General features: G+C 45.5%; 3 protein-coding genes across 3 annotated transcripts; all 3 read right to left on the reverse strand.

Annotated features, from left to right (window-relative positions):
* Window positions 1-5,836: 5,836 nt before the first annotated feature.
* Window positions 5,837-6,775, reverse strand: LOC144278589 (olfactory receptor 52D1-like). Its single transcript, XM_077839962.1, has one exon. The coding sequence runs from the start codon at window positions 6,773-6,775 to the stop codon at window positions 5,837-5,839; it is 939 nt and encodes a 312-aa protein (XP_077696088.1).
* An 18,966-nt stretch (window positions 6,776-25,741) lies between these two features.
* On the reverse strand, window positions 25,742-27,241 carry LOC144278594 (olfactory receptor 52P1-like). Its single transcript, XM_077839976.1, has 2 exons — window positions 27,196-27,241; window positions 25,742-26,724 (listed from the first exon to the last, which is right to left on the reverse strand). The coding sequence occupies exons 1-2, from the start codon at window positions 27,236-27,238 to the stop codon at window positions 25,742-25,744; spliced, it is 1,026 nt and encodes a 341-aa protein (XP_077696102.1). The 5' UTR covers window positions 27,239-27,241.
* Window positions 27,242-48,637: 21,396 nt separating this feature from the next.
* Window positions 48,638-49,636, reverse strand: LOC144278597 (olfactory receptor 52R1-like). The gene has a single exon (XM_077839987.1). The coding sequence runs from the start codon at window positions 49,634-49,636 to the stop codon at window positions 48,638-48,640; it is 999 nt and encodes a 332-aa protein (XP_077696113.1).
* Window positions 49,637-71,877: the final 22,241 nt, after the last annotated feature.

The raw sequence follows: 71,877 nt of genomic DNA on the forward strand, positions 1-71,877 counted from the left end.
TGGTTGGCATATGTTCCAGCGCTTGGACAGTTCCCTGCTGTACACTGCAGACCTGAGAAAGTGTCATGCCTTGTGTCTGCAGAGCTTTGTGTGCTACATGAATCAAACTAAGAACATGCTAAAAAAGGTCAAGCACACTCAAAAATGTATTTTCTACACATTCTCTAACAAACCGAACGCTCCAATCAATCTTCAGTAGGGAAGCTCTGACAGTCCCAACAAGCTGCTGAGTAGTGCTCTTATGAAGTTCTTTGCAAGTCCATTGCATGTCACTTAAACTGGACAGTTTCAGTTTCACTCCAGCCGTCTTCTGGGCCTCCAGGTAAGCATGGTGTGTGCCAGGCTGTGAAAAGAAGGGAAACACACCCCCTGGATTCTAAAAAAAAAAAAAAAATCACATTGCTATCCTGTTTACTTTGTACGCCTCAAATAAAATCAAATACATTTCATGAGCCATGCAGCGTATATGTATAGTGGGGTGGGGGGAGGGGTGATCTTCCAGCATTTTTGGAGGTACTCCAGTTACATGACCTCCCATGACAGCGGTACCATCAGAACACTGGGCTATGACCAGCAAGTTTGAAGCCCCTGGTGCTTGTAAAAACCGTTGAAGGCTGGGATAGGTGGCACCAGCATTCCCAGGCTCAGAGCAATCAATAAATCCTAGAAACTGTTCCTTTATTTCCAGATTTTCTGTGTCTCTCACACAGACTGTCCTTTCCCTGTGTTTAAAACTGAGCTCTGCAGCAACAAGAACTGTGCGACACCCATTGTGCTGAACTTTCTGAAGGATTTCACTTTTCACAATGTCGGGAGCAACTTGTTAAAGCTCGTTTTGAGTTGAGTGGCTTGTAAGACTGAATGTACCACTCCATTTTTCCCCCTTTCTTTCTTGGTTTTTTTTTTTTTGTGAATGGTTCATCATACTGTGAAAACAAATTGCATAATTACAGAAAGTTTCCATGTTTTGCTGATTCTTCTCTCTCTTCCTGACCCCTCAGTGCAATTCCTTGGTTATCCAAGTAAAGCCGTACATTGGGGATTCTTGCAGCATAGTTTGTTTTCCTGTAATGCCTTCTTGTGAGAATTTGACAACTGTGCCACGACAGAGCCCACTTCTTTTGACTGTTTGAATAAATGCCACCTTTCAGAACACTGCTTGTGTGGGGGAGATTGAAAGTTTCCGAAGCTTTTTCCCTATATTTTCCCAGTCTCTTACTCCTTTTTGGTGAATGCAGGATCTCTCAAATCACTGGAAACCTGTCTGCAAGGAAAGCAGGGAACTGCATCTGCCTTCTCACTGTACTCTAAAAATGAAAATGTCTTGTTATATTCCTACATCAATGAGAAAGACCAAGACCCACTTTGCTTATTCTAGTTTCCCTAGTTTGCTCTCTCTCTCTCTCTCTCTCTCTCTCTCTCTCTCTCTTTGGACTTTGTACCAATTAATCACCTACGGCATTTGCATGCCTCTACTCTTTGGTAGATGTCTGGCTCCAACACCTGGACCAGCTGTGGGATTCCTCCTGCTGCTATGCCTGCTGCTACTGGAGAGGCTCAGCTAAGGGGGCTGGAACACAGGGGGCCAGGAGGACACTTTTAAATGTGATTCTGTTTTTCACTGGCAAGAGTCAAGTGGCAGGGGTCTCAGGGGAGGGGGGTCTGGGTGGAGTAGAGGAGGGACTCAGCAAGCTGCGAGTGGAGAGGACAGGGAGGAGTGGGGTGCGGGAGAGGAGGAAGTAAGGACTTAGCGAATGCCACAGCAGCCGCAGGGTCCACCAGCGGGGTGTTGGGGGGAGAGATTTGATGAGTGATTGGCTGTGGAGGCTTATGGGGGAGGAGAGAAAGAATCATAGAATCATAGAATCATAGAATATCAGGGTTGGAAGGGACCTCAGGAGGTCATCTAGTCCAACCCCCTGCTCAAAAGCAGGACCCATCCCCAATTAAATCATCCCAGCCAAGGCCTTGTCAAGCCTGACCTTAAAAACTTCTAAGGAAGGAGATTCCACCACCTCCCTAGGCAACGCATTCCAGTATTTCACCACCAAAGGACTCAGTGAGAAGCAGCAGAGGTCTCAGCAGAGGGGCGAAGCAGGGACAGGAAGAGGTGGAGCATGGGTGGGGCCACGGGAAAAAAGCGAGAGGAGGTTTCAGGGGCAGAGCTCATTGGGGCCACCACATCCCAGGCGTCCATGCTCCCAAAGGTGGTTGGGCAGCGGCTGCACCACAGGGGAGGCTTAGCCTTCCATGGCCTATTATACCTGTCGCCTATGTAAGGCAGCCCTCCCTGGGTCACTTCCTACCACCTCCCTTCGAATGTCCCAAAGTCTTTGTCTGGGGTAAGTCAGCATGAAGGGTGTCTGCTCACCCCAAGGCACCTTCTGGTGGCTGCATGTAGGGAGGCCTTCGCTTTTCCTCTCAGAGAGCAACTGCCTCTTCCTACGCTTTGGCCCAGCCTCCTGGGGCTGGCTCAGTACAAAGTCTCTCCCCTGCTGGGGTATTTCAAACAACAAATAAAGGGGATCAATCAGTCCAGCATTCATATGACAGATGAATGTGTCCCTCTCAGGCTGTCTCTGCAGCAGGCCCTCCCTTTTCTCAGGGAGGGACATTTGGGCGAGATTCAAGGGGAGATTCTGCCTTCCCTCATCTCATCTCCCCTGGAGCTGCCAGAAGCAGGTCTATTCTCCTCCCTGGGCTGCCACAAAATGTGTTCTTCCTCTGCCTTTTTGCCTCTCTCAGGCACTTCTCTTCAGACTTGATTTGTCTCCCCCATTTTTCTGATAATTTACTTGCTGAACGTTGGGCTTTTTGAACTCAATTTGAAATGTAGCTACAAGTTCAGTGGTCTTGGGAAGTAATACCACTGCATTTTATAGGTCTGGGCGACACAACTGGGCCCAGAATTCCTGGGAAGCTGAACCCCCATTCTCATCATGGTCACCTAGAACAGGGGCTAGGGTGTCCCCACTCTGGGGTGCTATCTTCACAATGGATGCTTCCCTGGTCCACTGATCTTTAAGTTCAAAACAAATATAATTTATTTAAAAAAATAAGAAAAATGGGAAAGGTTCACTGAAACAAGGCATGGGGCATGGGAACATCAGAAACAGCTCTCTCTGAGATGAAAGAAAAGTTCACAGTCTATTCTTCACACATCCCAGGCCTCCTGCCCAGGCTGTGCTGCGATGATGCCATGGGTCACACATTTTCCCTGGCAGTGGCCACACGCCTTCAGGTTCTCGGTGGCAGGACCCTTCTCCCCAGCATCTGCCCTTCTATCAGATTTATGTCCACCCTTCTGAATACAGCCTTCAAGGCCCTCTTCTCTGATGACATCTCCCAGTGCTGGGCTCTCTGCCTATGGCCCCACCTTGGTCTCCCCAGCCGCTTATCATGCTCGGCTGCTGTGTTACTTGTGGCACGGGTGGTGTCCACTATCCTGGCTCTGGCCCCGCAGCTCCCTGCTGTAACTGAGCCCTGGCTCCCCATTGGCAGAGCTGATCTGGGCCGACCCAGCTCCCGGTTCCGGTCAGCTGCAACTCCTCAGCTCTGCCTCAGCACTGCTGATCTGTGTCCAGCCCAGCTCTGCATTCGGGATTGCTGCTCTGGCCCTTGTGTTTCTGGCTGCTGCTGCTCCGCCTCCAGCTCAGCTTGAGGTGGTTTGCCAGATTTCTACTGCATCAATAGGCCCAAATCACTTTAAAGCTAACCTAAAATTAACCCAATCTCATTCTTGAAAGAAGGTTTTTTAATTAACATATCTCTGTGTAGAACTAACAAATGAAAGCTTTTGTTCTATATCCAGTACAGATTAGGTTAAAAAAAAAACGCTACAAGCTCCACCAGGAATTCATCCACATTAGCAACAAAGCTATGAGATGAGAATCATATTCACAATCAAAACCCCAGTACTTGTATCCTAAGGGAGGGTTGGCAGGTGTTTCAAAGAAAAATGGTTGAATAACGGTGTTAAAAAAAGCCCCAAATATGCCCAACCGTATGGAGTGTAAAATCAGCAATAATATTATTTATTTTGAATTCCATTCAGCGATGGCCATCACTGTCCGTATTTTGAGTTGAATTAGTTACTGTTATTCTCTATAAGGCAACATTTCATCCTTGCTGTCTTCATCAGAAGGAGAATGCTTCTGCTGCTCGCCATACGTGTCAGCAGTGACCCATGCCATCATTTCTTACATTGATGAAAATCGTTAGCAACAGATTTTTGTGTTGTTGCCGGTGCGCCCTAAGATGAAGAATGTTTTCTCAAAGTTCCTCTTGCATCTGGTAGCACAGGTTTGTTTTATCAAGTTCATCTGAGAAAATACTCTTTCAACTTTAGCGTTGCTAAAAGATAGGAACAAGAATGACAAAGCAACCAATGTAAGTTCACTAAAGCCTTTATCCCTAGTGGCATCCATGTGTTTGAGACATTCAACCCAAATCTGCTCTACCTGGTTGTTCTGAGTATGAGGCCAGTGAACCAGAGGCAAAACTCTCCACTGCTGCTCCAACTGTTCAAGGTATCCGCTAAACAATGGCAAAAATGAGATACCAAGCCAATCTAGATTGTGAAGGACTTAGTACTACAAATGTTTGCTTAGCCTGGACATTTGATGGCAGTCTCTGTTTCATCTCTTTTACAAACTCCAAGATGATATCTGAACACCTACTTTTGACATCTTCTACAACGGAGACGGTTAGAGTGTATTTTGAAAGTTCCTGCTGAAAGCGACTCCAAAATCAACTGTGCAAAGCAGTAAGTTATTTGACTCCAAGGTGATGTTGTAATTTAACACAGCTGTCTCTTACCTGGGGTTTTAAGAACCCACAGCAGGGGCAATTTAAGTATTTCACTCCGGGAGGCATCAGGAATAAATCAATGGGAAAACATCAATTCTATCTGATAAAGGATTAAATGCAAGTAAGCATGCTCTTGGCCAGCACTGCAGTTTATTAGATTTAAGCACACACAGACATGAACAATAGGCTTAGAACATCCCAGATAGTAACATAACATCTGGAACAGTATTGAGTAATTAACAGCAGGTTCACAGTGGCCAGTTGCTCACCAATCAGGGAGAAAGGATGTCAGGAAAAACATCTCTCAAGATGGTTTCAGAGGACTGCTCCAAAGTATGCTGTATTAGCTAATCTTTTATAACTTCTACAAAATGCATAGGTCATAGGGTCCCCACTAGATCATCACTTTTCCTAACTTTCAATAAACACAGTTTCACACCTCTCACCAATAACTCTAGTAGAATGTCCTCAATTCCTGCACCAGCTTTCCTGTATTAGCACTTTCCAATGGAAATATTTGGTTTATCCTCCAGGCTTCCTAAAGCATTAGACATAGAAAAATAAGGTAAATTTTGCTCACAGTTTTACTGTACATATGAAAAAATAAGTTCAGCATTGTAGTACCTTTCTTTGTCTGTGACAATCAGAAAGTATAGCTCCAGTTCATTGAACTGATCCAGAACCATGTTCACACAGGGTCTAATGGAAAGCCACCTTGTTTCAGAAAGCAGTAGTAACTTCCTGTAGTCTGGAAGTCACTTAAAGGGAAAATGACAGGTTGTGTGGAGGTGGGGGATGATGGGTAACACTGAAAGAGGTCAGGTGATGGTCAGAGAGTGGGAACTCAGCAATGGAGAGAGCAGTGCTTGGTGATGGAGTAATAAGATCTTAGTTGTGATGAACTTCTGCGACTCTGAACTTCCAGAATGCTGAGCTCAGCCAAACTGGGACAGAGCACTTGTGATTAACAAGGATATGTCGTTTCTTCCTTTTGTCATACAGGTTTAAACTCAATGTCCCCAGGCGATCACACGCTGCAAGTGTATTTGCCCACTTTCTCACGAAGCACTTTGGTTTTGGCCCCATAAATGATAGGGTTCAGCATGGGTGGGATGAGGCAATAGAGATTGGCCAATATGTTGTGAACGTAGGGAGCGATGCCCTGACCGAACCGGTGTGTCAGAGTGGAGAAGAAAAAGAAAGGATAAGACATCAGCATCACACAGATGTGGGCAGTGCAGGTTTTGAGGGCTTTCTGGTGGGCTTTTTTGGAGGAGATCCTGAGGACAGCCCGTATGATTAGACCATAGGACAGGGCAATGAGTGTCAGGTCTGACCCAATAAATACAAAGGCCACCACCAAGCCATACATCCTGTTGACTGTGATGTCCCCACACGACATCTTTGCTATAGCCATGTGGTCACAGTATGTACAGGGGATAATGCGGTTGGCACAGAATGGCTGCCTGCTCAGGAGCAGGGGCATGGGCAGAATGAAGAGAACAGCTCTTATCAAACCCACAAGCCCTAGCTTAGCTATTCGTGCATTGGTGAGGATGGTGGAATATCTCAGAGGGTTACATATGGCAACATAGCGATCGAAGGCCATTGTGACGAGAACAGCTGAGTGCATCATAGAACCCGCGTGAAGGAAGAACATCTGGGCGAGGCAGCCACCCATAGTAATGCCTTTTAAATCAAAGCAAAATATACAAAGTGCCTTTGGCCCGACGGTGGTAGATATGCTGATTTCTGTGAGTCCCAGCATGCAGAGTAGCAAGTACATTGGCTTGTGCAGGGTCTGCTCTTTGCCTATAACAAACAGAATGGTGAAATTTCCCAAAAGGCCAATAATGTAGAACATAGAGAAAGGGATTGAAATCCAGACGTGAGCAGCTTCCAGTCCAGGGAGGCCCGTTAGGATGAATGTTGAAGAGTCAAAGGGGGTGAAGTTGAAAGATGCCATGAGGTGGTTGATGCATTGATCAGGGTCAAAAAAGCTCAAGGTGCCTGTGAAGGGAGAGAAGCACAGTGAGAGGGGTTACTCACTTTATAACAAATAGTATGGCAACTATATTGTATAGTTATTAACAATCTAGAAAAGGGGGTTGAGTAGTGAGGTGGCAACATTTGCAGCTGGAACTGGTTTATTTAGGTCATAGTCAAGTCAGAGAAGTCCTCAGAGGGAGCTAACCAAGCCAGTGAATGGGCAGCATGATGACAGATGAACTTCACCGTCGAAAACTGCAACGTGTATGCCCATTGGAGGGAAAAGCTTGAACTCCTCAAACATCTAACAAGGTTCTAATTTAACTGTGTGAACTCAGGACAGGAATCTAGGCATCATTGTACACAGCTCTGTGGAACCCTGCTAAGAGTGCAAGCATGGACAGAAACTAAGCAAAACATTGGGATCCAAGAGGTATGGGATGGGGAATCATATAGAAAATACAACGCCATGAAATCAGCCAGTTAATATTTCACCCTCCTCTGGACTCCTCTGTGTAATACTGGGCATCCTTCTTACACAGGATATTGCAGAACTAGAGGGGTTCAGACAGGGGCAATGAGAATAATGAAGGACCCAGGGAAACTCTCATAGGAGAGAGATTGAAAAGACTGGGATAGTTACTTTACAAAGGATGAATAAGAGTGGATATGAGAAAAGTCTCCCAAATACTGACTGGTAGAGACTAAATCGAGAACGTGTTCTCTCTGTCTCATAACACAAAATCAAGAGGACATTAAATTACAGTGAAACATGGCAAATTCAAAACAGATTCTAAAAAGAATGCTTTTTTCACTCTATGCCTAATTAGACTGAGGGACTCGTTGCCAAAAGAAGTAGTTGAGGACATAAGCTAAGTAAGAATCAGGAAGGTTTTGGACATTTGGACATTGGACATTGGGCCCCTTAATGAATGAGGGAGGCAACCTAGTGACAGATGATGTGGAAAAAGCTAATGTACTCAATGCTTTTTTTGCCTCTGTCTTCACTAACAAGGTCAGCTCCCAGACTGCTGCGCTGGGCATCACAACATGGGGAATAGATGGCCTCATCTGGAGTACTGTGTCCAGTTTTGGGCCCCACACTACAAGAAGGATGTGGATAAATTGGAGAGAGTCCAGCGAAGGGCAACAAAAATGATTAGGGGTCTGGAACACATGAGTTATGAGGAGAGGCTGAGAGAACTGGGATTGTTTAGTCTGCAGAAGAGAAGAATGAGGGGGGATTTGATAGCTGCTTTCAACTACCTCAGAGGTGGTTCCAGAGAAGATGGTTCTAGACTATTCTCAGTGGTAGAAGAGGACAGGACAAGGAGTAATGGTCTCAAGTTGCAGTGGGGGAGGTTTAGTTTGGATATTAGGAAAAACCTTTTCATTAGGAGGGTGGTGAAACACTGGAATGTGTTCCCTAGGGAGGTGGTAGAATCTCCTTCCTTAGAAGTTTTTAAGGTCCGGCTTTACAAAGCCCTGGCTGGGATGATTTAATTGGGGATTGGTCCTGCTTTGAGCAGGGAGTTGGACTAGATGACCTCCTGAGGTCCCTTCCAACCCTGATATTCTATGATTCTATGATTTACATGGGTAGTGAGACTATCCAGTTACAATAGTTACAGCTAAATAAAATATTTTGGAAAGGCTATATGCCAAACTGTTTAAGAGCAGAAACCAATCTCCAGCTGTTAGGCATTAGGGTGACATCCTCATGACCGTCAGGTTATCTCTCCCATTCATCTACTACTGGGTTTCTTACATGTTCTTTTGCAGTACCTGAGGATGACACTGTCAGAGAGAGGACACTGGACTAGATGGACCATAGGTCTGATCCATGATGCAATTCCTATTTTGGAAAGGAGCAAATTTTCCCAATGGAAACAGATATTATCCTGCTGGGCTATGATTTTGTGATCAACAGAATGGGCATGAAGGACACAAGGGTCTTGGTATTTACGGCTAAAGGCCTGCACGTCCGTTATGTCCCTTGTTTCTTTTGGTGAGACACTTTCTTGCAGGCACCCAGCTTTGTCTGAGACACAAATGTAAGCAGAGACATGTTAACTGACAAATGTAAGCAGAGACATGTCAGCAACTCAGCTCCTTGCCCTTCTCATGTCTGAAGTTTGCAGGTGACACAAAAATTGGGGGATCGTAAGTAATAAAAAGGACAGGTCACTGATTCAGAGCAATCTGGATTGGTTCGTAAATGGGGTAGAAGCAAACAATATGTGTTCTAACATAGCTATGTAGATATCTACACCTAGGAGCAAAGAATGTAGGCGATGCTTACATGATGGGGGACTATCGTGGGAAGCGCAAAGACTAAGCAAGGTTTGGGTGCGTGAAGGGATAATGAGCGAAACATGAGCTCCCAGTGTGACCCTGTGGCCAAAAGAGCCAATCTGATTCTTGGATGATAATCGGGGGTATCTCAAGGAGAGGTAGAGATGTTATTTTACCACTGTATTTGGCACTGGTGCAACTGCTTCTGAAATCCTGTGTCCAGTTCTGGCGTTCACTATTACGGATGGATGTTGATACATTGAAGAGTGTTCAGAGGAGAGTCCAAGATTTATTAAAAGATTAGAAAATCTGCCTTATAGTGGTTTCAGAGTAGCAGCCGTGTTAGTCTGTATCTGCAAAAAGAAAAGGAGTACTTGTGGAACCTTAGAGACTAAAAAATTTATTTGAGCATAAGCTTTCGTGAGTTACAGCTCACTTCATCGGATGCATGTAATGGAAAATACAGTGGGGAGAATTTATATACACAGAGAACATGAAACAATGGGTGATAGACTCAAGGAGCTCGATCTATTTAGTTTAATAAAGATGATTAAGGGGTGACTTGATAACAGTCTGTAAGTTTCTACATGGGGAACCAATATTTAATAATAGCCTTTTCAGCCTACAATACAGAGATGTAACACAATCCAATGGCTGGGAGTGAAGTTAAATAAAATCTGACTGGAAATAAGGCATGCATTTTTTAAATGGTGAATGTAATTAACCATTGGAACAATTTACCAAGGGTCTTGGTGGATTCTCCATCACAGAGAATTTTTTAAATGAAGGTTGGTGGTTTCTCTAAAAGATCTGCTCTAGGAATAATTTTGAGGAAATTCTCTGGCCTGTACCATACAGGAAGTCAGACCAGATGATTACAATGCTTCCTTCTTGGTTCGGAATCTATGAACATGTCCAGAGTCAGCTGGAGACATTTTCCCTGTAACCTCGTGCCTTTTTTTCTATTCATGACTGTGTTGAATTTAGCCCTATGAGGATAAATTATCATGTGATTGTGGTGCCTTGAAAATCTTACACTGGGTGTGTATTTATGAGGCTGATGGATCCCGTGAGGCACTGCATAGATGAACGTTTTAGGTGAGAAAAATAATGACTAGAGCCCATAAAATCTCTGCACTGAGGAATGAATGTACGACCCTTGCCAAAAATGGCTAACAGAGCTGGCTAGTAAATGGTCCCAGAGCATCCTGAGTTGATCGTCTGTGTCCCAGTGACCCACTGTTTCAGTGTCTGTGGCTCATGCACATGGCAGTTGTATTTATCTGGGCCCTCACATGTCCCAGAGTCGCCTGCTCACATTATATAATGTGAAAACTTCTCAGCTCGCAAATTGTCTCTTTGTAGCAGCCCTCGAAGCAGCCTGTGGTGTGTGTGGGTGCACCAAGAGAAGCCGCACAGGTGCCCTGGCACTTGCTACGCTGTGTGTGAGATTTCTCACAGGTGAGACACAGTCACTGGTCTCTCCCCAGCCAAGGGAGCAGGTGTGATGGGAGGCACCTCACCCCCTGCAGAGGAAGAGCTGTGTGGAGCATGGGGTGGCTCAGAGGTGGTGGGAGCCAGGGATGACTGGGGAGCATGGAGATGACTCTGGCGACCAGCGTGCTGTTGTAATTGGGGCAGCCTGGGATGGGGAAGGAGAGTACGGACAGGGGGTCAGAATATGATGGGAAATTGAAGCAGCTGAGGAACAAAGATCAATGGTTCTTTCCACCAGCAAAATGCCGGAAGTTACATAATTAACAAGAACAGATGGAAACAAAATTAAGTAAAAGTTGTGACACCCAGGCTGAAGTTCTGTGGCTTGGCAGGGCAAAGAGACCCTGACACATCCCCACCCCACAACACACTCGGGGCCAGGAAATGTCCCAGTGCTGGCCTTGGGCCAACAATCACAACAAAAAAATTAATTTCAGCGTCACTGCCCTCTTTCCGTGTATGTGCTGCTCCCAGCCCCCGCAACCTCCAGCACTTCCCACCTCTCCATGTACCCCCTAGCTGCCCCACAACCCCAAGCACTTCCCGCCTGTCCATCTACATCCACCTGCTTGCCCCACAACCCCCAGCCATGCCCGCCTGTTCATATACACCCCCTGCTTGCCCCCATGCCTCCCAGCATTGCTCACCTGTCCATGTACAACCCCTGCCTGCTCCACAACTCCCCGCACTGCCTACCTGTTCGTGTACACCCTCTGACTGCTGCCCACCCCACAACCTCTAGCACTATCTGCCTGTCCATGTACATGCCACTTTGCACACCCAGAACTCCCAGTACTGCTCTCCTGTACCTGTACCTCCCCTCCTGCCCCCACAATCCCCAGCCTTACCAGCCTGTATATGTATGCCCTGCCTGACCCAAAACCCCAAGTGGTACCTGCCTGTCCGTGTACATCCCCTACCAGCCCCACACCCTCAGTGCTAACTGCTCCTCTGTGTACACCTCCCTGGGTGCTCCCCAATCCTCCAAGCTGCCCACCTGTCCAGATGGGCCCCTCCACCCCCACAACTTCCAGCCCTTCCACACAGTGATACCCCTCACCCAGGACCAAAACCAGGTTCCAGACCCCACAGCGACAGCTCACAGAAACATCTCCTCGGACTAGGTTAAACTCAGTGTCTGCCTCCACCAGGGAAAAGAAGATCAGCCTGAACAGCATTTCTGGGGCCAGCGTGTGGCCCATTCTTCTTGTTGACCCTCTGGTCACACAGATGCCCACTGCAGAGGCTTTGGCTGCACTTCTTAATAGGACAGTGAAGTTCCTGAATTGGAAAAATTGAGCGAACCAGAGGAAAATCCACATAACCCCCCGAAAAGGAAGCTACCGAGACAGATAGAAGGATACAGTAAGACACAAGGAACTGATCTTAAAAACAAATATTTTTCTAAGCTATTTCCAAAGCATTTGTAGCTCCAGTTTTACCAGGTAAATCCCTTGGTGTTTCTGACAGTACTAAATAGTTCAGGCTAATGTCCTGGTGAATTCCTCCCCAGATGGTTTTTGACTTGAACCCTGGAACCCTTCCTGAGCCCTCAGCACTAACTTTAATGCAGAAACAGGCAACTCACCGAAATCCTGCTCATCAGAGAGAGAATATCTCCTTACTGCAACAGGAAGGCAGAGCCCTGAGAATCAGTGTATGAATCTCATGTCTGACATTCAGCGAGCTGGACAGTGACCTTTATGATTCCCCTGTACAGTCCCTGCAGACTCTCTGGTTGGCTGGACTCCCAGAGAATTCTCTCAGCTCCGTGAGCAGCAGGAAGAGCAGAAAATAGACCCTGGATAACTCCAGCTTGAGAGTCTCCCCTGGGAGTGAAGAAGTGATTTGCCAATACCAGGGGCTCAGATTGTCAGGGCAAACTGAGTCTTCCAGACAGTTCAGCCTATCAACTGATGGTGGCTTTCTTTTCTGTGTGTAGTGTACTTCCATCTGCACTATGTGTGAGAATGCTGCTACAAGACACAGGACCAAAAACCATTTTCAATCTATCGTAACAGTGTACCGATGCATCCTGCCCATGCAGTTTTAATATCCAGTAAATTGGCATCTGAAAAGTCACTGCCACCCTGTGGAGGCCAAATGAGTTGATCCTGAATTAATGCAGGCCGACGGGCATGAAAAAGGCTTTGTTATCCTAGGATTCTGTCATCAAAGGTATTTGCCAGTATCCCTTTTGGAGGTCTAAAGTGGATATATATCTGGCAGCTCAAACTGTTCTAATAGTTCGTCTACTCTCTGCATCAGTAAAGAATCAAATTTCAATACTGTGTTGATCTTTCAGAAATCAATGCAGAAACGGGTTGTGTTATCCTGTATCAGCCCTGGTCTACACTAGGACTTTAGGTCTAATTTAGCAGCGTTAAATCGATGTAAACCTGCACCCATCCACACGATGAAGCCCTTTATTTCGACTTAAAGGGCTATTAAAATCGATTTCCTTACTCCACCCCTGACAAGTGGATTAGTGCTTAAATCGGCCTTGCCGGGTCGAATCTGGGATACTGTGGACACAATTCGACGGTATTGGCCTCTGGGAGCTATCCCAGAGTGCTCCATTGTGACCACTCTGGACAGCACTCTCAACTCAGATGCACTGGCCAGGTAAAAAGGAAAAGAACCGTGAACTTTTGAATCTCATGTCCTGTTTCGCCAGCATAGCAAGCTGCAGGTGACCATGCAGAGCTCATCAGCAGAGGTGACCATGATGGAGTCCCAGAATCGCAAAAGAGCTCCAGCATGGACCAAACGGGAGGTACAGGATCTGATCGCTGTATGGGGAAAGGAATCCGTGCTATCAGAACTCCGTTCCCATTTTCGAAATGCCAAAACCTTTGTCAAAATCTCCCAGGGCATGAAGGACAGAGGCCATAATAGGGACCCAAAGCAGTGCCGCATGAAACTTAAGGAGCTGAGGCAAGCCTACCAGAAAACCAGAGAGGCAAACGGCTGCTCCGGGTGAGAGCCCCAAACATGATGCTTCTATGATGAGCTGCATACCATTTTAGGGGTTCAGCCACCACTACCCCAGCCATGTTGTTTGACTCCTTCAAAGGAGATGGAGGCAACACAGAAGCAGGTTTTGGGGATGAAGAAGATGATGATGATGATGATAAGGATGTAGATAGCTCACAGCAAGCAAGTGGAGAAACCGGTTTTCCCGACAGCCAGGAACTATTTCTCACCCTGGACCTGGAGCCAGAACCCCCTGAACCCACCCAAAGCTGCTTTCTGGACCCGGCAGGCGGAGAAGGGACCTCCAGTGAGTGTACCTTTTAAAATACTATACATGGTTTAAAAGCAAGCATGTGAAAGGATTACTTTGCCCTGGCATTCACAGCTCTCCTGGATGTACTCCCAAAGCCTTTGCAAAAGGTTTCTGGGGAGGGCTGCCTTATTGCGTCCTCCATGGTAGGACACTTTACCACTCCAGGCCAGTAACACGTACTCGGGAATCATTGTACAACAAAGCATTGCAGGGTATGTTTGCTGGCATTCAAACAACATCCGTTCTTTATCTCTCTATGTTATCCTCAGGAGAGTGAGATATCATTCATGGTCACCTGGTTGAAATAGGGTGCTTTCTTCAGGGGACACTCAGAGGAGCCCGTTCCTGCTGGGCTGTTTACCTGTGGCTGAACAGAAATGTTCCCCGCTGTTAGCCACGGGGAGGGGGGAGGGTTGAGGTGGTAGCCACGCGGTAGGGGGAGGCAAAATGCAACCTTGTAATGAAAGCACATGTGCTATGTATGTAATGTTAACAGCAAGGTTTACCCTGAAAGAGTGTAGCCACTGTTTTATAAAATGTGTCTTTTTAAATACCGCTGTCCCTCTTTTTTTCTCCACCAGCTGCATGTGTTTCAATGATCACAGGATCTTCTCCTTCCCAGAGGCTAGTGAAGATTAGAAAGAAAAAAAAAACTCACTCATGATGAAATGTTCTCTGAGCTCATGCTGTCCTCCCACACTGACAGAGCACAGATGAATGTGTGGAGGCAAATAATGTCAGAGTGCAGGAAAGCACAAAATGACTGAGAGGAGAGGTGGCGGGCTGAAGAGAGTAAGTGGCGGGCTGAAGAGAGTAGGTGGTGGGCTGAAGACAGGGCTGAAGCTCAAATGTGGCGGCAGCGTGATGAGAGGAGGCAGGATTAAATGCTGAGGCTGCTGGAGGACCAAACCAGTATGCTCCAGTGTATGGCTGAGCTGCAGCAAAGGCAGCTGAAGCACAGACTGCCACTGCAGCCCCTGTGTAACCAACCGCCCTCCTCCCCAAGTTCCATAGCCTCCACACCCAGACGCCCAAGAACGCGGTGGAGGGGCCTCCGGCCAACCAGCCACTCCACCACAGAGGATTGCCCCCAAAAAAGAAGGCTGGCATTCAATAAATTTTAAAGTTGTAAACTTTTAAAGTGCTGTGTGGCATTTTCCTTCCCTCCTCCACCACCCCTCCTGGGCTACCTTGGTAATCATCCCCCTATTTGTGTGATGAATGAATAAAGAATTCATGAATGTGAAGCAACAATGACTTTATTGCCTCTGCAAGCGGTGATTGAAGGGAGGAGGGGAGGGTGGTTAGCTTGCAGGGAAGTAGAGTGAACCAAGGGGTGGGGGGTTTCATCAAGGAGAAACAAAGAGAACTTTCACACCGTAGCCTGGCCAGTCATGAAACTGGTTTTCAAAGCTTCTCTGATGCGTACCGCGCCCTCCTGTGCTCTTCTAACCACCCTGGTGTCTGGCTGTGCATAACCAGCAGCCAGGTGATTTACCTCAACCTCCCACCCTGCCATAAATGTCTCCCCCTTACTCTCACTGATATTGTGGAGCACACAGCAAGCAGTAATAACAGTGGGAATATTGGTTACGCTGAGGTCTAAGCGAGTCAGTAAACTGCGCCAGCGCGCCTTTAAACATCCAAATGCACATTCTACCACCATTCTGCACTTGCTCAACCTGTCGTTGAACAGCTCTTGACTACTGTCCAGGCTTCCTGTGTACGGCTTCATGAGCCATGGCATTAAGGGGTAGGCTGGGTCCCCAAGGATACATATAGGCATTTCAACATCCTGGGAATAAAGTCCCTTCCTGCAGCTTTTGAAACAGACCAGAGTTCCTGAAGATGTGAGAGTCATGTACCTTTCCTGGCCATCCCACGTTGATGTTGGTGAAACATCCCTTGTGATCCACAAGAGCTTGCAGCACTATTGAAAAGTACCCCTTGCGGTTTATGTACTTGGCGGCTTGGTGCTCCGGTGCCAAAATAGGGATATGGGTTCCGTCTATGGCCCCACCACAGTTAGGGAATCCCATTGCAGCAAAGCCATCCACTATGACCTGCACATTTCCCAGGGTCACTACCCTTGATATCAGCAGATCTTTGATTGCATGGGCTACTTGCATCACAGCAGCCCCAACAGTAGATTTGCCCACTCCAAATTGATTCCCAACTGACCGGTAGCTGTCTGGCGTTGCAAGCTTCCACAGGGCTATCGCCACTCACTTCTCAACTGTGAGGGCTGCTCTCATCCTGGTATTCATGCGCTTCAGGGCAGGGGAAAGCAAGTCACAAAGTTCCATGAAAGTGCCCCTATGCATGTGAAAGTTTCGCAGCCACTGGGAATTGTCCCAGACCTGCAACACTATGTGGTCCCACCAGTCTGTGCTTGTTTCCCGAGCCCAGAATCAGCGTTCCACGGCATGAACCTGCCCCATTAGCACCATGATGCATGCATTGGCAGGGACCATGCTTTCAGAGAAATCTGTGTCCATGTCCTGATCACTCACGTGACCGCGCTGATGTCACCTCCTCACCTGGTATAGCTCTGCCAGGTTCTGGTGCTGCATATACTGCTGGATAATGTGTGTGGTGTTTAATGTGCTCCTAATTGCCAAAGTGAGCTGAGCGGCCTCCATGCTTGCCTTGGTATGGCGTCCGCACAGAAAAAAGGCACGGAATGATTGTCTGCCGTTTCTCTGACGGAGGGAGGGGTGACTGACGACTTGGCTTACAGGGTTGGCTTCAGGGAGCTAAAATCAACAAAGGGGGTGGCTTTACATCAAGGAGTATTTCAGCCAGGACTTCACGGAGGGTTCCAATAAGAAATGGTGCACCTAAGTTATTGTTCTTATTGGAACAAGAAGGTTAGTCTGGCCTCTGATTGATACATGGCTAGATTTACCTTGCTGCACCTTCCCTGTGAGTGACTGCAGTGTGACCTAGAGGAATGAGTCCCCTAGATGGGAGCGGGGGGGGAAAGCAAATGAGTACAAAACAAATCTGGTCTATTTCTTGTTTTGATCCACTCCATCTATCTTTTACATCTTTGGCTGGCAGCAGACGGTGCAGAAGGACTGCATGCCATCCACATCTCATGGTTGCCCGGCAGAAGATGATGCAATAGGACTGCTAGCAATCCGTATCGCCTGCCTGCTCACCATAAGATGGTTCAATAGGACTGACTGCAGGACTAAAGAGAATGATCTGGTCAAGTCACTCCAAATTTAGTCCCTGCGCCCATGTCTGCCCAGGCGCTCGTGGCCGACGTGGCCAGGAGCACCTCGGACACGACGAGAACGGCTACCAGTCGTACTGTACCATCTGCTGCCAGAAGGCAATGGGTTGCTGCTGCTGTGTAGCAATGCCGTACCACGTCTGGCAGCACCCAGGAGATATACGGTGACGGTTACCTGAGCGGGCTCCATGCTTCCCGTGCTACGGCGTCTGCACAGGTAACTCAGGAAAAAAGGCACAAAACGATTGTCTGCCCTTGCTTTCATGGAGGGAGAGAGGGAACGGGGGTCTAACAATATGTACCCAGAATTACCTGTGACAATGTTTTAGCCCCATCAGGCATTGGGATCTCAACCCAGAATTCCAATGGGCAGCGGAGACTGCGGGAACTGTGGGATAGCCACCCACAGTGCAACGCTCCGGAAGTCGACTCTAGCCTCGGTACTGTGGAAGCGCTCCGCCGAGTTAATGCACTTAATGCCCTTAGAGCATTTTCTGTGGGGACACACACACTCGAATATATAAAACCGATTTCTAAAAACACGACTTCTATAAATTTGACCTGATTTCGTAGTGTAGACATACCCTCAGAACTAGTAGAATGGGTCTTCTCTACTCTGTGATTTCTTCACCTCTCCTAGAGCCAGAATAACCTGGACTTTATCTCACAAGGTATCCCACATTTTGCGAGGGAACAGCCGTGGAATCTGCCTGCTCTGTTGCCCTGGGACCATTTCAGTGTGGTGGTAGTTTAGGTAGGTGTGCCCTGCTGGGTTAAGAGCACGCTGGTAAAGGAATCAAACAACTGCTACATCTGGATCTTTTGTTTGGGCTACAGTCCCTCCCCCATGCTTGCATCACAGATGCCTGCGGGCCTAATTTGGGCTCTAGAGGGTATACCCAAAATGGAGTTCAGTGTCATGTGGTCTGGTCACATGCGCTTGCCTGCGCTGTTCAGTCATAGCAGCCATTACCCATAGGCTGTCTGGAGCATTCTCAGGAAGGCTCCCCTCGGGGGGGGGGGGGAGATAGGCTTCTCCTAAGGCCTATTGTTTCCCCTAATGGCCCATTACCCTGAATAGGCCTTTCACAACCAGCTGTCTAGGTTGGAAAGATTTTGCCTAGTGGGTATTACTACTTTTGAAATACAGATACATAGTCAATATTCAAAACTTCAGATATAAAACTGATACATAAACACAAATAGGATAATCCTTTTCAGCAAATCACAACTTTTCCAATGACATCTGACAAGATATATCTTGTACAAAATGTATCACAATTCTGTCATAATTGTATAATAATCATACAACTTTGAAGAACATGGGGATGCAGTGTTACAAAGAGGTTATGAGGAAGAGCCCCTCCTAGGCTTTTAAAAGATTCAAATGATAGCAGTAAAGGGCATTAGAAAACATAATCCAAACTATACATATGAAATGATGGCGTTTACATTAGCTGTTACCACTCAAGAAAGAGATCTTGGGGTTATCATAGACAATTCTCTGAAAACATCTGTTCAGTGTGCAGTAGCAATCTAAAAAGCTAACAGAATGCTAGTAGAATGGGGTTCAAAAAGAACTAGATTAGTTCATGGAGGATAGGTGCATCAATAGCTGTTAGCCAAGATGTTTAGGGACACAATCCCATGTTCTGGGTTTCTCTAGACTCTGAATAACAGGTGATGGGACTAGACAACCATAAATGGATCCCTTTATAATAGTCCCGTTCTGTTCTTTCCCTCTGAAGAACTTGGCATTGGCCAGTGTCAGGATACTGAACTAGATGGCCATTGGTCTCACCCAGTATGGCCATTCTTATGTTCTTATCTGTCTCCTTTTTCTTTTCTGTGTGCTGCTCCTCACAGTTAATGGGGCCCACATACCTCACTATCTCAAACGGTCCCTGCCATGAACCAGTAATTTGAACAGCAAACTTGGAAGTAACAATAACACTCAGTCACGCCGTCTGAACACTCACAGGTGGAACCCTTTGTTATAGGCCTTCTCTTTTACCTGTTGTCCATTGAGCAAAATTCTTCTAGCAAACACCTGCAAAGTCTTGAGGCAAATTCTTAATTAAAGAATGTGTTGGACTATTTTCATTGCCTGGGGTCTTTGCGCTTCCATGTTTCTCCAAGAATGTCTGGAGAGCCTCAAGGCTGCTTCCCAGACAGCCTTCAAAGGGAGAAAACTTGCAGGCTTGAGGCAACTTCCTGATAGCAAAAAAGAGGTGGGGGAAGAGTTGATGCCAATGTTTGCAATTTGAGGCTGCAAACTTCTCTAACATTGCCATACAACTTCTGTGATATCACTCTACCAACTCATCATTTCAGAGATGATAGATCAACATTAATGTCCTTACCCACAGTAGATCGCAAAGTTCTTTCATTAGTAGTAAAGTGAAGTTCGGTCCTCAATTAGTAGGGATATCTTTGGGTATTGTCACCAGGGAAAGGAATTTCATAACATCATTTGATCATTTGGGTCATGTCATAAATATAAAGGGAAGGGTGACCACCTTTCTGTATACAGAACTATGAAATCCCTCTTGGCCAGAGGCAAAACCCATTCACCTGTAAAGCGTTAAGACGCTAAGGTAATCTTACTGGCACCTGACCCAAAATGACCAATGAGGGGACACAATACTTTCAAATCTGGAGGGGGAGCAAAGGGTTCTGTCTATCTATGTGTTGCTTTTGCTGGGAGCAGACCAGGAATGCAGCCTTCCAACTCCAGTTAAGTTAGTGAGTAATCTAGCTAGAAAATTTGTTAGATATTCCTTTGTTTAATGGTTTGTAAAATAAGCTGTGCAGCAGGGAATGATATTCCTGTTTTTGTGTCTTTTTGTAACTTAAGGTTTTGCATAGAGGGATTCTATATGTTTTGAATCTGATTACCCAACAAAGAAAATAACAGAATGCCTCTAGCTGTCAACTTCAGCCCCCAACTAAAACCTCTCCAGCACATCATCAAGGATATACAATCTGTCCTGAAGGATGACCCATCACTCTCACAGATCTTGGGAGACAGGCCAGTTCTTGCTTACAGACAGCCCCCAAACCTGAAGCAAATACTCACCAGCAACCACACACCACACAACAAAAACACTAACCCAGGAACCTATCCTTGCAACAAAGACTGTTGCCAACTCTGTCCACATATCTATTCAGGGGACACCATCATAAGGCCTAATCAGATCAGCCACACTATCAGAGGCTCGTTCACCTGCACATCTACCAATGTGATATATGCCATCATGTGCCAGCAATGCCCCTCTTCCATGGACATTGGCCAAACCAGACAGTCTCTATGTAAAAGAATAAATGGACACAAATCAGACGTCAAGAATTAGAACATTCAAAAACCAGCCAGAGAACACTTCAATCTCTCTGGTCACTTGATTACAGACCTAAAAGTGGCAATATTACAACAAAAAACTTCAAAAACAGACTCCAACAAGAGACTGCTGAATTGGAATTAATTTGCAAACTGGACACCATTAAATTAGGCTTTAATAAAGACTGGGAGTGGATGTGTCATTACAAAAAGTAAAACTATTTCCCCATGTTTATCCCTCCCCCCCCCCCCCATGTTCCTCACACACTCTTGTCAACTGCTGGAAATGGCCAACCTTGATTATCACTACAAAAGGTTTTTTTTTCCTCTCTTGCTGATAATGGCTCACCTTGCCTGATCACTCTCATTACAGTGTGTATGGTAACACCCATTGTTTCATGATCTCTGTGTATATAAATTCCCCCTACTGTATTTTCCACTGCTTGCGTCTGATGAAGTGAGCTGTTGCTCACGAAAGCTTATGCTCAGATAAATTTGTTAGTCTCTAAGGTGCCACAAGTACTCCTTTTCTTTTCAATTCTTATAAGTTTCCTTTTTCTGTTTAAGCTCACCGAAGATTTCTCTGTTAAGCCAAGCTGGTCGCCTGCCATATTTACTATTCTTTCTACACATCAGGATGGTTTGTTCCTGCAATCTCAATAAGAATTCTCTAAAATACAGCCAGTTCTCCTGGACATTTTTCCCCCTCATGTTATTCTCCCAGGGGATCCTACCCTTCAGTTCCCTAAGGGAGTCAAAGTCTGCTTTTCTGAAGTCCAGGGTCCGTATTCTGCTGCTCTCCTTTCTTCCTTGTGTCAGGATCCTGAAGTCGTTCACTGCTGCCCAGGTTGCAACCCATTTCTACTCCCCTACCAATTTTTCCCTGTTTGTGAGCAGCAGATCAAGAGGAGCGTGGCCCCTAGTTGGTTCCTCCAGCACTTGCATCAGGAAGTTGTCCCCAACACTCTCCCAAAACATCCCGGATTGCCTGTGCACTGCTGGAATCTTCTGGTAGTAGTCTGAATAAATACTCAGCTATCTCATCCTCCTGATCTGGTGGTCTTTAGTAGACATCCACCACGACACCACCCTTGTTACTCTCGCCTCTAAACTTAACCCAAAAACTCTCAGAAGGCTCAGAAGTAAACCTGACTGATGTGAAGGGCTTTGGATTATGCTTGTTTGGGAAATAACCCCATTAAACATTGCATTGTCTGCATTTCAGACTTCTGATCTTTTGCTGCTTGCTGTTTGCGTGACAAGAACCAGGGAAGTGAGAGCATTGAGGGAAAGCCCTCTAACACCCTCTCTGATTCTTCAGCATGGTGTGTCTGCAGTAACAAACACTGACTTCTATCCAGAAAGTCTTCATTTTCTCAGATGCAACACAGGGTTGATACCTGGGTCACTCGTCCTTTAAGCTTCTCTTCTGATATGGAGACCAACTTGCACTTCATACAGACAAAGTCACTTCTATCCTCTGGGAGAAAGACAAACATGGCACATCTTGTACAGGTCACAGAGGCTGATTGCTCACTATCCATATAGTCTTCCTTCTCAGAGCCTCTTCAGATGTTGTATTTACTGCTCACAGAATCCTGAAAGGCAAAAAACTCTGTGGGAACTCCCTGCAGGTGAACTCCCAGTCAAATTCCCTGTGTTTGAGTCTCCTCAGTTTGCAGCTCCCCACAGTTCACACCGGACAATTCCCTCATCCACTTGTCACTACGTTAATTTCAAACCAAATGTAATATGTCAATCAGCAAATGTAAGAAAAATAAGGAAAATGGGAAAGGGTCAAGGAAACAAGAACCCCATTGTATGGTCACAGGGACATCTCAAACAGCTGTCTCTGGACAGAAGGAAAGTTCACAGTCCATTCCTCATATGTCCCAGGCCTCTTGCCCAGGCACTGGCTGTTGTGCGGCCATAGCATGGGTAAAACACCTGCTCTGCCAGTGGCCACATGCCTTCAGGTTTAAGGTGGCAGGACCCTTCTGCCCAGCTTCTGCCCTCCCATCAGATTCATGCCCCCCCTTATGAGTCCAGCCTTCCAGGCCTTCTTGTCTGGTGACATCTCCCTGTGCTGGACCCTCTGCCCATGGCCCCACCTCATTTTTCCCAGCTCTTCATTGTGCTCACCTGCCATGTTACTTGTGGCACAGCTGGTATCGTGGCTCTGGCCCTGCAGCTCCCTGCTGTAGCTCAGCCGGGCACCCTTTTGTTACAGCTGGTCTGTGTTGACCCAGCTCCCAGTTCTGGTCTGCTCCAGCTGCAGTTCCCTAGCTCTGCCTCAGCACCACTGCTTTGCCTCTGGCCCAACTCTAGCTCTTCTGGCTGAGTGCTGCTTCTCTGGCTCCAGCCCAGCTCGGCCTTGTGGGCTGTTTCTCTGGCCCTTGTGTTTCTGGCTCTTGCTGCTCTCCCTCCAGCTCAGCCTGAGGTGGTTTGCCAGATTTCTACAGCATCAATAGCCTCAAATCACTTAAAAACTAACCTAAAATTGCTCAATCAATTTACTGAAACAAAGTTTTTGGTTTTTTTTTTAATTAACACATTGGTCTATACATCAAGTAACAAATGAAAGATTTGTTTAGATACCTAGAACAGATTTGATTTAAAAAAAAAAAGAGCTAGAAACCCAAGCAGGAGCTTTTCCACATTAGCAACAAAGCTATGAAATGGCAATCAAATTAAAAATCAAACCCCCAGTACTTGTATCCTGACTGAGGGTTGGCAGGTGTTTCAAAGGAAAAAACAGCCACCGAGAGAGTTAAAAATACCCCCAAAGGAGCCAAAAAAGTATGGAGTGTGTCAAGGTTCCTTCCCCACTCTGAACTCTAGGGTACAGATGTGGGGTCCTTCATTAAAGACCCCCTCAGCTTTTTCTTATTAGCTTAGGTTAAAAACTTCCCCAAGGTACAAACTTTGCCTTGTCCTTGGACCCTATGCTGCCACCACCAAGCGTGTTAAACAAAGAACAGGGAAAGAGCCCACTTGGAGACGTCTTCCCCACCCCAAAATATCCCCCCAAGCCCTCACCCCTTTTCCTGGGGAAGGCTTCATAAAAAATCCTCACCAATTTGTACAGGTGAACACAATGAAAAAGCAATCAGGTTCTTAAAAGAAGAATTTTAATTAAAGAAAAGGTAAAAGAATCACCTCTGTAAAATCAGGATGGTAAATACCTTACAGGGCAATCAGATGCAACACAAAGAGAATCCCTCTAGGCAAAACCTTAAGTTACAAAAAGACACAAAAACAGGAATATCCATTCCATTCGGCACAACTTATTTTACCAGCCATTTAACAAAAGGAACCATAACACATTTCTAGCTAGATTACTTATGAACTTTTTACAGGAGTTCTGAGCTGCATTCCTGATCTGTTCCTGGCAAAATCATCACACACACAGACAGAACCCTTTGTCCCCCCACCCCCGCCTCCAGCTTTGAAAGTATCTTGTCTCCTCATTGGTCATTTTGGTCAGGAGCCAGCAAGGTTACCTTAAGCTTCTTAACCCTTTACAGATGAAAGGGTTTTGCCTCTGGCAAGGAGGGATTTAAAGGTGGTTACCCATCCGTTTATATTTATGATAGAGTGTAAAAACAATAATATTATTATTATATTTTTATGTCTAATTGCATTCAGCGATGGTAGTCAATGTTCAGATTTTGAGTTGAATTAGTTTGTTTCTGATAGTCTCTAAATGGCAACATTTCATCCTTGCAGCCTCTGTTCAAAGGAGAATGTTTCTGCTGCTGGTCATAGATAACACCAGTGACCAGTGCGAACATTTCTTTCTCTGGGGCAAAATGTTCACAAAAGGTTTTGTGTCACTGCATACATGCCTAACATGAAGAACGTTTTCCAAAAGCTCCTCTTGCAACTTGTCTCACAATAGTTTTTTATCAAGTTCATTTGGGGAAACAATCTTTCAATTGCAGCATTACTAAAAGGTAGTGACAGCAACAACAGAGCAAATAAGCCAAGATCACTAAAGTCTTTTTAACCAGAAAAGGAATACTTGTGGCACCTTAGAGACTAACCAATTTATTTGAGCATAAGCTTTCGTGAGCTACAGCTCACTTCATCGGATGCATCCGATGAAGTGAGCTGTAGCTCATGAAAGCTTATGCTCAAATAAATTGGTTAGTCTCTAAGGTGCCACGAGTCCTCCTTTTCTTTTTCCGAATACAGACTAACACGGCTGCTGCTCTGAAACCTGTCATTTGTAACCAGCGTCATCCATGTATTAGAGATCTTCAGCCAAAAATTGCTCAAAATTGTTGTCCTGAGTACGAGGACAGTGAACCACTGGCAAAACTCTCCACTGCTACTCCAACTTTCCAGTGTCTCCAGAAAAAGAATGGCAAAAATGAGATATCAGCTAATAGAGATTGTGCAGGGTTGAGCACACTAGAAAGACTTAGTTCTGTAAGCGATTCAATCACTGGGATGTTTGGTGGCAATCTTTCTTTCAGAAAATCCAACCTGAAATCTCAACACCAACTTTTAACATCTTTTAACGTCTTCGGGAAGGGTTGGTGTTTATTTTGAAATGTCCAGATAAAAAGCGATGCTAAAAATTGACTATGCAAAGCAATAAGTAATTAGACTCCAAGGCGATGTTGTAGTTTAAAACAGCAATCAGGTTCTAAAAAACACGGGGTTTCACAAGTCTCACCAACAAGCTCTAGTAGAATGTCATCAATTCCTGCAGCCATTTTCCTGTATTCACACTTTCCAACTGAAACTTTTGGTTTATCCTCCAGCATGGTTTATCCTCCAGCATCCTCCTGAAGGATTGGACTTTGAAAAGTCAGGTAAATTTTGTTCGTCAGATCACTGTACATACAATAAAGAAGTGCAGCATTGTAGTTGCTTTTTTTGTCTTTGGCTATCAGAAAGCATAGTCTCTGTTTGTCAAACTGATCAAGAATGCTGTTCACACAGGGTCTCATGGAAAGCCACCTTGCATCAGAAATCTGTGGCATCTTCTGGTGCTCTGGAAGTCATGAAAAGGCAGAGTGTCAGGGTGAATGGAGATCAGGGCTGATAGGAGATGCTGAAAGTGATCAGGTGATGGACAGAGAGAGGGACCACAGCAATGGAGAGAGCAGTGTTTGGTCATGGAGTGATAAGACATTAGGTGTGAGGAACTTCTCAGAATGTGAACTTTCACAATGCTGAGTTCAGCCAACCTGGGACACAGCACTCTTGATTAATTAGGAGATATTCTTTCCCCCTCTTGTCATACAGGTTTAAAGTCAATGGCCCCAGGCAATCACATTTTGCAGGTGTATTTGCCCACTTTGTCACGAAGCTCTTTGGTTTTGACCCCATAAATTATAGGGTTGAGCAGTGGGGGGACAAGGAAATAGAGGTTGGCAAAGATGATGTGAATGTGGGGAGCGATGTGCTGACCAAACCGGTGTGTCACAAAGGAGAAAAGCGAGGGGATATAAGACGTCAGTATCACACAGATATGGGCTGTGCAGGTGTTGAGGGCTTTTTGGTGGGCTTTCTTGGAGGAAATTCTGAGGACAGCCCTGATGATCAGACCATAGGACAGAGTAATGAGCATCAGGTCAGACCCAATGACTACAAATGCTATTACCAAGCCGTATATCCTGTTGACTGTGATGTCCCCACATGACATCTTTGCCACAGCCATGTGGTCACAGTGCGTGTGGGGGACAATGTGATTGGCACAAAATGGCTGTATGCTCACGAGTAGGGGCATGGGCAGAATGAAGAGAACAGCTCTCATTAAACCCACTAGCCCTAGCTTAGCTATTCGTGCATTGGTGAGGATGGTGGCATAACTCAGAGGGTTACATATGGCAACATAGCGATCAAAGGCCATTGTCGCTAGGATGGCTGAGTGCATCACAGAAGCTGTGTGAAGGAAGAACATCTGGGTGAGGCAGCCACCCACAGTAATGCCCTTCAAATTGAACCAAAATATAGACAGTGCCTTCAGCACGACAGAAGTAGAAGTGCTGATGTCTGTGAGCGCCAGCATGCAGAGCAGCAGGTACATCGGCTTGTGCAGGGTCTGCTCTTTGCCTACAACAAAGAGAACCATGGAATTTCCCAACAGGCCGATAATGTAGAACACAGAGAAAGGGATGGAAATCAGTATGTGGGCAGCTTCCAGGCCAGGGATTCCCATTAGGATGAATGTGGAAGGGTTAGAGTGGGTGAGGTTGAAAGATGCCATGAGGTGGTCAAAGTGTCGATTGGGGTCAGAAATGCTCAAGGTGCCTGTGAGGGAGAGAAGCACAGCAATGGGGGTTACGCACTTTATGACAAATAGTGCAGTAAATATTTGATCGCTATTAACAATGTACAAAGGGGGGTGAGCAGTGAGGTGGCAACATTTACAGATTACATCAGTTTATTTATGTCAGAGTCCAGTCCAGAGAAGACTCCAGAGGGAGCTAACCAAGCCAGGTGAACGGGCAACATGATGGCAGATATATTTTAAAGTCCATCCTGCAACGTGTATGCCCATTGGAGGGAAAAGCTTGAACTCCTCAAACACCTTATAAGGCTCTAATTTAACTTTAGGAACTCAGAACAGGGACCTGGGTGTCATGGTACACAGCTCTGTGAAATCCTGCTCACAGTGCAAGCACTGACAGAAACTAAGGAAAACATTGGCAACCAGGAGGAGTGGGAGAGGGAAGAATATGGAAAATACAATGCCATGAAATCAGTTAGTCAATGTTTCACCATTCTCTGGACTCATCTGTGTGGTACAGGGCACCATTCTCATACAGGATATTGTAGAACTAGAAGGGTTCAGGGAAGGGCATTGAGAATAATCAAGGGCCTAGGGAAACTCTCTTACAGAGAAAGGTTAAAAACTCTGGTATTTTACCTTACAAAGGAAATGAATAAGAGGAGACATGAGAAAAGTCTATATAATACTGACTGCCAGAGAGTAGGTGGAGAATGTGTTCTTCCTGTCTCATAATGCAATTTCAAGAGCATATTCAATTCAACTGAAACATGGAAAATCAAAACAGTTAAAAAAGAATGACACAAATATTTAATGTATTGCAGCCCACTAGAAACACAGACACACCTTCCTGAGGCTGCTGTATCCATGCTGGCAATTTCTGACCTTGCCACAAGGCTGGAGTGGGGTTACTCATGGAAGGAGGGATTGTCTGGAAGGAGGAAGGTGTCAGAGACAGTCTCCTACAATGTAGTCCATGTTACTTTACAGTCTGAGATGTCCCACAACCAAGGAGGCCTTGTTACGCCTCTTTGGTCTGTGTATTAGGCATTATATCCATTCCCTATTTCACCCAGTTTCAGGACACTGGGCCACTGTGATCTGGACACTGCACGTCCCCATCTCTCCCGTCCACACAGACTGTGCTTTCCTGGACCTCCCACAGTGAGATTTCCAACACCGCCTGGTTTTCTCTAAGTGAGAAACCTGTTTTTATTTTTACTGCCTTTTGGTGCTTCTCTTCCTCACCAACCAAAGATGCAGGGGCACAGAGAGAGCAGACCCTTCTCCCTGCAGAAAAAAAAATGGTTATCCTAATTCTTTTAAACCTCTATGCCTTTGAGTTTGAGATTTCAGCAACTCCCCTGTCAGTTCTTCATTGGTCAAAACGAACTCACTCATCCTAGGAGGCCACAGGATGAGTCCAGTGGAAGTCAGTGGAGACTCATGGCGCATGTAAATCAGGCCATGTATTTAACCCCTTACATGAGGATTTAGGGTGAAATCCTGACTGTGTTTGGAGTTTTTCCTTTGGTCTTAATGGGACCAAGATTTCACAGTTAGTGTTTAAATTTCAGCTCCAAGCTACAACAAACACAGCTTTGGGTCCTGCTACAGAGAGCGATATTCTGTTAGGGTGCTGAAAGTGTTTGAAGGAAACCCCCAATTTATGAAGAACAGGGATTCTAAAACACGTGCCCCTGATATAGCTCTCAAAGGAGACCAGTGTCAATCTGGAGTAACCCGCTGAAGAGCAGAATCTGGCCACTCTACGACGCATTCTTGTTGTGTACTGTCTCATAACACAGATACCAACTGCACAAGCTTTGTGCTACTCTTCCTAACAGGGCAGTGAAGTTACTGAATTGGAAAACTTGAATGAACCAGAGGAAAAACCACCCCACCCCAAAACAGAAAGCTACTGAGACAGATAGAAGGACACAGTAAGAGACAAGGAAATGATCTGAAAAACAAATTTTCATCTAAACTATTTCCCAAGCATTTGTAGTTCCAATTTTACCAGGTAAAATCCCTTGGTGTTTCTGACAATACCAACAATTCAATTCAAGTTGCTGCGCTGGTGAATTCCTGCCCGGATGGTTCTTGACTTGAAAGCTGGATCCCTTCGTGAGCCCTCAGCACTAACTTTAATGCAGAAACAGGCAACTCACTGCAATTCCGCTGAGGAAATCTCCATACTGTAACAGGAAAGCATAGCCTTCATAATCAGTGCATTGATCTCACATGTCTGATACTTGCCGTGCCAGACAGCAACCTTTATGATTCCTCTGTGCTGTCACTTCAGACTCCCAGGTTGGCAGGACTCCCAGACAATTCCCTCGGCTCTTTGAACAGCAGAAAGAGCAGAAAATAGACCCTGAAGAATTTCAGCTTGAGAGCCTCCCCTGGGAGTGAAGAAATGATTCTCCGATACCTGAGGCTCATATTGTCAGGGCAAACTGAGTACTCCAGACTGTGAAGCCTAGCAATTGACAATGGCTTTGTTTTCTGTGTGTAATGTACTGCCCTGGGCACTCTGTGTAGGAATGCGTCCACAAGATACGGGACAAAACACCATTTTCAATTGATCGTGGCAACGTATCACTGTAACCACCCATGCAGTCGTATTATGCAGTCCATTAGCCTCTGAAAAGTCACTGCCACCCTGTGGAGGTCAAATGATGTGATACTCTATTAATGAAGGCCAAAGGGTGTGGAAAAGGCTTTCTTCTCCCAGGATTCTGGCATCAAAGGTATTTGCCAATAACCCTTTGAAATGTCTAAGGCAGATATATATCTGGCAGCTCTCAATTGTTGTAATAGTTCTTCTACTCTCTCCATCAGGTAAGCATCACATTTCAGTTCTGTGTTGATGTTTCAGAAATTGATGAAGAAACGGGTTGTGTTATCCTGCCTCAGAATTTGTACCAAGGAACTTCTCCACTCACTGTGTCATTCCTTCACCACTCCCAAGGGCCAAAATGACCTATATTTCATCTCAGATGGTATTCCATATTATACGTGAAATAGCCATGGATATTCCCTGATCTGTTGCCCTGGGGCCATTTCAATATAGTGGAAATTCACCCTCCTGGGGTGAGAACACAGTGGTAAAGGAATCAAACAACTGCTACATCTGGATCTTTTGTTTGAGCTACAGTCCCTCAACCATGCTTGTGTCACAAGTGTCTGGGGGCCTAATTTGGGCTCTGGAGGGTGTGAGTGTGATGGATTGTCATCCCCAGGGTGCAGTAAGGGAGCGGTGGGAACTGCATCCCCTCTCTAACCACCCAGCTGGGCTTGCCCTTTGTCACACTGCTTTGCTGTTGATTCAGCCTCTCCAGACACAAAAGCAGATAGCGCCACACACCCAAACTGAGCTACCTGAGGGGTTACCTAAGCCAGCCAAGTATAAAGAGGAGACACCAGTCAATTTCTCAGCTCCCTTGCTCTTCACAGTGATCTGTACAATGTACGTTCATTAACAGAGTTCACCAGCTAGAGAGTCGATTGATTTCAGAGTGGTGGCCGTGTTAGTCTGTATCAGCAAAAACAAATGAGGAGTCCTTGTGGTACCTTAGAGACTAACAAATTTATTTGGGCATAAGCTTTTCTGGGCTAGAACCCACTTCATCAGATACATGGAGTGGAAAACACAGGAGCAGGTATAAATGCATGAAAAGACGTGAATTGGGGAAATTAGGTGTAGGTTTTGTAAGGACCCAATCACTCCCACTCTTTATTCAGGCCTAATCTGTGTCCAGTTTGCAAATTAATTAATTAATTAATTCCAGTTCTACACTTTCACGTTGGAGTCTGTTTTAGAGTAGATTGAGAATGTGTGCTCCCTGTCTCATAACACAAGATCAGGAGGATATTCACTTCAAAGTGCCTGAGTGCATATGATAGGGTTAGAATCATAGAATCATAGAATATCAGGGTTGGAAGGGACCCCTGAAGGTCATCTAGTCCAACCCCCTGCTCGAAGCAGGACCAATTCCCAGTTAAATCATCCCAGCCAGGGCTTTGTCAAGCCTGACCTTAAAAACTTCCAAGGAAGGAGATTCCACCACCTCCCTAGGTAACGCATTCCAGTGTTTCACCACCCTCTTAGTGAAAAAGTTTTTCCTAATATCCAATCTAAACCTCCCCCACTGCAACTTGAGACCATTACTCCTCGTTCTGTCATCTGCTACCATTGAGAACAGTATAGAGCCATCCTCTTTGGAACCCCCTTTCAGGTAGTTGAAAGCAGCTATCAAATCCCCCCTCATTCTTCTCTTCTGCAGGCTAAACAATCCCAGCTCCCTCAGCCTCTCCTCATAAGTCATGTGTTCTAGACCCCTAATCATTTTTGTTGCCCTTCGCTGGACTCTCTCCAATTTATCCACATCCTTCTTGTAGTGTGGGGCCCAAAACTGGACACAGTACTCCAGATGAGGCCTCACCAATGTCGAATAGAGGGGGACGATCACGTCCCTCAATCTGCTCGCTATGCCCCTACGTATACATCCCAAAATGCCATTGGCCTTCTTGGCAACAAGGGCACACTGCTGACTCATATCCAGCTTCTCGTCCACTGTCACCCCTAGGTCCTTTTCCGCAGAACTGCTGCCTAGCCATTCGGTCCCTAGTCTGTAGCGGTGCATTGGATTCTTCCGTCCTAAGTGCAGGACCCTGCACTTATCCTTATTGAACCTCATCAGATTTCTTTTGGCCCAATCCTCCAATTTGTCTAGGTCCTTCTGTATCCTATCCCTCCCCTCCAGCGTATCTACCACTCCTCCCAGTTTAGTATCGTCCGCAAATTTGCTGAAAGTGCAATCCACACCATCCTCCAGATCATTTATGAAGATATTGAACAAAACCGGCCCCAGGACCGACCCCTGGGGCACTCCACTTGACACCGGCTGCCAACTAGACATGGAGCCATTGATCACTACCCGTTGAGCCCGACAATCTAGCCAGCTTTCTACCCACCCTATAGTGCATTCATCCAGCCCATACTTCCTTAACTTGCTGACAAGAATACTGTGGGAGACCGTGTCAAAAGCTTTGCTAAAGTCAAGAAACAATACATCCACTGCTTTCCCTTCATCCACAGAACCAGTAATCTCATCATAAAAGGCAATTAGATTAGTCAGGGATGACCTTCCCTTGGTGAATCCATGCTGGCTGTTCCTGATCACTTTCCTCTCATGCAAGTACTTCAAGATTGATTCTTTGAGGACCTGCTCCATGATTTTTCCAGGGACTGAGGTGAGGCTGACTGGCCTGTAGTTCCCAGGATCCTCCTTCTTCCCTTTTTTAAATATTGGCACTACATTAGCCTTTTTCCAGTCATCCGGGACTTCCCCGGTTCGCCACGAGTTTTCAAAGATAATGGCCAATGGCTCTGCAATCACAGCCGCCAATTCCTTCAGCACTCTCGGATGCAACTCGTCCGGCCCCATGGACTTGTGCACGTCCAGCTTTTCTAAATAGTCCCTAACCACCTCTATCTCCACAGAGGGCTGGCCATCTCTTCCCCATTTTGTGATGCCCAGCGTAGCAGTCTGGGAGCTGACCTTGTTAGTGAAAACAGAGGCAAAAAAAGCATTGAGTACATTAGCTTTTTCCACATCCTCTGTCACTAGGTTGCCTCCCTTATTCAGTAAGGGTCCCACACTTTCCTTGGCTTTCTTCTTGTTGCCAACATACCTGAAGAAACCCTTCTTGTTACTCTTGACATCTCTCGCTAGCTGCAGCTCCAGGTGCGATTTGGCCCTCCTGATTTCATTCCTACATGCCCGAGCAATATTTTTATACTCTTCCCTGGTCATATGTCCAACCTTCCACTTCTTGTAAGCTTCTTTTTTATGTTTAAGATCCGCTAGGATTTCACCGTTAAGCCAAGCCGGTCGCCTGCCATATTTACTATTCTTTCGACTCATCGGGATGGTTTGTCCCTGTAACCTCAACAGGGATTCCTTGAAATACAGCCAGCTCTCCTGGACTCCTTTCCCCTTCAAGTTAGTCCCCCAGGGGATCCTGGCCATCCGTTCCCTGAGGGAGTCGAAGTCTGCTTTCCTGAAGTCCAGGGTCCGTATCCTGCTGCTTACCTTTCTTCCCTGCGTCAGGATCCTGAACTCAACCAACTCATGGTCACTGCCTCCCAGATTCCCATCCACTTTTGCTTCCCCCACTAATTCTACCTGGTTTGTGAGCAGCAGGTCAATAAAAGCGCCCCCCCTAGTTGGCTCCTCTAGCACTTGCACCAGGAAATTGTCCCCTATGCTTTCCAAAAACTTCCTGGATTGTCTATGCACCGCAGTATTGCTCTCCCAGCAGATATCAGGAAAATTAAAGTCACCCATGAGAATCAGGGCATGCGATCTAGTAGCTTCCGTGAGCTGCCAGAAGAAAGCCTCATCTACCTCATCCCCCTGGTCCGGTGGTCTATAGCAGACTCCCACCACTACATCACTCTTGTTGCACACACTTCTAAACTTAATCCAGAGACACTCAGGTTTTTCTACAGTTTCGTACCGGAGCTCTGAGCAGTCATACTGCTCCCTTACATACAGTGCTATTCCCCCACCTTTTCTGCCCTGCCTGTCCTTCCTGAACAGTTTATAACCATCCATGACAGTACTCCAGTCATGTGAGTTATCCCACCAAGTCTCTGTGATTCCAATCACATCATAGTTCCTTGACATTACCAGGACCTCCAGTTCTCCCTGCTTGTTTCCAAGGCTTTGTGCATTTGTATATAAGCACTTGAGATAACCTGTTGATCGCCCCTCATTCCCAGTATGAGGCAGGAGCCCTCCCCTCACAGACATTTCTGCCTGTGCTTCCTCCCGGTATCCCTCTTTCCCACTTACCTCAGGGCTTTGGTCTCCTTCCCCCGGTGAACCTAGTTTAAAGCCCTCCTCACTAGGTTAGCCAGCCTGCTGGCAAAGATGCTCTTCCCTCTCTTCGTAAGATGGAGCCCGTCTCTGCCCAGCACTCCTCCTTCATGGAACACCATCCCATGGTCAAAGAATCCAAAGCCTTCTCTCCGACACCACCTGCGTAGCCATTCGTTGACTTCCACGATTCGACGGTCCCTACCCAGGCCTTTTCCTTCCACGGGGAGGATGGACGAGAACACCACTTGCGCCTCAAACTCCTTTATCCTTCTTCCCAGAGCCACGTAGTCCGCAGTGATCCGCTCAAGGTCATTCTTGGCAGTATCATTGGTGCCCACGTGGAGAAGCAGGAAGGGGTAGCGATCCGAGGGCTTGATGAGTCTCGGCAGTCTCTCCGTCACATCGTGAATCTTAGCCCCCGGCAAGCAGCAGACTTCTCAGTTTTCCCTGTCAGGGCGGCAGATAGATGACTCAGTCCCCCGGAGGAGAGAGTCCCCGACCACCACCACCCGCCTTCTCCTCTTGGGAGTGGTGGTCGTGGAACCCCCAACCTCAGGACATCGCATCTCATGCCTTCCAACCAGCGGAGTCTCCTTCTGCTTTCTCGCCCCAGACATATCATCTGGTCCACTCTCCGCAAGAGTACCTGTGGAGAGAACATGAAAGCGGTTAGTTACCTGTGTCTGTGTTACTGGAACCCGGACATTCCGCTTACCTCTTCTGGAGGTCACATGTTGCCAAGCTTCTTCACTGGCCTCTTGGCTCCTCTGTGCAACCTGCTCTATATCTTTAGAGCTTTGTGCCCCTAGAAGCCTATCCTGAGTTTTGTCTAGAAAATCCTCAGTTTCTCGTATGCAACGCAGGGTCGTTATCTGTTGCTCCAGACCTTCAATCTTCTCTTCCAATATGGAGACCAGCTTGCACTTTGTACAGACAAAGTCGCTTCTGTCCTGTGGAAGAAAGACAAACATGGCACATCCAGTGCAGGTCACAACAGCTGAACCCCGCCCTTCCATATCACCTTCCTACTACGAGCTTCCTCAGAGCAGTTTGCAAGACGTAGGCCTCACTGGGCTCACTCCAGGCGAACTCCCAGGCAAACTCCTGCTGTGAGCTGCTCTGCTGTCCCCGCTGCTCAGCTGGTTCGCTGCCGCTCAGCTCTTTTTAAACAGCCAGGCTTCCCTGACGCAAACAAACAGACACCCTAATGCCCGCCCCCTTTTGCAATTGGCTTGACCACATTCTGGGGTACAAACCCCTCAAATCCATTGTAACACAGTCCAGTTCTCAAAAACAAAGTTATACAACTCTCTCCTATAAGCTCTAGTAGAATGTCCTCATCTCCTGCACCAGCTGCCCTGTATTAGCACTTTTCAGTGGAAACAATTGGTTTATCCTCCATGCTTGCTGAAGGATTGGAAGTTGAAAAATCAGGTAAATTTTGCTCACCAGATCACTGCATATATGATAAAAAAGTTCAGCATTGTAGTTGCTTAATTTGTCTTTGTCAGCCAGAAAGAGTAGCTTCAGTTCATCAAACTGATCAAGAACCCTGTTCACACAGCGTCTAATGCAAAGCCACCTGGCTTCCAAAAGTTGCAGTATATTCTGGTGATCTGGAAGGCATAGGAAAGCCAAGTGTCAGAGTGTGTGGAGGTGTGGGCTGATGGGTGATGCTGATGGGTGATCAGATGATGGAGAGAGAACTCAGCAGCGGAAGGAGCAGTGCCTGGTGATGGAGGGATAAGATGTCAGGTGTCAGGAGCTTCTCAGACTCTGAACTTCCTCAATGCTGAGCTCTGCCAAACTGGGACAGAGTGCCCTTGATTAAAGAGGAGATCTCCTTTCCCCCTCTTGTCACACAAGTTTGAAGTCAGTGGCACCAGGTGATCACCATCTGCAGGTGTATTGGCCCACTTTGTCACAGAGCTCTTTGGTTTTGACCCCATAAATGATAGGGTTGAGCATGGGGAGGATGACAAAACATAGGGTGGCCAAGATGATGTGAACATGGGGAGCAGTGCCCTGACAAAACTGGTGTTTCAGAGTGGAAAAGAGGACATAAGGATCAGACATCATCATCACACAGATGTGGGCTGTGCAGGTGTTTATAGCTTTCTAGCGGGCTTTCTTCGAGGAGAATCTGAGGACAGCCCTGATGATCAGACCACAGGACAGGGCAGTGAGCATGAGCTCTAAACTGATGACTACAAATACTATCAGCAAGACGTACATTCTGTGGACTGTGATGTCCCCACATGACATCTTTGCCACAGCCATGTGGTCTCAGTATGTATGGGGGATAATGCAGTTGGCACATGGAATCATAGAATCATAGAATATCAAGGTTGGAAGGGACCTGAGGAGGTCATCTAGTCCAACCCCCTGCTTAAAGCAGGACCAGTCCCCAACTAAATCATCCCAGCCAGGGCTTTGTCAAGCCTGACCTTAAAAACCTCAAAGGAGAGATATTCCACCACCTGTCTAGGTAACCCATTCCCGTGCTTCACCACCCTGCTTTGTGTTAGAAAAAGTGTTTCCTAATATCCAACCTAAACCTCCCCCACTTCACCTTGAGACCATTACTCCTCGTTCTGTCATCTGGTACCACTGAGAACAGTCTAGATCCATCCTCTTTGGAACCCCCTTTCAGGTAGTTGAAAGTAGCTATCAAATCTGCCCTCATTCTTCTCTTCCACAGACTAAACAATCTCAGTTCCTTCAGCCTCTCCTCATAAATCATGTGTTGCCCTCCACAGGACGCTTTCCAATTTTTCCACATCCTTCTTATACTGTGGAGCCTGTCATAAATATAAAGGGAAAGGTAACAACCTTTCTGTATACATTGCTATAAAATCCCTCCTGGCCAGAGGCAAAACCCTTTCACTTGTAAAGGGTTAAGAAACTAAGATAACCTCACTGGCACCTGACCAAAATGACCAATGAGGAGATAAGATATTTTCAAAGCTTGAGGGGGGAGGGACAAAGGGTCTGTCTGTCTGTGTGATGCTTTTATCAGGAACAGAACAGGAATGGAGTATTAGAACTTGTTAGTAAGTAATCTACTTAGAAATGTGTTAGATTTCATTTTCTTTAAAAGGCTGGTAAATAAGCTGTGCTGAATGGAATGTATATTCTTGTTTTTGTGTCTTTTTGTAATTTAAGGTTTTGCCTAGAGGGATTCTCTGTGTTTTGAATCTGATTACCCTGTAAGGTATTTGCCATCCTGATTTTACAGAGGTGATTATTTTACTTTTTCTTTAATTAAAATTCTTCTTTTAAGATCCTGATTACATTTTCATTGTTCTTAAGATCCAAGGGTTTGGGTCTGTGTTCACCTATGAAAATGGTTGAGGATTTTTATCAAGCCTTCCCCAGCAAAGGGGGGGCAGGGCTTGGAGGGATATTTTGGGGGGAAGACGTTTCCAAGGGGGATCTTTCTCTGTTCTTTGTTTAACACGCTTGGTGGTGGCAGCATAGGGTTCAAGGACAAGGCACAGTTTGTACCTTGAAGAAGTTTTAACCTAATCTGGTAAGAATAAGCTTAGGGGTCTTTCATGCAGGTCCCCACATCTGTACCCTAGAGTTCAGAGTGGGGAAGGAACCTTGGCAGAGCCCAAAACTGGACACAGTACTCCATGTGAGGCCTCACCAATGTTGAATAGGGGGGACTGATCATGTCCCTTGATCTGCTGGCAATACCCATACTTATACAGCCGAAAATGCCATTAGCCTTCTTGGCAACAAGAGCACACTGTTGACTCATGTCCAGCTTCTTGTCCACTGTAACCCCTAGGTCCTTTTCCGCCAAACTGCTGCCTAGCCATTCAGTCCCTAGTCTGTAGCAGTGCATGGGATTCTTCCGTCCTAAGTGCAGGACTCTACACTTGTCCTTGTCGAACCTCATCAGATTTCTTTTTGCCCAATCCTCTAATTTATCTAGGTCCTTCTGTATCCTATCCCTATCCTCTAGCATATCTACCACTACTCCCAGTTTAGTGTCATCTGCAAACTTGCTGAGGGTGCAGTCAACACCATCCTCCAGATCATTAATGAAGATATTGAACAAAACCAGCCCCGGGACCGACCCTTGGGGCACTCTGCTTGATACCAGCTGCCAGCTAGACATGGGTGAAGCTGAAAGATGCCATGAGGTGGTCAATGTGTCGATTGGGCTCAGAAATGCTTGAGCTGCCTGTGAAGGGAGAGAAGCACAGTGAGAAGTTTATAACAAATAGTAAGGTAACTATTTTCTAGTAATTTACAATCTAGAAAGGAGGTTTGAGCAGTGAGGTGGCAACATTTACAGAGGGCACCAGATTATTTAGGTCATAGTCAAGTCCAGAGAAGTCCTCAGAGAGAACTAAAAAAGCTAGGTGAATGGGCAGCGTGATGACAGATGAACTTTGATGTCAATCACTGCAACGTGTATGCCCAATGGAAGGAAAAGTTTGACTCCTCAAAGACCTAGCAAGGTTCTAATTTAACTGTATGAACACAGGACAGGGACCTCGGTGTCATGATGCACAGCTCTGTGAAACCCTGCTCACAGTGCAAGCATGGACAGAAACTAAGCAAAACATTGGGATCCAGGAAGACTGGGATGGGGAATCCTACAGAAAATACAATGCCATGAGATAAGTTAGTTAATGTTCACCTTTCTTTTGACACCTCTGTGTAGTACTGGGCACTCATCTCACATAGGATAATGGAGAACTAGAGGGATTCAGGCAATATCAACGAGAATGATCAAGGGCCCAGGAAACTCTCATACAGACTGGGATTGTTACCTTACAAAGGAGATGATTTAGAGGGGACATGAGAAAAGTCTATAGAATGCTGACTGGTAGAGAGTAGATGGAGAATGTGTTCTCCCTGTCCCATAACGCAACATCAAGAGGATATTTAATTAAACTGAAATGTGGCAAATTCAGAACAGATAAAAAAATAATGCTTTCTTCACTCAATGCCATATTAGCCTGAGGAACTTGTTTCCACAAGAGGTAATTGAGGCCATAAGCTAAGTCAAAATCAGGAAGGGTTTGGACATTTAAATGGACAGTGAGATATCCAGTTACAATAGTTATAGCTAAATAAATATTTTGGAAAGCCTATATGCCCAAGCGTTTCAGTTCACAAGCCTATCTCTAGCTCTTACGTATAGGGGGTGACACCCTCACAACGGTCATGTCATTGCTAGGCTTCTTGCTATGGTGTAAGGTGTAAGAAGCCTATTGCTGGGCTTCTTACACCTTCTACCACAGCATCTGGGGCTGTCACTTTCGTAGAGAGGACACTGGACTAGATGGAAGATAGGTTTGATCCATGATGCTCTTCCTCTTTTGGAAAGAAGCCAAGTTTCCCCAATGGAAACAGAGATTATCCTGCTGGGCTATGACTTTGTGCTCAACAGAATGGGCATTAAGGGCACAAAAGCCTTGATATTTAGGGCTACAAGCCTGCACCTCTGTTATTTCCCTTGTTTCTTTTGGTGAGACACTTTCTTGCAGCCACCCAACTTTGTCTGAGACATAAGTTACAGGTGTTAACAGACAAGTATAAGCAGAGACACGTGTCAGCAACTCAGATGCTAATCATTTTCATATCTGAATTTCAATGAATTTTGCAGACGACACAAAAATTAGAGGATGGTAAATAATGAAGAGGACAGGTCACTGATTCAGAGCAATCTGGATTGGTTGGTAAACTGGGTCAAAACAAACAATATGTGTTCTAATACAGCTATGTAGATATCTACATCTATGAACAAAGAATGTAGGTGATGCTTCCATGATGGGGGACTGTCGTAGGATGCACAATGACTCTGAACAAGATTTGGGGGCATGAAGGAATAATTAGCTAAAAATGAGCTCCCAATGTGACTATGTGGCTGAAAAGAGCAAATTTGATCCTAACCAGGGGAATCTCAAGGAGAGGTAGAGAAGTTATTTTACGCCTGTCTTTGACACTAGTGAAACTGTTGCTGGAGTCCTGTGTCCAGTTCTGGTGTCCATGATTAAAAGTAACTGTTGATACACTGAAGTAAGTTCAGAGAAGAATCACAGGCATAAGTAAAAGATTAAGGAATCTACCTTATACTGATAGACTCAAATATCTATTTCATTTAACAAAAATTGATAAGGGATAACTTGATCACAGTCTGTAAGTACCTACATGGGAAACAAATATTTACTAATAGGCTTTTCAGCCCCGCATACAGAGGTGTAACATGACCCAATGTCTGGAAGTTGAAGTTAAAGAAATTCTGACTGGAAATAAGGCACACATTTTTTAAACGGTGAGAGTAATTAACCTTTGGAACAATTTACCAAGGTTCTTCGCACAGTCTTCATCACTGACAATGTTTAAATCTCTAAAAGATCTACTATTTTGGGGGAAATTCTCAGGCCTGTGCTATACAGACTAGATGATCACAATGGTCCCTCCTGGCTTTGGAATGTTCAGACATGTCCCCTGTAATCTGCTGGAGGCTTTTTGACTGCAATCTTGTGCCTGAGCTTACTGGAGGCATTTTTTCTATTCATGACCATGGTGAATTTTGCCCTACGTGGAAAAATGCTCATGTGACTGAAGCGCCTTGGAAATGTTATACTTGGTGTGTATTTCACAAGGGCTGAGGGATCCCATGAGGCACTGCATGGATGAACATTTTAGGTGAGAAAAATAATAACTTGAGCCCATAAAGTTTCCACACTGAGGAATGAATGTACCACCCTCACCGTGAGTGGCTACTAGAGCTGGCAAGGAAATGGTCCCAGAGCACCCTGGGTTTAACATTGGTGTCCCAGAGGCCCACTGTTTCAGTCAGCACATGGCAGGTGTATTTATCTAGGCCCTCACATGTCACAGAGTTACCCGCTTTCATTATATAATGTGCATGCTTCTCATCTTGTGAGTTGTTCCTGTGTAGCAGCCCCTGAAGCACCGTGTGGTGTGTATGGGTGTAACAAGAGAAGCCGCTCAGGTCCCTGCCTTGGCATTTGCCATTCGTGAGATTTCTCACTGGGGAGACACAGTCACTGATTATACCCCAGCTGAGGGAGCAGTTGTGATGGGAGGCACCTCACCCCACGGAGAGGAAGAGTTTTGGGGTCGCACGGAGATTGAGGGAGCCAGGGATGACTAGGAGCATGGAGAAGACACTGGTGACCAGCGTGCTGTTATAATTGGGACAGCCTGGAAGGGGAAAGAGAGTACGTACAGAGGGTCAGAGTATGATGGGAGATTGAAACATCTGAGGAGCAAAGTGTGACATGTTTCCTCCGGCATGCCACCTAGATATTCAATTAAACTGAAATGTGGCAAATTCAGAACAGATAAACAAGGAATGCTTTCTTCACTCAATGCCTTATTAGACTCACCAGCCTGGGGTCCCTCTCTCAATGCACTGCTGTGACAAGCTGAAGATCCGCTTCCAGTCCTACACCTCATCCAGCATTCACACAGGCAGGAACACCCCCATCTGCCGTTACATGCAGGCTCTCTGACCAGCCACTGCATGAACCAACAAGAGAAATAATAAATAAATCCAAAATAACCACCAGCTCTGTAGTGTAGGACCCCAGAGCTGTACCATCCTACACTGGTCTAAACTCTGACCAGCGTGAATTTGTTACCCAGTTCGTCCCCCTCCCCCGCGAATGTGGGGAGGACAATACACACTTGTGGTAACCAAGCTGAGATGTCTCCCTCAGACACATCACTTAAAAGCACACTGAGTTTAGATTAAAAGATAAACCAAGTTTATTAACTACAACAGATAGATTTTAAGTGATTCTATGGGATAGCAAGCAGATCAAAGTAGATTACCTAGCAAATAAACAAAAACACAAACTAAGCTTAACACACTAGTTAGATTGACTATGAATTAGCAGTTTTTTCACACTCATTGATGCTACAAGCTGTCTGGCAGATTCTGAAGGCACAAGCTGCCATTTTCCTTGCAGCTTGGGTTTCTCAGGTTTCCAAACACAGGCTAGAAATACCTTTAGCCTGAGTCCAGCATTTCCGCCACTTCAGACTTTGTTCCTTGGGTGTTTGCAGGATTCCTCTTGTGTGGGGAGTGAAGAATCACCCATGATGTCACTCCCTGCCTTATATAGCTTTAATATATGGCAGGAACCTTAGTTAGTGGGAAAATTACAGACTCCCCAGTATGAAGTCCAGAGTGGCATGGCCTCATCACATGCCCTTGTAGAGTCAGAGCATCCATTACTTATAAGCTGTCTGGAGTGTTCTCAGGAAGGCTCACCAGGTGGGAGATAGGTTTCTCCTAAGCCTATTGGTTTCCCTAATGGCTCATTGCTCTGAATAGACCCTTCCCAACCAGCTATCTAGACTGAAAGTATCTTGCCTAGTGAGCATTACCCAGGTGTAACTACATTTGAAATACAGATACATAGTCAATTTTCGTAACTTCAGATACAAAAATGACACATTCACACAAATAGGATAATCATTTTTAGAATATCATAATTTTTTCATTCACATCTTACCTTACCAGTGTCACATAATATGTATTATAATTATGCTATAATTTTATAATGATAATATCTCTATGTAGAATGTGGGTGCAGTGTTACACAAAGAACAATGGTTCTTTCCACCGGTGAAATGCCTGAAGTTACATAACAACAAGAAGAATGGCTGGAAACGAAACCGAGTGAAGGTTGTGACATCCAGGTTGCAGTTCTGTGGCTTGCCAGGGCAAAGAGACCCTGAGACCCACCCACATGCACCCGAGGCTAGGAAAGATCCTAGGGCTGGCCTTGGACCAATAATCACAACAAAAACATTAATTTCTGCAGTGCTACTCACCTGTCTATGTACCTGCCATTCCCCATCCCTCCAACCCCCAAGAACGCCCAACACTCTGTGTATATGCAGCTTCCTGCCCCCAACAACCCCAGTTCTGCTCACCTGCCCCTGTACGCCCCCTACCTCTCCCCGCAACCTCTCTCAGTGCTGCCTGTTCTCTTTGTACACCTCCTGCCTTACCCACACAACCCCTGGAACTGCCCATATATCCATGTACACCTCACTCTCTGCCCCCAGAACCCCCAGTGCTGGCCACTTGTCCATGTAGGTCCCCCACCCCCACAACTTCCAGCCCTGCCACACAGTGAAACCCCTCACCCAGGACCAAAACCAGGTGCCAAACTCCACAGGGGTTCCAGACCCCACAGCGACAGCTCACAGAAATACCTCCTCAAACTAGATTAAAGTCAGTGTGTGCCTGCGCCATGGAAAATGGGGAGATCCACCTGAATTGCCTTTTTTGGAGGAGAAGGGAACCCCAGCAGCAGCTAAACCTGTTCATGGAAGCAGAGAGGGACAGACCTGGGGGGACCTGAAGATTAAAAGGAGCCAGCGTGAGTAACTCTTCCTCAAAACAACACAAAGCTTGAATATACTGCATCCCGTTAGAAACTCAGACACACCTTCCTGAGGCTGAATTTGCATTGTGTTAATTCCTGACATTACCATGAGTCTGTAGTGGGATTGCTCACAAGCATTTATTTATTATTCTATTAATCTATTATTTAGACTTCTAGCATTTGTATGTAAGCCCTTACAATGGTCACGTTTTAGCTGTCTGCCATTAACTGATGTAATTGAATGGGATTCTTTTTTCATTTGACTGTTTCTCTTCAGATTCTGCCCATATTTTATCATCTTCCATCTTCTCCTCCATACCAGGACATAGAGAATCTCCATTAATAGATGTTTGTACTCTCTCCTTGAAACTGATTGGGAACTATTAACATCTGTTTGTCAGGGTTTTACATAGAATATCCCCAAGGTTTCACTCTGTGAAATGCTTTCAGAAAAGTCCTGAAATGACAGAACTCTGGCCTGGGCTCCAGCAAAGCTGAGGTGCAGGACAAGGGGGACCATAAGAGAGTTATACAGAATATTACCTCAGAGTCACCACTCCGGTACAGTAGCCCAGCACAGCACCGAGCTGAGATGGACAGTGGATGGTCCAAGTGCTATAAAATTCACCTAGCTCTGCTCTAACGATGCAGGATCTGACTCACTGGCACAAAATCCCTGCTGAGGGTCTCAGATCCTGGGGTGCTTCTCCAGGTCTCTCTGATGCTTTAACAGGTGTTTCTTTGCTTGTGAGGAGTAAAACATGGAGCAAGACATTTGGGCTCCCTCAGCGGTAGCTCTACCTAAGCTGAACAAGGTGGATTGTGTCCTATGGGGGAAGCCTTTGTTGCTAGCAGGGGTTTAGGTATAATGTGGAAATGACGCTTCCCCCAGTTCTGGCCTGCAACAGCCCCTGTTCCACGTTTTCATCTGCCTGCTCGGCACATGAGCGGCAGCTATGTATGGGATTGTGGGTTTGGCTGGGGTTCGTGGTTAGGTTCCCAGTGCTGGGAGCAAGACACACAGGCATGAAGGTGGCAGTTGAGGAGGGATTTGATGCTTGGTTGTGATTCTGATGCTCTGCTGAGGTTCTGAGTCAGGCTCACCCCAGACACTGATTCCAAGTTCTGAAGAGCAAGACTCCAACTGGGCCCATCTGATGTCCATCAGTGAGCTGGTCTGATTTTCAGGAAGTTGCATCTTCTGTGTCACAGTCCCAACCTATAAATTCTTTAGCACTTCCCTTTGCAAAGGGACTTTCCCCATCGTGAGCCAAATAGAACAGGTGCAGCATTGTACCTTGACTGATATAGATATTCAGGCCTGTCTGTAAAGGCCTATACTCTAAGAATTTAGGTGTATTCTTATCATTTGGCTAGTTCTAGAGGTACAAAAGAAAGAATCAAAATCACTGTCTGCCGGTGTAAGGGCCTTTTCTTACTGTGACAGTCTGAGGCCCTGTGCTTAGACTAAGGCCTTTGGCTAAGCAGCAGAGGCAGCCATAAGCTGGGAAGCGACCGGTCACCTCCTCACATTCCAACCTAGTCACATTGAAAGAAGGTGCTATTGGGCTGTTAGGATACAATCCTGTCCTGATAATGCCAATCGCCTCCAGAGAAAGGGAAGTGCCTAGAAAATATAAAAGGAAACTTAGTTTGATAGCATCCTGTCTGGCAAGAATTCACTTATTCATAGCTGGGATGTGAAATCCTCACTTCTGTATTGTTTTGTCATTATAGTTCCCACTTTGCTATTGTTTGTCTGTATAATCTCTGTCTGGTTCTGTGATTGTTCCTGTCTGCTGTATAATTAATTTTGCTGCGTGTAAACTAATTAAGGTGGTGGGATATAATTGGTTACATAATCATGTTAGGATTGGTTAGTTAAATTTCAGGAAAATGATTGGTTAAGGTATAGCTAAGCAGAACACAAGTTTTACTATATAGTCTGCAGTCAATCAGGAAGTGAGGGGGTGGGTGTGTGGGTGGGGGAGATGGGAACAGGGAATGGGGGTGGGAAAATTGGAATCATGTTTTGCTAAGGGCAGGAATGGGAACAGGGACACAGGTGTAAGGCTCTGTGGTGTCAGAGCCGGGAAGGAGGATACTAAGGAAGGAAACTGGAATCATGCTTGCTGGAAGTTCACCCCAATAAACATCGAATTGTTTGCACCTTTGGACTTCGGGTATTGCTGCTCTCTGTTCATGCGAGAAGGACCAGGGAAGTAAGTGGGTGAAGGAATAAGCCCCCTAACACCACTATTTATATAATTGCTGCATTTGGCCTTCAATGTTTTGCAGACACCCTGAGACAATTGCTGTGCCCCTATGCATCCTAACAGGATGTTACCAGGGAAGTCCAGCAATGATCAGTGAAACAGTGATCTTGTGAACTATTCCACTGCTAAAGATGACAGGGGAGGGGGAGTTTCTACAATGAAGATGTTCACAAGCTACTGCAAGTCCCACAGACAGGCAGGAGAGTTCAGAGACCTCAGAGGCCAGCCAGCATCTGATCCCTCTCAAGCATCTGGTGCTGTTATTGTCCAAGACAGGCTCCTGAGGTAGACGGTCTCTGATCTGATCCACTAAGGCAGGGTTATTAAGTGAACATTTGTAAAACCCTTTGAAGGTGGAAGTGCTCTCTGCAGGGCGGTATCTTGTGTATTAAGCAGTTACAATCCCTATCCCATTGAGCCCAATTTCAACTGGTGCCTTAGAGGTGAAAAACTGAAAATAGCATCACCAGCCCTGAGAGAGACCAAGTCCATCTCGGGGGATACAATATTAAACTCTTACACAAATCCTATTGAATAGTTAAATAAAATTAATATCTCATGCAAATGTCTGACACAGATAAATACCCAGGTGGCAACTAACGAGAGGAAGATGAACATTCACTGAGGCAGATTCTCTGTGGAGATCAGGAAACCCTGTGGGGATTAGGGGATTTATAAATACCTCACACCCCAAAAGTCCTAAAAGAGTTGTCTGAGGAGAATCTGCCCTGCTGATGTCAATTTTCAATAATCAATGGAACACCAGGGATATCTTAGTATACCAATAAAGAGCTAATGTTATGCCAGTATTTAAAAAGGAATGACTTGGGTATTACATGTCGGTGAGGTTGACATCAGTCTGGGGCATAATAATAGATAATCTGATAGAGGATTTAGTTAATAAAGAAATAAAGGGTGGAACTACAATTCATGCCAATGAACAAGATCTGATGGAAAATATGACATGCCAAACAGGCATGATTTCTTTTTTTAGGTGATAACAAATTTGGTTGATAAAGGGAATGGGGGAGATTGAATAGACTTAAACAATTGCAAATTATTATGTGGTCTTGGGTAAATCACTTTATCACTGTGTGGCACAGTCCGTCCATGACGTGGGGATAACACTGCCTAGCAACTTAGCTAAAGATCTTCTACAAGTAGTGATCAAAATCATCATGCAGAGCACACTTTAGATTCAGTTTCACTGTCCAGCTTCAGTCCCTGGGCAATGCCAGCTTCAGCCTCTGGGTGCCCTCTAGTTCCAGATAAGGTGCTGTGTATGTGTGTGAATAGCTGGCTAATGGAAGGTGTATCGTTTATCTTCCTACCTGTGAAATACCAACACTGCTCCAGCCTCTCCCCAGCACTCTGACTTCCCAGCTAACACAGGGGCTGATCCTTCCACGTTTATCAGCTGTTGTCCTCCTATCTTCAAAGCTGATCCCTTGCCCTTCCACCGAGTCCTGGCTCAAGGAACAGGGTTCCCATTGCAGGGACCCTGCCTCCTTCCAGCCCCGAGCCAGGAGGAAGAAAAGGGAACTGAAAGCTAAAGAAATAAGCCACACAACGGTCTATTCCTTCAGGACTTTGTAGCCAAGCTTTAGGGCCCACAAGTCGTATGATGCACAATCTTGCCCACATGCCACACAGCCCTGCTCCCAACCCTCAGCTGCTTTTGTGTGGTTTCCTGGCTTCCCTCTCATCTCCTGATTGGCCTGTCTGCCCCAGTGCTGCATCCTTGCTACAATTATTGCAGGCCCCTTGTTAGGCTGCAGAGCTCTCGACTCAGCTCCCGAGCAGAGGGAGCCCAGCTGGGGTTGGGGAGGGAGGTGGAGATGACCAGAGAGTGATAGGGGAAGGAGAGGAGCTAGGAGCAGGGTCAGGGATTTGGGGAAAGAGGTGTAGAAGGGAACGGGGCCTAGAGGTAAGAGGTGGAGCAAGGGTTGCACTTCAGGGGAATGGGTGGGTCAGGGGGAGGGACTTTGGGGAAAGAGTTGGTGCAGGTGGGATGGCCTTGGGGGAAGACGCTGGGTCGGGGGTGTGGCCTTAAGGGTCATTGTGGATAATTCTTTGAAAACATCCACTCAATATGCAGCAGCAGTCAAAAAAGCTAATAGAATGTTGGGAATCATTAGGATAGGGATAGAAAATAAGACAGAAAGTTTCGTATTGCCTCTATATAAATCCTTGGTATGCCCATATCTTGAATACTCCATACAGATCTGGTTGCCCCATCTCAATAAAGATATATTGGAATTGGAAAAGGTTCAGAAAACTGATTAGGGGTATGGAACAGCTTCCATATGAAGAGAGATTAATAAGATTGGGACATTTCAGTTTGGAAAAGAGACGAATAAGGGAAGATAGGATTGAGCTCTATAAAATCATGACTGGTGTGGATAAAGTAAATAAGGCAGTGTTATTTAATCTGTCTCATCACACAAGAACTAGGGGTCACCAAACAAAATTCATAGGCAGCAGGGTTAAAGCAAACAAAAGGAACTATTTCTTCACACAATGCACAGTCAACCTGTGGAACTCGTTGGCAGAGGATGTTGTGAAGGTCAAGACTATAACCAGGTTAAAAAAAAGAACTGGATAAATTCATGGAGGATCAATGGCCAGGATGGGCAGCGTTGGTGTCCCTATCCTCTGTTTGCCAGAAGCTGGGAATGGGCGACAGGGAATGGATCACTTGATGATTCCCTGTTCTGTTCATTCCTTCTGGGGCACTTGAATTGGCCATGATCGGAAGACAGCATACTGGCCTAGATGGACCTTTGATCTGACCTAGTACGGCCGTTCTTATGTGCTTAGGGGTCTAGTGACCAGCAATTAAAAAACTGGAACCCAATGAGTTCTACACAGACCGATTCCCCAGTGTGGCATGCTGACACAGCACAGTAAGGTCAAGAAAGGCTTTAATGTCTCTTTGACTTAATCCTCACGCCTTCTTGTCAACTGTCTAAGTGGACCATCTTGATTATCACTACAAACATTTTTTTCTCCTTCTAATAATAGCTTATCTTAACTAATTAGCCTCTCACAGTTTGTATGACAACTTCCAACTTATCTGTATGTATATATATATATATATATATCTTTCTTTTTACTATATGTTCCAGTCTATGCATCCGATGAAGTGGGCTGTAGCCCACAAAAGCTTATGCTCTAATAAATTTCTTAGTCTCTAAGGTGCCACAAATACTCCTGTTCTTTTTGTGACTAACATAGACTAACACGGCTGCTACTCTGAAACATTTGACTGTCCAGTAAGTGATTTGGGGAAGAGGGCCCAGCACCATGTCACCAGCCAGCTCTGCATGGAGCTCGGACTTACAGCCAGAGCAACAGGAGAAAACTTTAGGTCCCTTTATGAGTAATGAGATGGAGCAGTCTGTCCCGGATCTGCTTGGTCCTCACCCCGTAGATGATGGGGTTTAGCATGGGGGGCAACAGGAGGTACACGTTGGCCATGAAAACATGGAAATGCAGGGCCACATTGTGTCCATACCGGTGGTTGAGAGAGGAGAAGAGAGATGAGATGTAAAAGGTAAAAATGGCACAGAGGTGGGAGCCACAGGTCCCAAAAGCCTTGAGCTGAGCGTCCTTTGTGGGGAGGCTGAAGATGCTCCTGAGGATCTGGATATAAGACAGGAAGATAAAAATTATATCCATACCCTTCACACAGAATAGCACAAAGAGGCCGTAGTAATTACTGACGTGAGTGTCTGCACAGGCCAACTTCACCACGGCCATGTGCTCACAGTGCGTGTGGGGGATAATGTTGGTTCTGCAATATGGCCATTGCCTCGCCAGGAAGAGATAGGGCAATATGAACATGCAACCACGCAACACCATAGCCAGGCTGATCTTGGCCACCACAGGGTTTGTAAGGGTGGTAGAATGTCTCAGGGGATCGCAGATGGCCACGTAGCGATCAAAAGCCATGGCCACGAACATCCCAGACTCCACCACTAAGAAGCAGTGAATGAAATACATCTGGGTGAGGCAGGCACTGAAATCTATCTCCCTGGAATTAAACCAGAAGATACTCAGTGTTTTGGGCAGGATGGACGTAGACAGGACCAGGTCGGTGACGGCCAGCATGCAGAGGAAATAGTACATGGGCCCATGGAGGCTCGGCTCCCTCTTCACAACGAACAGGATGGTGACGTTCCCTAAGATGGCTATGATGTACATGGTGCAGAAGGGGATGGAGATCCAGACATGGGCTGCCTCCAGGCCAGGAATGCCCAGCAGGATGAAGGTGGAGGGGTTGGTGAAGTTGGTTGTGTTGGAATCTGGCATGAAGTAGAGGAGAAGGTGTGTAACTCTGAGGCAGACTGGTGTCTCCTGCATGTACTGTATGTTCCCCTGACTTTCTGTATATGCCCAAGGTTCCAGGGTGATGGCAGCAGTACAAATGCCTGGTTGGAGAGACAATTTTAATATGAGACACTACATGCATTACTGGAGGCTGTTCTCATGGGTGAAGCAGATTGGTCGCCCTTCACACACTGAAAATAGACATTTTCATTGTTCAGATAAATGAATTATGAACAACTGACCCTACTAATGCCATTTCCATATTTGATGGTGCTTCATGCATCTATAATTCCTACACTTGAGTGTGTGGGAAACCTTAACATGCAGCAGCAGGAAACACACGAGTGAATACTGGCTATCCATCATTAACATAAAAACAAAAATGTCCATACAGGATCAGGCCAAAGGTCCATCTAGCTCAATATCCTGTCTTTTGACAGTGGCCAATCCCAGGTGCCCCACAGGGAATGAACAAAACATGTAATCATCAAGTGATCCTTCCTCTGTCACCCGTTCCCAGCTTCTGGCAAACAGAGGATTGGAACATCATTGCTGCCTACCCTTGTTAATAGCCATTGATGGACCTATTCTCCATAAAATTATCTAATTCTTTTTTGCACACTGTTATAGTATTGACCATCCTCTGGAAAGGAGTTCCAGACGTTGACTGTCTGTTGTGTTAAAAAAATAGCTCCTTATGTTTGTTTTAAACCTGCTGCCTATTAATTTCATTTGGTGACCCCTAGTACTTGTATTATGAGGAGTAAATAACACTTCCTTAATTACTTTATACCAGTCATGATTTTATAGACCTCTATCATATCCCCCTTTAGCTTTCTCTTTTCCAAGCTAAAATGTCAGAGTCTTATTAATCTCTCCTCATAGGCAGCTGTTCCATACCCCTAATCCTTTTTTGTTGCTCTTTTCTGTACCTTTTCCAATTCCAATATATCTTAAGTGGTAACAGCTAATTTAGATCCCATCATTTTATATGTATAGTTGAGATTATGTTTTCCAATATGCTTTACTTTGCATTTATCAACACTGAATTTCATCTGCCATTTTGGTGCCCAGTCACCCAGTTTTGAGAGATCCTTTTGTAGCTCTTCACAGTCTGCCTGGGACTTAACTGTCTTGAGTAGTTTTGTATCATTTGCAAATTTTGCCACCAGACTGTTTACCCCATTTTCGAGATCATTTATGAATATGTTGAATAGGACTAGGCCCAGTGCAGACCTCTGAAGGACACCACTAATTACCTCTCTCCAGTATGAAAACTGACCATTTATTCCTACCCTTTGCTTCCTACTTTTTAACCAGATACCAATCCATGAGAGGACCTTCCCTCTTATGCCATGACAGCTTACTTTGCTTAAGAGCCTTTAGTCAGGGAGCTTTTTAAGGTTCCTTCCCCACTCTGAACTTTAGGGTACAGATGTGGGGACCTGCATGGAAGAACCCCTAAGCTTATTTTTACCAGCTGAGGTTAAAAACTTCCCCAAGGTACAAATTTTGCCTTGTCTCTGAACCATATGCTGCCACTACCAAGCGTTTTAAACAAAGAACAGGGAAAACCCACTTGGAGACGTCTTCCCCCAAAATATCCCCCCAAGCCCTACACCCCCTTTCCTGGGGAAGGCTTCATAAGAATACTTACTAATTTGTACAGGTGAACACAGATCCAAATCCTTGGAAATAAGAACAATGAAAAATCAATCAGGTTCTTAAAAGAATTATTTTAATTAAAGAAAAGATAAAATAATCACCTTTGTAAAATCAGGATGGCAAATACCTTACAGGGTAATCAGATTCAAAACATAGAGAATCCCTCTAGGCAAAACCTTAAGTTACAAAAAGATACAAAAGCAGGAATATACATTCCATTCAGCACAGCTTATTTTATCAGCCATTAAACAAAAGGAAATAAAACACATTTTTAGCTAGATTACTTACTAACTGAATAGGAGTTGTAAGGCTGCATTTCTGATCTGTTCCCGGAAAAAGCATCACACAGACAGACCAAACCCTTTGTTTCCCCCGCTCCAGATTTTAAAGTATTTTGTCCCCTTATTTTGGGTCAGGTGCCAGCGAGGTTATCTTAGCTTCTTCACCCTTTACAGGTGAAAGGGTTTTGCCTCTGGCCAGGAGGGATTTTACAGCACTGTATACAGAAAGGTGGTTACCCTTCCCTTTATATTTATGACATGCCCCCCCAAATTACAGATAGGGTGAAACACTGACTGTGATATCTTTTTGGAGCTCTAGGAGAAAACAGAGTTAATAAGACACACGCTTCTCTAAATATACTCCTAATTGTATAAAGACTAACAATATTTTCCACAACTTAACAACGATTTTAACCAGTTGATTTTGGGAAACTTTTATGGGAGAATGCATCAGCCACTTTGTTAGAAGCACCTGAGATGTGTTGGATGTCGAAATCAAAATCTTGGAGAGCTAAACTCCACCGAAGAAGTTTTTTTTTTATTTTCTGGGGTGGTATGAAGCCACTGTAGCACAGCATGGTCAGTTTGCAGGTGGAAACGCCAGCCCCAAACATATGGGCATAGCTTTTCCAGAGTGAAGACAATGGCATAACATTCTTTTTCACTGACTGACCAGTTGCTTTCCCTCTCAGACAGTTTTTTAATGAGAAACACTACAGGGAGAAATTCTTGATCCGGTCCTTCCTGCATTAAAACTGCTCCCACACCAAGCTCAGACTCATCGGTGGTTACTAGGAATGGTTTGTCAAAGTTTGGGGCCCTTAGCACAGGGTTAGACATGAGTGTCGCTTTAAGCTCGTTAAAGGCCCTCTGACACTTTTTAGTTTACTGAACTTCATTTAGCTGGGCTTTTTTGGTTAGGTCTGTCAGTGGGGCGATGATTTGCCTGTATTGCGATACAAATCGCCTGTAATAACCGGCCAAGCCAAAGAAGAATTGGACCTGTTTCTTTAACTTTGGGACAGGCCACTTTTGGATAGCATCCACTTTGGCCTGTAGGGGGTTGATAGTTCCTTGACCCACCTGGTGTCCAAGGTAAGTCACTCTGTTTAGGCCTATTTGACACTTCTTAGCCTTAACAGTTACTCCTGCCTCCCTTAGGTACTTGAAGACTTTTTGTAGATGTTGTGGGTGTTTTGCCCAGGAATCCAAAAATATGGCCACATTGTTAAGGTAGGCGACTGCATATTCTTTCAATCCTGCTAGGAGACCATTTACAAGTTTTTGGAAGTGGCGGGTGCATTCTGCAGCCCGAAAGGGAGAACATTAAATTTATAGAGCCTGACATGTATAATGAAGGATGATTGGTGGATTTATCAAGCGGTACCTGCCAATACCCCTTGGTTAAGTCCAAGGTAGAGATGAACTGGGCCCGTCCCAGTTTCTCCAATAGTTCATCTATGTGTGGCATAGGATAATTGTTTGGGTAAGTTACAGCATTTAGCTTAGGGAAGTCCATGCAAAAACAAATGTCCCCGTCTGTTTTGGGAAATAGAACCACTGGAGATGCCTAGGCACTGCAGGGAGGGAGGGAGGTTACCCCCATCTGTAACATATCCTGAATCTCCCGTTCTATAGCCGTTTTAGCTTGAGGAGACACCCGGTAAGGTTGGACTTTAATTGGGTGAGCATTACCTGTGTCAATGGAGTGGTATGCCTATTCAGTCAGTCCTGGGGTGGCTGAGAACGTTGGCGCATAGCTAGTGCACAGCTCCTTGATCTGCTGTTGCTGCATACGCCCAAGGGTCATGGAGAGTGTCATAAATATAAAGGGAAGGGTAAACCCCTTTGAAATCCCTCCTGGCCAGGGGAAAGCTCCTCTCACCTGGAAAGGGTTAAGAAGCTAAAGGTAACCTCGCTGGCACCTGACCAAAATGACCAATGAGGAGACAAGATACTTTCAAAAGCTGGGAGGAGGGAGAGAAACAAAGGGTCTGTGTCTGTCTGTATGCTGGTCTTGGCCAGGGATAGACCAGGAATGGAGTCTTAGAACTTTTAGTAAGTAATCTAGCTAGGTATGTGTTAGATTATGATTTCTTTAAATGGCTGAGAAAAGAATTGTGCTGAATAGAATAACTATTTCTGTCTGTGTATCTTTTTTGTAACTTAAGGTTTTGCCTAGAGGGGTTCTCTATGTTTTTGAATCTATTTACCCTGTAAGATATCTACCATCCTGATTTTACAGGGGGGATTTCTTTATTTCTATTTACTTCTATTTTCTATTAAAAGTCTTCTTGTAAAAAACTGAATGCTTTTTCATTGTTCTCAGATCCAAGGGTTTGGGTCTGTGGTCACCTATGCAAATTGGTGAGGCTTTTTATCCAACATTTCCCAGGAAAGGGGGGGTGCAAGTGTTGGGAGGATTGTTCATTGTTCTTAAGATCCAAGGGTCTGGGTCTGTAGTCACCTAGGCAAATTGGTGAGGCTTTTTTACCAAACCTTGTCCAGGAAGTGGGGTGCAGGGTTTTGGGAAGTATTTTGGGGGGAAAGACGTGTCCAAACAGCTCTTCCCCAGTAACCAGTATTAGTTTGGTGGTGGTAGCGGCCATTCCAAGGACAACGGGTGGAATACTTTGTACCTTGGGGAAGTTTTGACCTAAGCTGGTAAAGATAGGCTTAGGAGGTTTTTCATGCAGGTCCCCACATCTGTACCCTAGAGTTCAGAGTGGGGGAGGAACCTTGACAGAGAGGTTCACCTCTTCCACGCCACCATCACTTTTCCCTTCGTAGTAGACACCTTCAGGCCACTCAGCATCATCTCCTCCCTGCGCTATAAACTGACAAACCTTTAATTCTTTGGAATAAAAGGGCTTTAGAGAATTAATAATGTACACCTTAGGCTTTCAGTTTGAGGTGGGGAATTCTATGAGATAATTAACAGCTCCCAGGTGCTCTTGGACTGTCAATGGCCCTTCCCATGATGCTTTCATTATATGGGCCTGGAGCGCCTTCAAGACCATGACCTGGTTCCCTACTTTGAAGGAACACTCTTTGGCAAGTTTATCATACCAGGCTTTTTGTTCTTTTTGTGCTTCCTTTAGGTTTTTTTTAGCAAGGGCTAAAGAGATTCGGAGGGTGTTTTGTAGGTTGGTTACAAAGTCCAGAATGTTAGTTCCTGGATAAGGTGTAAACCCCTCCCATTGCTGCTTCTTCAACTGTAATGGCCCCTTAACCTCGCGGCCATATACACGTTCAAATGGTGAAAACCCTTAACTGGGATGTGGTAGAGCTCTGTAGGCAAAGAGCAACTGCTGCAGCACTAGGTCCCAGTCATTGGAGTGCTCATTTATGAATCTCAGTATTATGGCCCCCAAAGGTCCATTAAACTTTTCCATCATGCCATTTGTTTGATGATGGTATGGGGTGGCAACCAAGTGGTTCACCTCATGATCATGGGCTAAGCTCAAGAGCTTGACCCGGTACTTAGTTGGAACTATGAACTGTCTCTGAGGATGCCAGTCTTCCTTGTGTCCACCAGAAAGAGTTTCCTTGTATAAAAGTCCTCTTTCTACAACAAAGCTGGATCGATTAAAAGAGCTGAGAGGCGGTGGGTTGCTCCGTGCCGCCGTCCAAGCTCTCTGGTTGCATTCATCTGCTTCCTGTTCGGTCTGGAACTATTCCCTTGATTCTGGAGACAATAGTTTCTCATTGGATTGTGAAATTGGGCTTGTTCCCTCTGGAAGCCATGCAGGTGATGTGGCTGTTTCCGTTGACTGTGAACCACTCCCCACTGGTGCACTATGTTCGGGTTCAGGCTCTGGCTGAGCCTTTTGTGTTGGGTTATCTGCTGCTGCCGGTTCAGGTTCGGGGGAAGGGGGGCTGCTTCTGGTGTTGGGGTTGCAAGCACTGGATTCAGTGCTGACACTGGTTCTTTCACTGGTTGTTCCACCGGTTCTGGTTCTGAGACTGGCTCTGTCTGGATCTCTGTGACTTGATCCACTACTGCTGTTGTAGACATTGGCATGGGGTCTGGTTCTGTCACCTCTGACCGGGTCCTGGTAGAAGTTTCCGGAACAGAGCTAGGTGTGACAGCTTGTTTAGCCTGGCTGTGGGTGACCATTCCCACCCTCTTGGCTAGCTTCACATGATTGGCTAAGTCTTCCCCCAACAGCATGGGTATGGGATAATTATTATAGATTGCAATCGTCCATGTTCCTGACCAGCCCTTGAACTGGACTGGAAACTTGGCTGTCAGAAAGTCAAAAGGGTTTGACTTGCAGGGTTGAATCGTCACTTGGACCTATGGGTTGATTAAATTGGGATCCATTAAGGAAGCATGGATAGCCGACATTTGTGCTCTGGTATCCCTCCACACCATGAGCTTCTTTCCGCCCACACTCACAGTTTCCCTCCGCTCCAAGGGTATCTGGGAGGTATCTGGGCCTGAGGATCTCTGGTGTGATTCCGGTGCAATGAACTGTAATCTGTTGGGGTTCTTGGGGCAGTTGGCCTTTACATGCCCCAGCTCGTTACATTTAAAACATCATCCAGCTGACGGGTCACTGTGGCAAGGTGGGTTGCTGGAGAACGGGGTGGTGGGACAATAAGGTGTCTGGAGTGTTTCTTTGGGTGTAGTTGGGGCCATGAGCTGCCCCCGTAGTAGGGTGTGGTCTGAGGGTGTCCCTTCTGGTATCCACTCCAACTGCGACCAGGGTTGTTCCTCTCTCTTCCCTCCACCCGTTTTGTTCTGGCTTGCCCCGTCTCTCTGGTGGTCTGGGACTGCTCGTATTGATCAGTATAAGAAGCAAGACTTTCTGCTGAATCCATTTTTTATCCCATAAACACTGTTTTATATCCTCCTTGGACATATTCAGGAATTGCTCCTGTATCATCAAATCCCGCATTCCTCCAAAGTTAGTTACAGCCCATCCATTTATCAAACAGATCTGTCATCTGGTTTACATATAAAGAAAAGGAGTACCATTGGCACCTTAGAGACTAACCAATTTATTTGACCATAAGCTTTCGTGAATGCATCCGATAAAGTGAGCTGTAGCTCACGAAAGCTTATGCTCAAATAAATTGGTTAGTCTCTAAGGTGCCACGAGTACTCCTTTTCTTTTTGCGAACATAGACTAACACGGCTGCTACTCTAAAACCTGGTTTACATATGCCACATTACTTAGTCCAAATCGTCTCTTAAGGGCTTTAAATTTTACTCTGTAAGTTTCAGGTGTAACTTGAAATTGTTTTAAAATCAAATTCTTCAATTTATTGTCATCAGAAGCCTCCTCAATAGGCATCGTATTGAATATCTTCAAAGCTCTTCCAGTCAATTTTGCGACCAATGTGGTCATCTTGTGAGCTTCAGGAATTTGATGTAGTGTGCACAGTCACTCAAAGGTGAGAAAGTATTCAGCAATATCACTGTATTCATCATACCGTTTACATAGTTGCTCCCATTTGTGGATTGTTGGGGAAGGATTATTAAGGTTATTTGGTGTATTCTGCTGAGCCTTTGCCTTATCCATCTCCAGTGCATGCTTCCTCTCTTTTTTTCTTCTCCTCTTTTTCTTTTTCCTTTGCCTCCATTTCTCTCCTGTGGGCAGCCTCCATTTCTTTTTCTTTGGCTGCTTGTGCATCCATCTCTATCTGTCTGAGTTCTACCCATCTTTTACGTTCCTTTTGTTTTTCCTCAGCCTTAAATCTGGCTAATTTCAGCTTTTGTTGAACAGTGCAATCTCTCATCCTAACCTCTCTGTTTTTAAGTCACTTTGCACCCGAGAGTTAGAAAGAAAACAAAAACAAAACAAAACAAAAAACTGGTTTGTAAAATTTTGCTGTGCTGTAACCTGATACCTTTTTTCTCTGATAGCTTTTTCCAACCTACAGAAAAATCCTTTTGTTTTGCCAGCTGCTCCATCCCCCAGGCAGAGAGATAGAATCTACAGCTGCAATCACCTTTTATAAAACCCTTTAAAACCCTGCTGTGCTTCTGGCTTAAAATGATCTCTGGTTCAAAATGATCCCAACACTAGCACCATGTCAAGGTTCCTTCCCCACTCTGAAGTTTAGGGTACAGATGTGGGGACCTGCATGAAAGACCCCCTAAGCTTATTTTTACCAGCTTAGGTTAAAAACTTCCCCAAGGTACAAAATTTGTCTTGTCCTTGAACCGTATGATGCCACAACCAAGAGTTTTAAACAAAGAACAGGGAAAGATCCCACTTCCTCCAAAATATCTCCCCAAGCCCTACACCCCTTTCCTGCTAAAGGCTTCATAAGAATCCTCACAAATTTGTATATAGGTGAACAGAGACCTAAACCCTTGGATCTTAAGAAGTGAGCTGTAGCTCACGAAAGCTCATGCTCAAATAAATTGGTTAGTCTCTAAGATGCCACAAGTACTCCTTTTCTTTTTGCAATCTGGTTCTTAAAAGAAGAATTTTAATTCAAGAAAAGGTAAAAGAATCACCTCTGTAAAATCTGGACGGTAAATACTTTGCAGGCAAATCAGATTCAAAACATAGAGAATCCGTCTAGGCAAAAACTTAAATAACAAAAAGACACAAAAACAGGAATATACCTTCCATCCAGCACAGCTTATTTTACCAGCCATTAAAGAAAAGGAAATCTAACACATTTTCTAGCTAGATTACTCACTAACTTAACAGGATTTGTAAGGCTGCATTCCTGATCTGTTCCCAGAAAAAGCATTACACAGACATACAAACCCTTTCTCCGTCTCCCCCCCACCCCCCAGATTTGAAAGCATCTTTTCCCCTCATTGGTCATTTTGGGTCAGGTGCCAGCGAGGTTACCTTAGCTTCTTAGCCCTTTACAGGTGAAAGGGTTTTGCCTCTGGCCAGGAGGGACTTTATAGCACTGTATAAAGAAAGGTGGTTACCTTTCCCTTTATATTTATGACAGACCTTGTAATAAAATCATAGAATCATAGAATATTAGTGTTGGAAGAGACCTCAGGACGTCCTGTAGTCCAACTCCCTGCTCAAAGCAGGACCATCCCAAACTAAATCATCCCAGCCAGGGCTTTATCAAGTCGGCCTAAAAAACCTCTAAGAATGGAGATTCCACCACCTCCCTAGGTAACCCATTCCAGTGCTTCACCACCCTCCTAGTGAAAAAGTTTTTCCTAATATCCAACCTAAGCCTCCCCCACTGCAACTTGAGAACATTACTCCTTGTTCTCTCATGAGCTACCACTGAGAACAGTCTAGATCCATCCTCTTTGGAACCCCCTTTCAGGTAGTTGAAAGCAGCTATCAAATCTCCCCTCATTCTTCTCTTCCGCAGACTAAATAATCCCAGTTCCCTCAGCCTCTCCTCATAAGTCATGTGTTCCAGCCCCCTAACCTTTTTTGTTGCCCTCCACTGGACTCTTTCCAATTTTTCCACATCCTTCTTGTAGTGTGCGGCCAAAAACTGGACACAGTACTCCAGATGAGGCCTCCCCAATGCTGAATAGAGGGGAATGATCACTGGATCTGCTGGCAATGCTCCTACTTATACATCCCAAAATGCCATTGGCCTTCTTGGCAACAATGGCACACTGTTGACTCATATCCAGCTTCTCATCCACAGTCACCCCTAGGTCCTTTTCTGCAGAATTGTTGCCGAGCCATTCGGTCCCTAGTTTGTAGCGGTGCATGGGATTCTTCTGTCCTAAGTGCAGGACTCTGCACTTGTCCTTGTTGTACCTCATCAGATTTCTTTTGGCCCAATCCTCCAATTTGTCTAGGTCCCTCTGTATCCTATCCCTACCCTCCAGTGTATCTACCTCTCCTCCCAGTTTAGTGTCATCTGCAAAATTGCTGAGGAAGCAATCCATGCTATCCGCCAGATCATTAATGAAGATATTGAACAAAAACAGCCCCAGATCCGACCCTTGGGGCACTCCACTTGATACCGGCTGCCAGCTACTCATGAAGACATTGATCACTAGCTCTTGAGCCAGAAGACCTAGCCAGCTTTCTACTTACCTTATAGTCCATTCATCCAACCCATACTTCTTTAACTTGCTGGGAAGAATACTGTGAGAGACTGTATCAAATGCTTTGCTAAAATCAAGGAATAACACGTCCATTGCTTTCCCCTCATCCACAGAGCCAGTTATCTCATCATAGAAAGCAATTAGTTTATTCAGGCATGACTTGCCCTTGGTGAATCCATGCTGACTGTTCCTGATCACTTTTCTCTCCTTGAAGTGAAGGAACTCTGCACTTGTCCTTGCTGAAACTCATCAGATTCCTTTTGTCACCGTCCTTTAATTTGTCTAGGTCACTCGGACCCCATCCCTACCCTCCAGCATTGCTACCTCTCTCCCCAGCTTAGTCTCATCCACGACCTTGCTGAGGGTGCAATCCATCCAATCATCCAAATCATTAATGAAGATTGTGGTGGTGCACCCCATAAGGCTTTATGGAAATATGCTTATGAATGTATATATGACATAACTGGAATATGTTTTATGCTACATATGCCATGTAACATATCTCTGTAAAGGTTATGATCTACTGAATCTATTCATCCTATTTCTATAAATGTATCATTTTTGAATTCGAAGTTATGAATATTGACTCTTTACTTGCTTGATTTTTAAGTAGCCTTCGTAAAGCATTTGGTCAGCTTCTTGAGAAAGGAATGTGCAAATTAAGTGTCCAATCAAGAAACACTTAACGAACAATGGATTTTGGAAGGCTCCAATCTGCATAAGAAGTCTTCCTGGAGACATTTAAGATAGCATGTGGGCAATGGCTGCTGCCTGTAAAAACTGAGTCATGCATGGATATGTGACTTACCTATGTGATTCCAAAACTCCATCTTGGAGCTGGACTTTGCATATGAGGGAAGAGGGGGTCTCCACCCATAAGAGAAAGTCTATTAAAGCCCCTGGGAGACTCCTCCATTTTGTCTTCAGCTGTCTCAAGAGGTAGTCTCTCCACCCCCAAAGGATACCCGAAAGAAACTGGAACAAAGGACAGTAACCACAGCGGGTGTGAGTGCTTGCTGGACCCAGACTAGAAGGAGTCTCATCTGTAAAAGGAAGTTTACTGGAACACCTCTGAGGGTGAGGTTTTATTTGTATTCAGTTTTCTTACTGTATTAGGCATAGACTTGCATGTTTTATTTTATTTTGTTTGGTAATTCACTTTGTTCTGTCTAAAGAAAAGGAGTACTTGTGGCACCTTAGAGACTATCACATTTACTTGTGCATAAGCTTTCGTGAGTTACAGCTTTTTGCGAATACAAACTAACACGGCTGCTACTCTGTAATTTGTTCTGTCTGTTACTACTTGGAACCACTTAAATCCTACTTTCTGTATTTAATAAAATCACTTTTTTCATATTATTTAACCCAGAGACTGCATTAATACCTGGTGGGGGAGAGCAAACAGTTGTACATCTCTCTCTATCAGTGTTATAGAGGGTGAACAATTTATTAATTTACCCTGTATCAACTTTATACAGGGTAAAACGACTCTATTTGGGGTTTGGAGTTGGGCATCTGAGTGTTAAAGATGGGAACACTTCTTAAGCTGCTTTCAGTTAAGCCTACAGCTGTTAGGGGACATGGTTCAGACCTGCAGCAGGCTAGCTGGTCTGGCTCAAACCAGGCAGGGCACTGAAGTCCCAAGCTGCCAGGGCAAGAAATCAGGGGCAGAAGTAGTCATGGCACTTCAGTTGGCAGCCCCAAGTGGGTTTCTGTGATCCAACCCATCACAAAGATGTTGAACAAAACTGGCCCCAGAACTGACTCCTCTTCATATCATCTGTCAAATCGGTATTGAGCCTATGATCACAACCCATTGAGCCCAACAATCTAACCAGCTTTCTATCCACCCTATAGTCCATTCATCAAATCTATATTTTTTTAACTTGCTGGCAATACTGTGGGAGACCGTATCAAAAGCTTTGCTAAAGTCAAGATATATCACATCCGCTGCTTTCCTCATATCCACAGAGCCAGTTATCTCATCAGAGAAGGCAATCAAGTTGGTCAGGCATGACGTGCCCTTGGCGAATCCAAGTTGACTGTTTCTGATCACCTTCCTGTCCTCCAAATGCTTCAAAATGGATTCCTTGAGGACATGCTCCATGATTTTGCCGGGGACTGAACTGAGGCTGACTGGTCTGTATTTCCCTGGGTTCTCCTTCTTCCCTTTTTTAAATATGGGCACTATATTTCCCTTTTTCCAATCATCCAGGACCTCCCCCGATCACCATAAATTTTCAAAGATAATGGCCAATGGCTCTGTAATCACATCAGCAAACTCCCTGAGCACCCTTGGATGCAACTCGTCTGGCCCCATGGACTTGTGCATGTCCAGATTTTCTAAATAGTTCTTAGCCTGTTCTTTCACCACTCAGGGCTGCTCACCTCCTCCCCATACTGTGTTGCCCAGTGTAGCAGTCTGGGAGCTGACCTTGTCTGTGAAGACCGAGGCAAAAAAAGCATTGAGGACTTCAGCTTTTTCCACATCCTCTGTTACTAGGATGCCGTAAAAATAATGGCTCAAGTTTGGGAATCTCCCTCACATCCTGGGCTGTGAAGACTGATGCAAAGAATTCATTTAGTTTCTCCACAATGATCTAGTCGTCCTTGAGTGCTCCTTTAGCATCTCAGTCATCCAGTGGCCCCACTGGTTGTTTAGCAGACTTCTTGCTTCTGATGTATTTTTAAAAATTGCTCTGACTTTTTGAGTCTTTGGCTAGTTGTCCTTCAAATTCTTTTTTGGCCTTCCTAATTCTTTTTTTTTTTATACTTCATTTGCCAGATTTTATGCTCCTTTCTATTTTCCTCATTTGATTTAATTTCCATTTTTTAAAGGATGCCTTTTTGCCTCTCACTGCTTCTCTTGCTTTGTTTAGCCATGGTGGCACAGAGCGAGAGGATACCACTACATCATCTGGAAGGAGGGTTCCAACTATGGAATCATTTCCCTCTGCTCCAGATGGATGTTCTCCTTCCCTGAGACTTTCATCCTCCTCAACAGCACAGAGGCTGTTACACGGGGGGTGGGACCATTATACTGTGTCCCGGCAAGTCTTACCTATGTACATCTCTGTCTCCCTCAGCTCCTCCAGCTCAGCCACTCTGGTGTCCAAAGCCCACACGCAGTGTCTGAGGGCCAGGAGTTCCTTGCACCAAATGCACACATACGCCACCTGCACCACCTACATGTAATCATTCATGCTGCACTAGATGCAATAAACTGGATAGCCCGCTCTCTGTTGCTGGATTCTGCCTGCATTTTCTTTTTACTCCTGAAGTTAGTTCCTTTTTTGGTGTGTTTTTTTTTAAATCAGGGGGTGTTTTGGGCTTAAGTTTAAAGAAGTTTAAAGAATGTTAGGTGTATCTAGCCCCCTCTCACACTCCTCCTGTAAACTCCCTCGCAAAACTCCCCTGTTAGCCGATCCTGTTCGCTACATTCTCTGGTTGCTTAGGAGAGGGCTTTTTCAAGCATTGGTCTTCCTGGGTAGCCCCACCCCCTGGTTAAGGGTTGATGGGTGCTAAACGCCTTAGGGATTAATGCCAGTCAGCAATATGGTTTATGGAAACAGGCCTCATCAAATAAACCCAATTTCACCCTTTAATGCGAGTACATGTTTGGCTGATCAAGGGAACCGTGCAGATTCAATAAACTTCAATTTCTCTGAAGCATTTGATTTAGTAGGGGAAAACGTTAAGATAAAAAATTAACACTATACAATATCAGTAGAGCACATGTTAAATGGACTAAAAACTGGCTAACTATAGATCTCAGAAAGCAGTTTCAGTGGGCCATTGTCAGGGAATGGGAGTGTTTCTAGTGGGGGTCTGCAGGGATCAGTTCCAGACCCAATTCTATTAAATATTTTCATCAATGATCTGGAAGCAAACAGAAAATCACTGCAGATGAAATTTGTGGATGACCCAAAGATTGGCAGAGTGGTTAAAATGAGGCAGCAAGGACAGGCATAATGATTGATCTGGAGCATTTGGTGAGTTGGGCCCATGCAAACAATATGTTTTAATACAGTCACATGCAAAGTGATCCTCTTGGAATAGGCAATGCAGGCCCGACCCACAGACTAGGGCACTGTATTATGGAATGCAGGGACCCTGAAAATGATTTAGGAGTCCGTGCGATGCTGTGGCCAAAAGGCCTGATGGAATCCTTGGATGCATAAACAGGGGAGTGGTGAGTTGGATCCAGGAAAGGATTTTTCCTCTGCACATAGCATTAATTAAATCGACTGTGCCCAGTCCTAGGGGCCACATTTCAAAAAAGACATTGAAAAATTGGAGAGGGTGCAGAAAAGAGCCACAAAAATTATTAGAGGCTGGAGAAAATGAAAGTCACAGAGACTTAAAGAGCTTCACCTACTTATCTTATCAAAAAGATGACAAAGGGAGACATTCATGGGGAGAAAACCGTCAGTAATAATTGTCTCTTTAATCTGGTGGAGAAAGGCAGAGCAAGACCCAATGGCTGGAAGTTGAAGCCAGACAAATTCCATCTGGAAATAAGGGCCAAATTCTTAGCATTGAGGGTGATTAACCACTGGGAAAGACTGCAAAAGGAAGTGGTTTGCAAACGGAAGTGGTGGATTCTCAAACTCCTCATGTCTGCAGATCCAGAATGGATGCTTTTCTCAGAGATCTGCTTGAGGGCTTGTCTACAATTAAAATTCTACAATGTGCCTGGCCTAGTGTAGACACTATTTACTATGATGGTACGGGTTCTCCCATCAGCGTAGGTAATCCACCTCCCCGAGAGGTTGTAGCTAGGTCAATGTAAGAATTTCTCTGTCAACCTCATGCTGTTTACACTGGGGTTAGGTTGATATAGCTTCATCTTTCAGGGGTGTGGATTTTTTTTGTTATTGCAAAAGAAGAAAATGCAGCTTTGATTTGCATTAGCAGAGGCATAGCCGGCAAGTCACAGGAGGTACATAGTACTGCTCTACTCAGGACCGGCCAGGCCACAGCTGGAGCATTGTGTCCAATTTGGGTCACCACCGCAGAGGAAGGATGTAGAGAAACTGGAAAGGATCAGAAGCAAGAGACAGAGATGACCAAAAGGATGGAATACAAGACATATGAGCAAAGGCTGAAGCAACTGTGTATGTTGAGTCTGGAAAAGAGGAGATTGAGGGAGGATGTGACAGGGGTCTTCATATACTTGAAAGGCTGCCATAAAAAAGATGAAGAAAAGTTGTTCTCTCTTGCCACAGAGGGCAGGAGAATAGCCAGTGGGTTCAAACTGCATTATAGCAGATTTAGATGAAATCTAAGGAAAGCTTCCTAACTGTAAGAACAGGAGGACAATGGACCAAATGCCTCAGGAGGTCCTCAAAGCTCCTTTGCTTGAGGTTTTCCAAAGGAGGAAGGATAGTCATCTGTCTGGGATGGTTTACATGCAACAAATCCTGCATCTTGGCAGGGGGTTAGACTAGAAGGCCCTTGCGGTCCCTTCTCCCCCTATGGCTCAATGATTCTATCATGTAAAATCCTACTTTAGAGCAGATCTTAGTCAAAGACAAGTTATGGAGCTCAATACAGCGGTAAATGGATGAAATTTAGTGGCCTGTGTTATACAGGAATTCAGACTGGTTTTAAACCCTATGAATCTATAAATAGAAGAAGTAGATCAGGCATTTATATTTACTCTGTCTCATAACACATAAACAAGGGAATATTCAATTACATTTAAAGACTGAACATATAATACTGATAAAAGAAAATTGTTTACGTAATACATATTTGGCCTGTGGAACTCCTTGCCACAGACTTTATTGGAGCAAAGAGCTTAACGGAATGGATTGGCCATTCTAGGTGGTGCTAATGGCTACCTGATACCGTGAATTAGAAAATATCATTTTTAGTTGCTTATAAGTTTGCCAAACTTTAAGCATTTGGACTGAAATGACCCATGCTGGGTATCTGCTGCTGGCTGAATTGTTTTTTGAAAGTTTAATGCATACAGTTCAGCTGACTTCTTGAATGAAGCTAGGAGAAAATATGTCTTGCCCAGGTTGAAAAATTCTTATAATTGTTCCAGTGAGGAATCCTAGCACCTCCATGCTTTCCAGCAGGTAAAATGTTGGTAACAGCCCCCCATTTACTGCCAGAGAACTGAAATGCAAGAGGAGGAGGTGACGGCGTCAGTGCATTGACACACAGCTGGCTTCTGAGCTCCTTACTCAGTTGTCATTCCAATGGGAGTTTTGCCTCAGTGGAGCCTGCCCAAAGTACAGGCTATGGCCCCAGAATTTGGCCTTGTGTTGTATATCTGCTAACACCTTTCCTCTTCAGGGGTTCACTGTGCCACTGATATGCAGACACCTTGTGGCTGAAGGTCATCATGTGGGGGCAGAGCAAAGTGGGACATTTTGGCCCATGATATTGGAACAAACTCATCCCCTGTGGCAAGGGTCCTGGGATATTTAATGGCTGTGCAGAGCGGAAAGCACCACAGACTTACTCTCTATCCCATCACAGAATCATAGAATATCAGGGTTGGAAGGGACCTCAGGAGGTCATCTAGTCCAACCCCCTGCTCAAAGCAGGACCAATCCCCAACTAAATCATCCCAGCCTGGGCTTTGTCAAGCCTGAGCTTAAAAACCTCTAAGGAAGATTTTTACACCCACGTTGCCCTGGGTTTTTCAAGCAGGTGAGCGCGTCAGCAAGAGATGTGTACCTGTGAATTCTGAGATGGGAGTGTCTTCCCTGGGACTCCCCCTCAGGTAGCCGTGTCCCACACCTCTCTCACCCCAGCATCTGCAGCAGCATCCAATGCTGAGAGCCAACATAGGGGTGTGCACTGTTTATAATATAGCTCTGTCAAATCCCTGCAGGGTTCACTCAGCGTCTAGTGGAGAAGAGGCATCTGAATGTAAACAGGCTGGAGACTGGAGACTGTCTAGCCAATGTCTCTCTTTCCATATCTGCGCTTCTGTGCTATTTATCCAGCTTTAGCAGTAAACAGTAATTAAGGGACCTCCCCAAAGGGAGATGAGAACTCTTGGGCTCTGTGCTGAGTTAGAGAGGAATTGGCTGTTCAGTGTATTTGCGTATATTTAAAAATTATAGTTGATTAGGAGGAAAACTAGGGATAATGCCTAGGTTTCCATAGGGTCTGATACACTGTAAATGCCCTGGAGGGATGGGTAGATAGTAGACAGACATACCTGGAGACAGATGAATGTGAGGAGACACAAGCAGTTTGTGCAGACACACAGGACTGTTGCTAATGGATGAGAGATCGGTAATTCTCATTAGTAACTATTGTCATACTGTGCAGCACCTTTCGTTGAAGGATCTTTAAAACACTTAGCAAAGGAGAGTCACTTTGAACATATCTCCATTATACAGAAGGTAAACTGAGGCATGGGGAGATGTGACTTGGCCAAGTCACATGGAGTTTGAGGGGCAGAATGACAGAAAGAACTCATGAGTCCTGACTTCCCTGCCATAACCACGGTCTCCGTCACATCAAGAGGGAAATGGATTCCCGCTCTGGCAGGGGCTGTTCTTTGCATGGGATGCAGAGGAAAGGATGGAAGAGGGAGCCTGAGCCTTCGCCACCCTCTCAAGGTGAATCTGAGGTTTTCAGAACTAGCTGGAGGTTGTGCTCTTCCCGCTCCTGTGCGATGTGAACTCTGGGAGTCCACTTACATACACTGCTGGATGGATGTGAGACTGATGAAATGCACATCCTTGCCCTGGCTGTTAGGAGTATGTTCTGAGGCTTTAAAAGCAGAGCACATGTGCGGGGGAACTAGATTGGGGCTAGCGAGAATGGACCATTGAGTGGCGGCTGCACCAAACACAGCTGGGAGCACATGGCTCTCCTTTAACATTTGGAACGCTGCTTTAGTTCTAACCACTTCTTCTCCTTCTCAGACTGCAGACTGTGCCTCTTTATTATGCCTGCGAGGTGGGTGGAGCCCCCCATGCGAGCGGGGTGGAGTCCCTGGCTCCACCCCTTCCATCCGCACCCTCACCAGGGCCAGAGCCCCCAGACTCTCTACCCCTTCACAACCAGAGCCTGGTACAGAAACATGCTTACGAGCCTATAATTGCCAGTATCATCTCTGCAGCCCTTTTTAAAAATTGGTGTTGCATTTGCTATCCTGCAGTCATTTGGGAAAGAAGCTGATTTAAATGATAGGTTACAAACAACAGTTAGTATGCCTGTGTCATCAATATAAAGGGAAGGGTAACCACCTTTCTGTGTACAGTGCTATAAAATCCCACCTGGCCAGAGGCAAAATCCTTTCACCTGTAAAAGGTTAAGAAGCTCAGGTAACCTGGCTGGCATCTGACCACAAATGACCAATGAGGGGGACAAGATACTTTCTAATCTGGTGCGGGGGGGGAAGGTTTTGGTCTGTCTGCATGATACCTTTGCCAGGAACAGATCAAGGATGCAAGCCCTCCAACTCCTGTAAAGTTAGTAAATAATCTAGCTAGGAAATGTGTTAGGTTCCCTTGATTTGGCTTGTGAAATTCGCTGTGCTGGAGGGAATTTATATTCCTGTTTTTGTGTCTTTTTGTAACTTAAGGTTTTGCCTAGAGGGATTCTCTATGGTTTGAATCTGACTGCCTGTGAGATTATCTTCTATTCTGATCTTACAGAGTTGTTCTCTTATCTTTTTTTGTTCTTCCAATAAAGTTCTGATTTTTAAGAATCTGATTGGGTTTTCTGGGTGTTAAAAATCCAAGGCTGGTTTGTGCTCATCTTGTTTATTCTCAAGCCTCCCCCAGGAAAGGGGGTGTAAAGGCTTGGGGGGATATTTTGGAGAAATAGGAACTCCAAGTGGTCCTTCCCTGATTGGTTGTTAAATCACTTGGTGGTGGCAGTGTTTAACTAATCCAAGGGCAAAGACTTTGTGCCTTGAGGAAGTTTTAACCTAAGCTGGTAGAAATAAGCTTATGGGGTCTGTCATGTGGGTCTCCACATTTGTACCCTAGAGTTCACAGTGGGGAAGGAACCCTGACAGGATCTAAAGTGGGTATACATCTGGAATCTCAAACTGTTCTATTATTTCATCTACCTTCTGCATCAGGTAAGCATCAAATTTCAATACCGTGTCAGGTTTTCAGACATCAATGCAGAAAAGGGGTTGTGCTATCCTGCATCAGAACTGCTACAATGGGATTTCTCCACTCACTGTGGTATTTTAGCTACGTGTGCCCTGCTGGGGTGAGAACACAGCGGTAAAGGAATCAAACTGCTATTTCTGAATCTTTTGTTCTGGCTACAGTCCCTCCCCCATGCTTGTGTCACAGGTGCCTGGGGGCCTAATTTGGACTCCGGAGGATATGAGTGTGATGTGTTGTCACCCCTGGGGTGCAGCCTGGGAGCCGTGGGAAGTGCTGTGCACCTCTAACCACCCAGCTGGGCTGGCCCTTTTCCACCCTGCTTTGTTGGACATTCAGCCTCTCCAGGCCCTGTCATCTGCCAACACAACAGCAGATGGTAACACACACCCAAACAGAGCTACCTGAGGGCTTACTTAAGCCACCCAAGTACAAACAGCAGACACCAGATGTTAGAGGGCTTTCCCTTCACCCTGTCGCTTTCTTTGACTGAATGTACTAATATAAACACAAGTCGCTGTGGCTGAGGATGTGCATGGCTGTAATAATCAAGTGCGTGGCACTTGGTGGACTGGTGTGCAGGCATGCAGCTTAGAGGGAACACTGACCCCCACGCTGGTGGCCATGATCCTGTTAATAGTCCCTGGTGGCATGGTTTGTGCCCATGTTGTTTGATTGCAGAACGTTGTGTGTAGATTGCTCTCTCAGACACAAATCCCTGAAGTCTTCAAAGGTACCTGCTGTGAAGACTGTTAGTAGCAACATTTCCAGGCCTTGTCACACATCAGTCAGCTTTGGCTTCACATCTTAGGAGGCTTTTTGTATGGGTTGTGCAGTGTCAATGTGGGAATCTCTGCAGCCAGAAACTTCTTGTGAGGGGATCCTCTGGGCCATCTGAAATCCCAGAATGGTGGGAAGAGCCCTCTGGATGCTAACGGCCCAGGACTGAAATCTACTATTTGGGACAAAACAGGGGGAAACAGGAACAAGCATGTGAGTGAAAGGTTTAACCTTGGGAGCAGGATGGGGATACTCCTGGACTGTGCCAGCTGCACCAAATAAGGAGACCAAGGAGTCAGTAAAGGCTTCCGAAAGGACCACTGCCCAGGTGTGTAAGACAGCTCGGGAACCTCCTTGTGGAGTGTCATCCTCCTGCATTGAACGATGGCTGTTTTGGCCAGTGCCACGAGGAGTCTGATGAGGTCTCGTGACTTTGTGTATAGTTATTGAGCACGTTATCACATGTTCACTGTGATGGTAATATCTGTGAGTGGAGACCCCAATGGCAATAGACGTTTTACTTGATGAAGGATTGGAAGGTTTAACCCTCCAACTTTCTTTCAAGAGGAAGAGTCGCCCGGAGCATCTGTCCTATTCATTTTCCTTTCCTGCCTGCAGTGGCCCCGATATACCTCAGAAGTCTCCAATTTTTTTCTCAAATTTAAAATGTGTAATGCTCTTGGTGTTTGGTTTTAAATATTCTCCTGTGAAAACTGCAACTAAGTTACAGTAGGGTGGTTCTTAAGAGTCCTCTGGAACGTAACTAGCCTTCAATCAAAAGTAAAACTTGAAGTGTTGCCAATTCTCACGATTTTGTCATGAGTCTCATGATAATTATTGTTTGCCTTAAAGCCCCAGCTCCTGCAGTCACGTGGATATGTGACGATTTCAGCCTTCATTCTTAAAGAAAAATGACCATTTTTTGCCTTTGTGGCTGTGGAGAAAGCTTCAAAAGGTGACCCCAGTGCACCCTCAAGGCTCAAAAAGCAGAAGGCAAATAAAAAGAACTCTAAATCTATTATTTTTACATAATCTCATTATTTTGGTAAGCCTGATTTTTTTAACATTTGGGGTTGGCAATACTGTGAAAGTGATTTGAAAGTGTCAGTTTCACTTCTGTTTAAATCCAGTTTCTAGTCTATTATTTGTAGTGGGGTTATGGTATAAACTCACAGGGCCTTTCCCTAGCAGGATGTTTCCAAAAGTTAAATGATCTACTCCAAACTTGGTGAACTGCAAAAAGTGATAGAAAGTCATCTAGATTTTTCTACAATTGTTTCAATTGTTGCATTGAAGAGTTCATGACAAAGTTAGAATATGCATTGAAATTTTAAACCTAACCTGTGTCCCTTAAGTGACTTGACACAAGATAACAGAAGCCTCCCCCCCATATCTGAAATGGAGTCCCTGACGGGGAACCATGGTGCCCCTGACCTGGAGGAAACTCTGTCAGTCATTGCTTTTCCAGGGCAGTCAGCTTGACCCCTCTAATCTCTCCCACTTCTGCCTGTCCCTTTAGGGGCCTGGCGAGCTTACTGGAGCTTGCGCTCACCTTCAATATCTGTAACAATATATTATTTTAAGTGGGGTGACAAGACAGTCTGGTGGTGTGTGGGTACATGGACAGGAAGTGAGGACTGGCACAAAGGCTGTGCCATGGCTGATGTACCACAGATGTGTGGTGTTCACGTGAACCATCCATGTGTTAACCTCCACCAACAGCCAGAATGGCCACCACCTCATGAACCCACGAGTGGGATCCCAGATCATCTGTGGTGAGCTGACACTGGAGATGGGTGGTACCCGGCACCGAGGGGAGGGAGAGGTGTAAAGACCAGAGCCATGTGTGGCCGAGGACGGTGACACCTCACCACAGGGGTCCCATCACCATGGAGCTGCATTCCCAACACAGCCAGGCAGCCTGCTTGGCTGAGGTGGCCATTTTGGTGAGGGGAACTTGAGGCAGGGGAGGGACTTCTCCCAGTATTCAGGGCCAGTGGTAACAGCTCACACTGCCTTCTCTACAGCCATCATAAGCCACAACTCAGTCTGCCCGCAGCTGCCCCATTCAGGGCAGCCAGGTGAGCAGCCATATTTTCACGGCCAGCGACCAAGGCTTGCAGCGGGTGTTGTTGCAGCAAGGTGGCTCTGGGCCTTGGGATGCAGCAGGATGACCTCGGGCATTGTCTGGGTGGCCACCCAAGGAGTTCCTCAGTGTCACTAGGGGGGTGGGGAGATGTTCCCTCAGAAACTGACCTGCCCTGGGTCATTGCCCAGAGCAGGGGTTAGGTGGGCCTTTGATGATCCAATAGGATCCCTTGTGTCTCCTCAGTGGGGTCAGGCTCTTAACCAGTCCCTGAGTAGGGGGCACATGTGTCATCACACAGGGGCTGCTGCCCAGGGCTGGATATGACCCAGCTACTGAAGCCAGCTGGC

The sequence above is a fragment of the Eretmochelys imbricata genome, chromosome 1 (assembly GCF_965152235.1).
Source record: "Eretmochelys imbricata isolate rEreImb1 chromosome 1, rEreImb1.hap1, whole genome shotgun sequence".
In the NCBI taxonomy this organism is placed as follows: Eukaryota; Metazoa; Chordata; order Testudines; family Cheloniidae; genus Eretmochelys; species Eretmochelys imbricata.

What these genes read in the sequence shown, in the direction of transcription:
- LOC144278589 (XM_077839962.1), bottom strand. Translation starts at nt 6,775, where the DNA reads ATGGCATCTTTCAACTTCACCCCCTTTGACTCTTCAACATTCATCCTA.
- LOC144278594 (XM_077839976.1), bottom strand. Translation starts at nt 27,238, where the DNA reads ATGAGAATGGTGCCCTGTACCACACAGATGAGTCCAGAGAATG. An exon ending in ACAGATGAGTCCAGAGAATG is followed by an intron (nt 26,725 to 27,195) that starts GTGAAACATTGA and finishes TCTCCCTCACAG; the next exon opens with GCACCTTGAGCATTTCTGAC.
- LOC144278597 (XM_077839987.1), bottom strand. Translation starts at nt 49,636, where the DNA reads ATGCAGGAGACACCAGTCTGCCTCAGAGTTACACACCTTCTCCTCTAC.